At 40.6% G+C, this 72,089-nt stretch overlaps 2 protein-coding genes across 2 annotated transcripts; both read right to left on the reverse strand.

Moving 5' to 3' along the window:
* Positions 1 to 16,043: 16,043 nt before the first annotated feature.
* LOC110697681 (transcription factor TCP6-like) lies at positions 16,044 to 17,455 on the reverse strand. Its single transcript, XM_021875064.1, has one exon. It carries the CDS (start codon positions 17,221 to 17,223, stop codon positions 16,357 to 16,359), a length of 867 nt encoding a protein of 288 aa, XP_021730756.1. The 5' UTR covers positions 17,224 to 17,455; the 3' UTR covers positions 16,044 to 16,356.
* Positions 17,456 to 44,676: 27,221 nt separating this feature from the next.
* Positions 44,677 to 55,784, reverse strand: LOC110697682 (probable serine/threonine-protein kinase PBL19). The gene is made up of 5 exons (XM_021875065.1): positions 55,353 to 55,784; positions 53,754 to 54,169; positions 49,212 to 49,472; positions 48,824 to 48,946; positions 44,677 to 45,609 (listed from the first exon to the last, which is right to left on the reverse strand). Exons 2-5 carry the CDS (start codon positions 54,135 to 54,137, stop codon positions 45,106 to 45,108), a joined length of 1,272 nt encoding a protein of 423 aa, XP_021730757.1. The 5' UTR covers positions 54,138 to 54,169; positions 55,353 to 55,784; the 3' UTR covers positions 44,677 to 45,105.
* Positions 55,785 to 72,089: the final 16,305 nt, after the last annotated feature.

Here is a 72,089-nt window from a genome sequence, read left to right on the forward strand (position 1 = left end):
AACAGGGTGGAAACGAGGCAAGAAGTTGCCGCGGGATCAAAGGGCCTCCAACGCGGGCGCGGCCTTGTCACAGCTATGGTCAGCATTCCGAGACACCAGCAAGGCAGAATAGGTGCGCAGGCTTGGAGCGCCTCCACACGGGCGCGGCCTTGGCTTAGAGAGGGCGCGTTGATTAGGTCTCATGGCGCCCTGATTTCAGACCTAGAACACCGCGGGCACGACTTTATTCATCACGGGCGCACCTTTGCGGGTTTCGAATTTTTTATTCGTTTTTCGTTCTTTTCTTCAGGAAACTATAAAAGGGGGCCGAGCCTTCTATTTTGAGGACCTTTTTCCAGATTTCATTTCTAGTTTTTAGGAAAGCTTCTCTCTCTAGGATTAGCTTAGATTAGAGTAGTTTAGAGAGAGAATGTGAGGATTATTTAATGAAAGATTGAAATTGATGAAGATGCAAAAGTGACAATTGTATTGGAAGCTTCAAACATCAATCAATGAGCAATTCTTACCTTCTTTTCTCTATTCTTATTGCTTTATTTTGATTTTGCTTTGTTGATTCTTGTTAATCATGCTTTTACTTGTTGATTTGTTAATTAGCTTGTTGATTGCCATGATTATGGAGTAATCTCTTTTGCTAAGGTTTTGAGGATGGTATAATTGAAGCTTGAGCATGTTTTAGATATAGAATTTGGTTTGATCATGACTAAATTCTTTGTATGTTTTATATTTTTCAATTTTCTAGCAAAATGCATGTTGTTTGTGAATTTAAGGTGAATTGATGCTTTATGATGCCATAGCGGACCTTTCTAGATTCATTGTTGTCCATCGTGCTTGATCGTACCTTCTAGTATATGGTTCTAGTGTGATAGCATAGAGGCTATGTTAGGAGAAACCTTTTGACCCCAATATGTGGTTGGCTTGGACCTTAATTTGGCATTCAAATATACTTATTTTGTGATCATTCCAATTTCATACCTATGGATGCTTGAGTGAAGCTTATACCTACACATCTCCTTAGTGTTTTAGCTTTTGTCTTATTCTAGTCTAATCTTATAGTGTTAGTTGTCTTTTCTTACCTCTTGTCGGTCTAACTTAATTGTTGGTAATGTTGGTAGTGATTAGTAGTTCTCCGTGGATCGACCCTTGACTTGCCACTAGATTTGTGTTTGGTATTAGGTTTAGGTATTATAAATTTTTGTTTGATTAAAGGTGTTTTAGAATCCAATGACCTAAAATATCCTTTGTCACGGTCTGCTTTACCCCTCCTGCAAAATGGAAATCAGAGTTGATTAGGGGATTTTGCTCCCACCAATCGGAATGCGCCACGTGGACCAATCAGGTCCTGCCAAGTGTCCCCCAGTTGGAACAGTCAGGGCTTCCCACGTGGCACGCGCTTATTCGTCTACCTTGGACCTGTTATGTCAAGACATGTGGCATACTCCATGCCTAATGGAGAAACCGGCCACCCAGGCCCAACTTCCGAGGGAAGCCCAATCGGCCCTAGGTTTACCTAAACCTAGGATGGGCACGTTTTCCAAGGTTATAAATACCTCCCTTAATCCTCATTAAGGGAGAGAACATAAACATTACGGAAAAAACACATTAATTACACACAGTAATAACCGGCTGATCTCGCTAACAAAGCAGATTACCTACATTAAACACTCTCCCCTAGAGAGACCAAATCACTTTAATTTCAGCATTAATGACTCCTTAATCAGGTACTAACTTGACCGTTGGAGGCGGAGCTCCCAGGAGTCTCCGTTATTTTGCAGGTACAGGCGTCCGGTTCCAGTCTCGGAATTGTAACTCTCCCGCAGGACATCAGAAAACCCCGAAACATTTGGCGCCGTCTGTGGGGAGAGTACTTCTGAGATGGCATCCAAGTCTGTACCGACTCCTGAAGAGAGGCGTCCCCTAGACGACCCTCAAGTTCAGTCGGACCATGATACCGAAAGTGAATTTGAAGTTGAAGCTCATACAGCTTCAGACGGGACCCTAAGGGCCCGACGTACCCGTCATACCGAAAGGAGGGAACGGGAGCATCTTCAAACAGGAAGCGAGCCAGCAGGCGCACCGCCTGTTCGGCAACAGCCGACTGATGGGTCTGCTCCCATCACAAGGAACGAACTCATGACCTTCATGAGGGACTTCAAGGGAGAGATTCAAGAGTTGATCAACAAGAAGCCGCCTGCTCCAGTCAAGGAGCAGTCGGCCAAGAAACCCTCCACTTCACTGAAGAGGAAGCCAGTTCAAGGGCGAGAGGCGACTCCTCATCCTAAATCTAGGAAGCGGGAGCCACCTGCCCTTGATTTCACAAAATTCCGTTATCCTACAGGAAATAGGAAACCTGTTCGTCATATTCAGGCGGACGGGTCGAAGCAAACATTCACAGATGCTCGGCTACTGCTAGAGCAGAAGAAGAGTGACCGATTGTCAGAGTCGGCCTCTACTTCAAACTTTCAAGACAGTTTGCGAAATGCCTCGATGAGGCATACTCAGTCGTACCATGAGAGTCAGTCAGGCGGCACCTCCCGTCAGTCCGGCTTTCATAGTGACCAGGCGGTACCAAACTTACCATTTGTGCCGCAACAACAGTATTTTTTGCAGCCACCTCCGTTTGATGGACCTGCTGCAAAAAACGTCCAACCTATGGACTGGCAGCTACGGTTGCTTAGACTTGGTGAACAGCCGTCGGCCTTCTCCAAGGAAATTACTGAAGCCGCTCAGCCGGCCAAAGTGAAAAATGTACTAGTAGGCGCCTATGACGGCACTACTAACCCAGAAGACCATCTGATGGCATTCACCAACCTGATGTACCTTCAAGGGTTGGATGATCCCACTTGGTGCAAGTGTTTCCCAGCGACTCTCAAAGGAATCGCACAGCAATGGTTCGGCAACCTGCCGACTGGTTGTGTAAATAGCTTCAGGACGCTTGCTTACTTATTTGCCTCCAACTTCGCCATGAACATCCCTGCGAAGAAAACGACCCTTGATTTGGGAACAATTCAGCAGGGCGAGAAGGAGGGGCTTCGTTCTTACATCAGGAGATTTAACCTGATGAGAATACAGATTCAAGGGTTACCGGATGAGGTAGCTTATACTGACTTTTTCAGAGGTCTCAAAGACGGGTCTACCTTCAAATTTGATTTGGTTCGAAAAAGGGTGGCGACTCTTCAAGAGGCCTTGATTGAAGCAGAAGCCTATATACAGGCGACTGATCTTTGTACGATAAAACAGTCGGATGGGAAAAGGTTCGACAAAAGAGAAGGACGACAGAAACAGTCGTCTAACAAAGATGAGAAAAGAAAAGAGGTCTGGGCGGCTGATTCCTCTAAACAGCCGGCCCAGAAAAAGAAAAAAGAATTCAAACCATACTCCCCAAAGTATGCGTTTAACAAGGATAACCAGTTTATCCTAAAAGAAATCAAGGGACGGATCTCAATTGAGAAGCCGGTCCCCATGAAGGGTTCTGCAAACAACCGGAACCAAGATAAATTCTGTGCTTATCATGATGATGTTGGTCATCACACCAATGATTGCATCAGTCTCATGCGGTATCTAGACCGCCTGGCTGAGCAAGGTGATCTTGACACTTATGTCAAGAAATCTACGGGGAACACTTCCTCAAAAAAGCAGTCGGCCAAAAAGCATCAGCAGGCCGACAGCTCTGATACAGATGATGCAGTCGTCTACACCATTGCAGGCGGCTTCTCAGGAGGCGGCCCCACTATTAGGGGCAACAAAGACAATATCAGGCGGTTAGATGTAAATTCCGTTCACCAAGAACGGTCGTCCAAATATTCATTTCCTGAGATTGTCATCACTGAAGAAGATCTAGGAGGGGTAAGGGGGCCGCATGACGACCCTCGTTATTGAATGTAAAGTGGCCAACCAGAGAGTTGGCCGAATCCTCATAGATACCGGAAGCTCCTCAGATCTCATCAGTAGCAAATGTCTGTCGAAACTAAAATATCAGACTGATTGCATACATCCGGCCTCCCACCCTTTAGTAGGGTTTGGAGGAGGAGTCGTCCACCCATTGGGACGAGTAGATTTACCCATCCGCCTGGGCGAAAAAAAGGGAAGGACGACACATGGTAGTCCGGTTCCTGGTAGTAGAGGAACTCTCGGCCTACAACATGATTCTGGGTCGACCTACGCTGAATAATTCCAAGGTTGTTATAATCCCATCTCTTATGTTGCTCAAGTTTGAGAGGGATAATGGAACAGTCGGCTCCCTAAGGGGAGATCAGAGGATGGCCCGAGAGTGCTATCTCTCGGATGTCAAGCCCACTGTTATGGCTACTGGGTCAAGCGGTGAAAAAACAGACCTTGACAAGGAGAGTGCGCCTGTTCAAGAAGCAGGCGGCAAAAAGAGAAAGGCATCCCAGACAGGGGCCGCAAGAAAAGCAAGAAAATAGCAATCATTGGCAGAGGAGCGGCCGGATGAGTTCCGCCCTCAGCCGGCTGGTGAGCATGCGGACCTGATCTTAGACGACTCACGTCCTGACCGAACAGTCAAAGTTGGGACGACTGCTCTGAGAAACCTTGGTGACAACTTTCACAAACTATTGAAAGAATACAAGGACATCTTTGCATTCGAAGTCCATGAAATGCCAGGCATTAGTCCTGATCTGGCGGTACATAAACTGGTCGTGGATCCGAAAAAGAAGCCGGTACGGCAAAAGAAGCGGAACCATGGCGAAGAAAGAAGTCAGGCGGCAGCCGCCGAAGTTAAAAAATTACTTGATGCAGGGTTCATTCGGCAATGTTACTTCCCAGACTGGGTTGCAAATGTGGTGCTTGTTAAAAAGCCGAATGGCACCTGGCGAATGTGTGTAGACTACACAGACTTAAACAAGGCGTGCCCCAAAGACAGTTACCCTCTGCCTAAAATTGATAACCTGGTCGACTCAACAGCCGGCCATGCCTTGATGAGTTTTATGGACGCCTATTCTGGTTTCCATCAAATTCCTTTATGGAAGAAAGATCAGGAGAAGACGGCCTTCGTCACTGATCAGGGGTTATACTGTTACACGGTCATGCCGTTTGGTCTTAAGAATGCCCCGGCTACCTTCCAACGAATGATAAACACTGTGTTCTTTGATCAGATTGGGAGAAACGTCGAGGCATACATTGATGATATGATTGTCAAGACTAAACTTCAGAAAGATCATCTGTCGGACCTCCGAGAAACTTTCGCCACACTCAGGCGGCACCATGTCATGCTCAATCCCAAGAAATGTGTATTTGGAGTTGAGTCTAGGAAATTTCTCGGATTCCTTATCAATCAGAGAGGAATAGAGGCGAACCCTGAGAAGGTGCAGGCGGTCATTGACATGCAGTCGCCTCGTACCATCCGAGAGGTTCAGAAGTTAACAGGTTGTCTGGCGGCCTTGGGAAGATTTCTAAGCCGATCAGGCGACAAATGCCTATACTTTTTCCAGGCAATTAAGAAAAAGGCAAGGTTTGAATGGGGGCCGGATGCTGAGGCCGCCTTCCAGAAATTAAAAGTTCACTTGCATTCCTTGCCGAGGCTGGTCAGCCCTTTGCCCAAAGAGGTTCTCTACATGTACCTGGTCGTCTCTGATCATGCGTTAAGCGTTTTTCTCCTTGCTGAAAGGGACGGCTGTCAGCTCCCGGTCTACTTTGTCAGTCACGTACTGAAAAATTCCGAGTTGAGGTATCCCCTAGTGGAGAAATTTGGTCTTGCACTCTTCATGGCTGTTAAAAAATTGAAGCCCTACTTTTTGGCACATACAGTCGTCGTGTATACAGACCAACCTATCAAGCGGCCACTTACCATCATGGAGTCGTCAGGCCGAATGATCAAATGGGCGATAGAAATACAGAGCCTCGAAGTTACATTCGAGCCTAGAAAAGCAGTGAAGGGGCAAGCCTTTGCTGATTTTATTGTAGAGATGACTCGTCCTCCTGACTCTCAAGTTCCAGACCAAGTATGGAAGGTATATGTGGACGGAAGCTCTACTTCAAATGGTTGTGGAGCAGGCGTCATATGTCAGTCGCCAGAGGGCGACAGGTACGAGTATGCTCTACGCTTCAGTTTTCAGGCTTCAAACAATGAGGCAGAATATGAAGCTTTACTAGCCGGGATCCGCATGTGCAAGGCGGCAGGGGCAAGAAAAATAGACGCCTGTTCCGATTCACAATTGATAGTGAGTCAGTACAATGGCGAATACGAAGCAACCCATCCGGCCATGATCAAGTATTTACAGGCGGTCCGACAAGCAGTCGGCTCCCTTGAGGATTTCCATCTGATCCAAGTGCCGAGATCAGAAAACAACCAGGCGGATGCACTGTCAAAATTAGCATCATCCGCCTCCTCTAATACTCCTCGAACTGTTTTTTGGGAAGTAATGGAGAAGAGAAGCATCGAGGAAAACCCTATTGGAATCCTAGACAGAAGCTCAACCTGGATGGATTCAATCAGGGCATATCTGACAAACGGTACACTGTCGGATGATACTCAACAGGCGGCAGCACTGAAAAAACGAGCCACCTGTTTGAAATGATAAAGGGAGAACTTCACAAAAAGGGGTACCTTCAACCCTTCTTAAAGTGTGTTACTCCAGAAAAGGGACGAGAGATACTAGACGATCTTCACTCTGGTTACTATGCTTCTCATATAGGTGGTAGGATGCTTGCTCAAAGGGCAAGGCGGCAGGGCTACTTTTGGCCTACTTTGGAAGCAGATGCAATGGAGATGGTGAAAAAATGTGACAAGTGCCAAAGGTTTGGCAAACTAATTCACCGTCCGGCTACTGACCTCACTACCATTCACAGCCCACTACCGTTTGCTAAGTGGGGCATGGACATTCTGGGTCCATATACGCCTGCTACAGGCGGAAGAAGGTACATACTTGTTGCCGTCGACTACTTCACTAAATGGGTAGAGGCGGAGGCTGTAAAGGGAATCAAGACGAAAGATGTAATTTCATTCATTTGGAGAAATGTCATCACTCGGTTCGGGGTTCCCATGTCTATGGTTTTTGATAATGGTCCCCAATTTGAGACGCCTGTTCTCAAAAGCTGGTTGGGTGACCAAGGAATTGCAAACTACTTTGCATCTGTCAGCCGTCCACAAGCAAACGGCCAGGTAGAAGCCTTTAATAAAATCATCTCAGACGGTCTCAAGAAAAAGATTGAACGAGCAGGCGGCCTATGGGCGGATGAACTACCACATGTTCTCTGGGCCATTAGGACGACTGAAAAAGGGGCGACTGGAGAAACTCCATTCCTCCTAACTTACGGTGCGGAAGCTGTTCTTCCAATAGAACACTACGAGCCGACTCTTCGAGTAATGCTATATGACGAAGAGGCAAACTAGGAAGCCATGCGCCATGAGATCTATCGCCTGAGAATGACTAGATCATACAACAAAAAAGTACACAGGCGTCCACTCAAAGTAGGGGACTTTGTACTTAGAAAAATGGATGCAGTTGGTAGGGCTAATGAGTCTGGCAAACTAACTCCCAACTGGGAAGGACCCTACCGAATCTATGAGGAAGTCAGGGACGGTACCTACCGTCTGGAAACACCAGACGGACAACCGTTGCCTCGAACTTGGAATGTAGATAATCTTAAGAAATATTTCTTTTGAATGATGTAAATAGTCAAGAGCTACTTAATAAAAGTGCACTTACTATTCAAATTTGTACTAAGAGGGGCACGCTTACTAACAAATAGTCGGCTACTCTCCGTGTTTAATTTTACTTACGAGGGGCATGCCGTCTGTACCTTTACAGTCGGCTACTCTCCATTGAGTTTTTCACTCTATCTTCAGAGGGGCATGCCGTCTGTACCTTTACAGTCGGCTACTCTCCATTGAGTTTTTCACTCTATCTTCAGAGGGGCATGTCGTCTGTAACTTTACAGTCGGCTACTCTCCATTGAGTATTTTACTCACAATAGGGGCATGTCGTCTGGGCATATAGTCGGCTACTCTCCATAAGAAGATGGCCGACTGGTTCCAAACATATAGCCACCCCCCTAATACTTAGCTAAAAAGATTAGGGCCTGGCCGACCATGTGCCTAACAGGCGGCTACCCTCCTTTTACTTAGCACCTATGTTCACCAAGAACTTACCAAGGCCACAGGACGAATGATCAGACCAGGCGCCAAGCCAACTGATCAAATCTACAAAACTAATACGACTTGTCCCAACATCATAGCAGGCGTCCGACGGCATCCCTCCGGATGAAATTCGTCGCAGAGAGCAGCTCCCTTTTGGGTGGAACATTGTTCTATAAACTAATTACACGGCACCTATACGACTGTCCCCAAGGGCAACCACGTAGTCGTTTTTGAGACAAGGATAACTCTATCACTAACCAAACCAGTGGTAGCAGTTGACATCTGAGTCAGATGACCGCCTGTATTACTTGGGATAAATGCAGGGGGTACCTATTGAGTTAATAGCCAACAAACATTGGCGAATCAAGGGGTCTAGCCGGCCTACGCCGCCTGGTACCTCTACTTCTCAAGCAAAAGTGACGGCGACTGAGTAACTCCAACGTTAACTCATAGTCACTCCCTCAAATTTGGTATGGAACCTAAAAGGTTTGAGTAGACCACCTGTTTTTTGGCTAACAAGGGCACTCAAACCCCTATTCCTACTAGGTAACCTATTGAGTTAATAGCCAACAAACATTGGCAAATCAAGGGGATCAGCCGGCCTCCGCCGCTTGGTACCTCTACTACTCAATCTAGATTGTGACGAAGACTAAGTAACTCCTATGTTAACTTAATAGTCACTCAAACTTAGTATGGAGCCTAAAAGGTATGAGTCGTCCGCCTGTTTTTAACAAACAGGGGCTCTCAACCACTACTCCTGCTAGGTTAACAAATTATGAGTTAAAAGCCAACAAACATTGGCAATAAAGGGAAACAACCGGTACCCACTGCTTGTTATCTCTACTACTTAGTTCCTTGGCAACTAGGTAATGCTCTATTTACTTGGTCAGACCACTTTCCTACTTGGTTAAATTTACAAATGACAGGACCGCCTGCCTAAAAAGGATCCAGACAAAATAGTTCGAATACTGATTGGATAAATGGCCGACTGATCGTCTATCCTGGAAACAGACAAAACCAGTCGTCCAGGGGCATAGGCGGAGTACTAACTATGAGTACCTGTCTGCAACGTTCGGCCATGTAAAACAGTCGGTCTAGTGAACAATTGGATATTAGATATGGAATACTTAGACAAATTTGAAGCAAAATAAAAATTCATTAAAAATAAACCGGTCAATAAAGACCAGCAAAATATTCAAAGCCCCGCCCCCCTGGCCGGGTAAATACAAAGCAAACGGCACGCAGGCCATGGAAAGAATACATAAAGCTTAAGAAGGGGGCAGCTCAGTACTAGCAGCTGCCGCCTGGTCAGCACTCTTCTTGCTAGACTCGGCTTCAGCTGCATCCTTTTTTGGTGCCTTACCCCCAAGCGGCACAAGCGCCACTACCGGCTCCTCCTCCTCCAACGCTTCCCCCAACGCCTCTTCTTCAGCAGCCGCCAGGATCTCTTGATTATATGTATCCGAACACTGCCGGTACATTCTTTCCCAAGAGGCAAAGTCGGCACTGGGGAAGAGGCGGCCCCAGGTCATGCGCTTGATTTGAGCGGAGTCTTCCATCATCTCTCGGACCAGCTCTTTCTTCTCTTACTCGGCCTTTTCCGAGAGCTCTTGGGTAAGACTCTTCTCCTGGGTCACCAGGCGTTCCTTTACGCTGGCCAAGGATTTCTCCATGGCTTCGTAAGAGTACATTTTCAGGCGAAGAGGTTTCAGCTCGGCCTTGAGATTTGTGATGGTCGCCTCCAGCTCGTCATTCTTCTTCTGGGCCGCCTCTAACTGAGCCCGAACAGCGGCGGTAGCCTGCGCCTGATAATAAAGAATATCAATGGTCAGAACTTCATTTTGGGCAATTTGAAACATTGCCTTATCACATTCAGAGGCGGCCATAGCTTTTGCAGCCTTTACCTCTTTGTTCTTCTGATCAAGCGGCTTACGAAGGCCGTTCACTCGGAGCAGGGCCTAAGTACAAAGAAACAGGCGTCAGTTTCCAATCAAAAAACAAAACAGGCGTCCAGAAATTAAAATACTCAAAAATATGCTAAGTATACCTCAGCAAGGACCCCTGCAATCCCGTCAAGGTCAAGGGTGCCGACACCCCTGACCGCCTCCCTTTCGGCTGGAGGAACTGCCCTGATCATAGACTTGGCCATCTCTACCAAGTCAGGCTCCTGGGGGCCGGCTGCATCAAGCATAAACAAACGGATTAGACTTAGTAAAAAAGGAACAAGTCTAAAATTTACAAGGACAACTTCATACCTCTAGGCGGCCCAGTTGGAGTTTTAGAAGAAGTGGTCGGCTGTTTCTCAGCCGCCACCTGTTTCCTGGCAGAACCAGGAGAGCTCCCAACAGTCGTCTTCCGGGCCTTGGGGTCCGGCTGTTGGGAAGATGAAGCTCTTGGAGCACCCGTCTAAAACAGAAGAAAAAAGTCAGTATATGCATAAACACTCCAAAAAGAGGGTGAAAGGTTCGGAGCTCACCAAGGGTGCCCCCTTTTTGGGGGAGTCGGTTGAAGCTTGTTGCATAATAGAGGCCCGCAACATGGCCGCCGCAGTCTTAGAGGCGGTGATTTTGCTCATGGCGTCAGCTGCAAAAACAAACAGCAAAGTTAATAAAAGATAAACAACAAATGTATGGAACAACAGAGTATTCGACAGGCCGACTACCTCTTGAGCACCGACTGCTGAGGCCGCAGGCGGCCAAAAAGTACTCGTCATAGAGCCACTTGAAGCTCGGGACGCAGTGCAGGGGTACTTGCTCTCGTACCCCTGAAGTAGAGTCGACCCTCGACTCTACTTTAAAGAGTCCTTTATCAAGGATCTCTTTCTTAGCCTTGGGGGGAACAGGCGGCATGCTACGGCCGCCAGCGAGAAGGGGCGGATTCCTGTTCCACCTATTGAAGCGCTTGTTCAGCTCAATGTCTGAACTCTCAATGATGAGGAAGGTGCTCCGCCAGTCTTTCCACTTGTTTGCTTTACCTCTTGTCATGAGGTAGCCCCTGTGGCTTGTCAATTGATACCAGTCGGTACCGCCTGTTTTAGGGGTCCGGCTGAGATAGTTCATATGGGCGAAAGCCTCGAAGCTCGGCTCCACCCCGTGCAGTTCGCACCCGGCCACATAGCCGAGTACGTTGACCCAGGAGTTTGGGGCTAACTGCCATAACCCCAAATCATACCCATCCAAAATCCGCTGAACAGCCGGATGTAATGGGAAGCGAAGCCCTGCCTTGATGGCCGCCTCGTAGCAGCCAAAGCAGGCGCTATCATAACTGGAACCAGCCGGCCAGACGACTGTGTCTTCTGGATCCGGCACAAACACTAGAAAATCGGGGCCCATGGTGTGGTTTGCAATAAAGCTCTCCACTTTCTCTTGCATGGATGTGATTCGGCCCCGAGGTACCGTGCAGTAGTAGGGGGTATTTAGCTCTCGGTAAGAGGCGGATGGTTCCGCCCAATTGTCCCCCTTCTCAACTGCGTGAGAAAGTCTCGCCTCTTGCAGGCGGCTGTTTTTCTCTTCTGTACCCAAAGAAGCCTGGCCAGAAGAGCTTGACGAGGAATCGTCCTCGGACGAGTCTGAAGAGGACGACTCCTCCCCTCTCCCGGAGGGGCCCGCCTCCTCTCTTTGAAAAGGAGCAGATTTGTTAACTGTTAAATGGGAAGGGGTCACTATGACTCCCCCCACAGAATTGCCGGCATCCAGGCCGCCTTGTTTCACTTCCACATCTGGCGCCTGGTCAGATGTTTCACTAAGCGGCACCCTGTGGGAGGAGCCGTCTGAATTTGAGATCCTAGCTGTCTTTTTCGTTCTGGCCATCCTGCTCTGCATAGACACAGATACAGTCAGACTTTGTATAAAGGGCAAAGATGGGTCCGGAAAAGGGCAGGCGGCACTCCTAGTCCTAGATTCAGCCGTCCCCGGTGACCGGCTGATCACTAACCTAGGTCGTGTCGTGTGCTTCCGTGGTGCCATTTCAGAAAATAAAAAGAAAATTAAGAGTAAGAGAACTGAGTTACCTGAACGAGTGACGGTTGATGAAGTTCTGAAAATCCTGTGCAGTCAGCTTGTCAGAACAGGCGGTAGGCTGAAAAGGTCCAAAATGTCAGAGCAAGTTCAGGGGTCCGAATGTTCTCAAAAAGTTCTCAAAGTGTGAAAATGACACAAGACAACTCTCCCTTATATAGGCGAAGTGAGAAGGCGAAGGGTCACTTTCAGAATTCAAAATTTGGGCGGGAAAATCTCTCGTCCTTTCGCCGACTGACACCTGTAGCAGGCTGTCGCCCGTTACAGTGCGACACCTGTCACAGGTAACACGTGACCAATCACGTGCCACCTGTGAGGGGCAAATGATTAGGGGATTTTGCTCCCACCAATCGGAATGCGCCACGTGGACCAATCAGGTCCTGCCAAGTGTCCCCCAGTTGGAACAGTCAGGGCTTCCCACGTGGCACGCGCTTATTCGTCTACTTTGGACCTGTTATGTCAAGACATGTGGCATACTCTATGCCTAATGGAGAAACCGGCCACCCAGGCCCAACTTCCGAGGGAAGCCCAATCGGCCCTAGGTTTACCTAAACCTAGGATGGGCACGTTTTCCAAGGTTATAAATACCTCCCTTAATCCTCATTAAGGGAGAGAACATAAACATTACGGAAAAAACACATTAATTACACACAGTAATAACCGGCTGATCTCGCTAACAAAGCAGATTACCTACATTAAACACTCTCCCCTAGAGAGACCAAATCACTTTAATTTCAGCATTAATTACTCCTTAATCAGGTACTAACTTGACCGTTGGAGGCGGAGCTCCCAGGAGTCTCCGTTATTTTGCAGGTACAGGCGTCCGGTTCCAGTCTCGGAATTGTAACTCTCCCGCAGGACATCAGAAAACCCCGAAACAAGAGTATATTAGTGTCAGGCGGTAAAAGATGCTTGTATACTAATTGAAAACAACTCAAAGGTTGAAGAGTGTTACATGAGCTAGCTGGTCCCTTTTGAAGTCCTCGGCCTTTCGCTTGTTAATCTAACAGTAGGCGGCCGCAGAGCTAGCAGGCTTTTGGCTTGAAGAAATGTATTCCATTGGTTCGCCTACAAAGAATAAGCCGGATGATTATTAAAAAAAAAACAGACAAGCCTTAGGAAAATTGCTAAGTTTAAATGCACATTCGGCCATCTACCATTGCTAAGTTTAAATGCACATTCGGCCATCTACCACTAGGCTTTTGGTACTAAGGCCGTAAGCGGCCAAATAGGCGTCGTCTGCCAACCACTCAAACTTTGGGACATAACTTTTCAGAATTATCTCCTTTTGCCCCTCGTGAATCTTGGTGGAGACTTTGAAAAGGCCGGGTGTGAGGATTTGGTCCCAACCTTTCTCAGGGACAGGCGGAAAAATTACCTTCTGCCCTAGGAGATTGGGATTCTGGTTCCAGGAGTTAAACTTTAGGTTCCTCTTGGTATCCGGCAAAGAAACGATAAAAAACTTATTTTGCCAGTTCTTCCAATTGGACTCCTTACCTACAGACATCATATACCCCTTGTGGGTGGTCAGGGTATACCAGCCGCTTGCCTTAGGCGCTTTTCTTAAGTAGTGCATTTGAGCGAATGCCTCAAAGCCCGGCTCAACATTGAGCATCTCACATACGGCAACATACCCCAGCATGTTCACCCAATACTTGGAGGCAAGTTCCCAGATACTCAGGCGGTATCCATCAAGAATTTTCTCCACAGTCGGGTGGGGAGGGAATCTGAGGCTTACTTGAATGGCCGCTTCGTAACAGCCGAAGCATTGGTCCCCATAGCTAGTTCCAACAGGCCAGACGACCGTGTCTTCCAAGTCAGGGACATGGATTTCATAACCAGCCCCCATGACATGGGTGGTGCAGAATTCATCTAGCTTCTTGAGCAAGGACCTCCATGTGTTTGAGGTGATGTGTTAATAATAGGCGGCAAACTCCTCCTGGTGAAAAGTGGAAGCCTCTCCTCTCTACGGAGGCGGCCTCTTCTACCGACGCACGGCCCAGACTCAGCCTCAAAGCTCCCAGACTCCTCATTCAATGCAGACGGCCCTGATCCAGCTCAGAGCCGCCTGGTCCAGCGTCCGAATGAGACAACCCCTGTACAAAGCTGGAGGAATTGCTTCCAAACCCTTCTCCTGACTCATTCAAAATCGAGTCACCTGGCGTACTGGGAGGGCTGGGTGGATGGTCAAAAACCTCACTAGCCGACACTCTAAGGGTACCGTCTTCAAGAGCTCTCGACATGTTCTCTTCATTCTGGCCATAGTGTCCTGCACAGACACAGAGATGGTCGAATTCAAGGATGTTCGCAGGGGGGAGTCCAAGTAGGGGCAGGCAGCACTCCTAGTCCTAGATTCAACTGTACCAGGTGACCGACTGACAGTTATCCTAGGTCGTGCCTTGTGTGTTTGTGAAACCATTTTTGAAAAGAAAAAGAAAAGCAAGCACAAACGGTAATAAGCGAGAAAGAGAGGAGAAACAGGAAGTTACCTTGTAGATAGAAGGTATCGTTAAACTACTGAGTTTGTGGCGGCTGCGATGCCGGCGGACATAATACAAGCGGCAGAAATGATTCTCTCTCAAAAAGTCAAATTCTCTCTTGAAGATTTTTCGTGAACGTGCGAAAATGAGGGGGGTAAAAACTATTTATAGAGGGGTAAATTTCAGGGGCATCCCTGTAATTTCCCTAGAAGGTGAAATGGTTAAAATAACCGCCATCAGTGCATGCGTGACAAGTATCACAGGCGCCACATGGCACGCCACGTCACCCCTGTGAGGGGCAAATGATCAGGGTAAAAATATTCTAGCCACGTGGTCCAACCATGTAATGACACGTGTCACCCTAGGAGTCGCCCAAATTGGGCCAACCAGGATAAGACACGTGGCACACCCATCATGACGGAAAATGGAGGCCTTCAAGGGCCCAATTCTTGATGCCTTATAAATAGAGACATTTACCACCATTTGGGGGCACGTTCATTTATTACACTTTACCTAATTATTACAACAATTATTATTCTCTTACAACTGAGAAAACACCCGGTCTCGAGATTCGAGAAACATCTACTTTACTTTCCGCATTTCTCTACTTCGACACGTACTAACTTGATCGTCAGAGGCGGAACTCCGAACAACCAGAGCTTTCGTTTATTGCAGGTACAAGCGAACAAAGATCCAGTCTTGGTGACGTAACTCTCCCGCAGGATACATTAGAAAACCCCAAAACAAGAACCATCTTGGTATGAGATTCCATACCTAAAATGCCTAACCAAACAATTAAATAGATGGAAAGGACTTTAACTCCATTCCAAAAGCACCAACCATGATATAAAATAGCCTTAGTTAGTGGAAGTAAAGGAATATCACAATTTTTCATATGTGGTTGGTGTGGTCCGGGTTACTCGATCAGGGGTTATTCGGTCAGGCAAGGATTAATTGGTCAGAGTTCACTCGATCGGTCATGGGTTACTTGATCGATTAGGGATTACCCGGTCAATGTTTACTTGGTTAGGAGTTACCCGGTCAATGTTTACTTGATTAGGGGTTACTCAGTCGGTTAGGTATTCCTTGGTCTGTGTTTATTCGGTTAGGGTTACTCGACTGGTGGAATATCTAGTCAGTGATTTGGTGCGCGGAAGGAATATTTGCTGAAAAGCTAATATTTTTTCTTAAAACTTTCTCTAAAAAGTATCGTAAAATGCAAAAAACAAAGCTAAGTACAAGTACATTATTATTACACGTATTATTTTTTCAATCCGAGGCCTAATTTTTGAACCACTTTACGCCTAATGCACATTTTAAATGGTCAACTGAGCTCTTAGATTACCTTACTGCTATATCATCATCATCTACACACCTTCAGTAGTTTAGTGTAAGTAGCAAGTACCCACAATTCAAGTGTTCAACATAAATTAGTAAAATTACCCCAAAAACTTGGTGCCAAAATATGATTTTATACTTCCCCAAAAATTTACATCACATACCGCAGTTCAAATGCCTTAAAAAACCCCGGAAAATTCAACAAAAATAGGGCTTCACAGTTATATTTCACAACACACGGATGAACATATCATCCCAGCACCCTCTGCCCATTCTAAACTTAAAAAAAATTTACCATATTTAATCTAAAATCTAATCTAATCCAATCCGATAAGCTAATTCAGACCCTAACCCCTAAAAATTACAAAATTAAACTCAAATTACATTACTTACTATTAATTTATACTTACTACTAATTAATCACCCTTTAATTCTGAACCTCTTGTTTAGCAATACCATTCACTTCCCCTTGTTCTTCCCTTTGCTCTTGCTCTTGCACCTCATGTTGATGCCTCATTCGCATCTCGCCGTCATCGGGCTGCAGCAACAACGCAGTAAACGACGGAATATGCCGATACCCAAACTCCAACCCCACCGTTTGCGACGGAAAATGCCACCCATTATCCATCGAAAGCGGCAAAGCAGCAATTGCAGGCGTCGAAGATGATTTTGCAGGAGAAGTAAAATCAGCAACAGCAGGAACCGTGCCAGTACCAGTAGCAGCAATGATCGACGGCTCCGCTTGTCGGAGAAGCCACTCGATTGTCTGGCCGTCGGTACGGTGGCCGAGCTCGCGTGTTAGCTGGAAGATGCGCGCAGCACAGAGCGGCGGCATGCGGACGCGGCGACCTCGGCCGTTAACTTTGGTGTGTCGGTCTTTGGTTGAGGAGTTTTTGCGACGGGTAACCGCGAGTTTTGCGGCGGTCGTAGAAGTGTTGTTGGTAGTTGATTTGGAGGAGCAAGAAGTGATTGACATCGGAGGAAAAGGGAGAGAGAAAGAAAGAGGTAAAGATTGTTGTTGTTGCGACTCTTGTGATGTGAATTGAGGTTGGTCGGAGTTTTGGAGAGTTTGAAGGATGGTTGTCTCGGAACCCATAGTGGTGGTTTCCGGTGGAAATAACGGCGGAAGAATTAGGGTTTTAGAAAAAAAAAAATTGGGGATTTTGGCGACCCCACTAAAGATTAGGAGGAGAGAGAAAATTGGGTAAATTTTATAAATACTGATAAAAGGGGTGTATTTTTTTATATGGGCCCACATTTGAAAGGTTGGGTCCACATGATTATATTGTGTCATGTTTGTGTAATTTTTGGATATGCATACCTTTCAAAGTTTCAAACAGCTGGGATGCAAATACAGTAATTCACTTTTTTTTTTGGTGGTTGTTTTTCAAAAGAAGGGAAAAAGGGTACTTTAGGAAAGTTGCAGTATAAAGAGGATTTTATAATTGAATAATTATAGGACAGTTGACTATAACTGTAGGATATTTGTCTAAATTATTAAGGTCTTGTTTTCATTGTTTGAACTTAGGATTTGTTCTCTTCACCTTAAAAAAATAGATCGGGTTTAATTTTTTTAAGGTTTGATTTGGTCTGATTAGAATTTTTATTATCTGGTGTGCTCTGATCTGATTTAACAATTTGATTAAACTTTGACCGCATTGTAATCAGAATTCTTGCGTAAACCTGGTCCACCATAATATTATTGTGAACTTGAGATTTATATACACGCAGAACTAACATTATTTAGAACATATTGACCATAATTTTAATGTAGTATCCTTATTTTTTAACATAGTAACTTTTATTAAAACTTGTGTGACCTTTAATGTTGTTTTTGTTTACATTACAAAAAATTAACCTCTTATAGCTTTTATAATGTCACAATCGCTTTTATTTCAACATAATAACCTTTATTTTAATGTAGTGATCTTTTGTTTTTTATAAATAAAACAATCATAGTATCTCTAATGTTAGTGGTTCACAATAAATTTGTGTGAACCAGGTCCATTTAAGAATTTGTACATTGTAATACTAATCTCTATAAAGAAAAACATCATCAAAATGGATCTTGTTAGATTAGTCTCATTATGAACTTTTCAAATATGTAAATTTATAAAAAAAAAAAAAATTAAATACGCAATTAACTATATTTAACGATAAGTAAATGATAATCAAAAGTTCTGATTTGGTCTGATCTGAATCTTTATGATATTGTCTGATCTGATCTGAATTTATTAAGAAATAAGTAATAATTATCTGAAATAAGTTGAAGAGAACAAGTCCTTAGATTATTACATACATGTACATTATAAATGTAATAAATTGAACTTATTAGATTAATTAGTATTTATCATGTGCAATATGCGGATTGATTTTTATTATAAAAAAACTTGTATAATTTTTTCAAGAAATAATTGTATTAGCATTCACTATAATTTATTTTAAAATTTGCTATAAAACTAATTAGATTGTATTTGTAAGACAACTTTTTCTGTATTTGTAAATCACTCAATTAAGAAATTATACCTTTGTCATCTAAATTTTAAAAGTGGAAGAATAAATGATGCAAATCTAATATAAAATGACTTGATGGATTAAAATAATAGTGAAATTAAACTATCAATATAGTTTATTAAAAAAAAAAAAAAAAAAAAAAAAAAAAAAAAAAAAAAAAAACCTATTAATATAGAAGTTATATAAGAAGGAAAATACAAACGTCAAAAAAAAAAAAAGATAGAAATAAATACAAAAAAGTAGAATATATGACGTGATCTAAACTAAAATTTGTCATCATGGTTATCAATGTTACAACATAAATTTTGAAACAATGGTAGAGAATTTGTTTAAATTGTACGCAATTTGAAATAAACTATAAAACTATAACGATAAATACATGATGGTATAAAATTAAATGTAAATACATGATGTTATTTAAAAATAAAATTAAAAGTGAAAAGGACACATGGCACATTCTAAGCAACTTTCATATATTAAAATAGAGGGTGTTAAATACCGCCAACAAAAATATCAAAACCGCCGACATTTAGTGTGACTGGACAACCATATCCTTAGTAGTTCACCACTATCTTCCCTCTTGCCACCAATGACTAACACCTTGACACCATCACCCTAATCGGCAAAGACCACCACAACAAAACTGACCGGCGACGACCACCACCACCCTGACCGGCGACCCTCCACATCCCCCTCAATGATGACCCACCACCTTCCCTCGCCGATGGGAAGATGGTGGTTTTTTTTTAATTCCGACAATTGCGATAACCGTAGCCCAAAATCGGCTACCAGCCACGGTAACCGATTTTAGGCTCCGGTTACTGGACACGGTAACTGGTTTTGGGCTTCGGTTACCGTGGTAACTGATTAGGGGATTTTTATCCTCCAATCACCGTCTGACAAGTGGACCAACCAGGTTCCGCCATGTGTCCTTCACGTAGGCCAATAGGAGCCTGCCACGTGTCAATCACAGATACGTCCTCTACAGACTAATCGAGGCACGCCACGTGTCCACCCATGCCAAATTGGAAAACCGGCCAACAAGGCCCAATCCTGTCTAGAGGCCCGGTCAGCCCTAGGTTTACCCTAAACCTAGAGAGTGGCACGTTTCCCAAGACTATAAATACTTAATTAATCCTCATTAATCCAGGGATCAAGAAATCAAGAAAACATCAGGCAATTGAGAGAGCAATTGATCAAGCAACTAATCTCACCTGAAGAACGGAACAGAAACATTACGGAACACTAATAACCGGCTAATCTCGCTAACAAAGCAGATTACCAACATTAAACACTCTCACCTAGAGAGGTCTTATTACTTTAATTTCCGTATTAATTACTCCTTAATCAGGTACTAACTTGACCGTTGGAGGCGGAGCTCTCAGGAGTCTCCGTTATTTTGCAGGTACAGGCGTCCGGTTCCAGTCTCGGAATTGTAACTCTCCCGCAGGACATCAGAAAACCCCGAAACATTTGGCGCCGTCTGTGGGGAGAGTACTTCAGAGATGGCATCCAAGTCTGTACCGACTCCTGAAGAGAGGCGTCCCATAAACGACCCTCAAGTTCAGTCGGACCATGACACCGAAAGTGAATTTGAAGTTGAAACTCATACAGCTCCAGACGGGACCCTAAGGGCCCGACGTACCCGTCATACCGAAAGGAGGGAACGGGAGCATCTTCAAACAGGAAGCGAGCCAGCAGGCGCACCGCCTGCTCGGCAACAGCCGACTGATGGGTCTGCTCCCATCACAAGGAACGAACTCATGACCTTCATGAGGGACTTCAAGGGAGAGATCCAAGAGTTGATCAACAAAAAGCCGCCTGCTTCAGTCAAAGAGCAGTCGGCCAAGAAACCTTCCACTTCACTGAAGAGGAAGCCAGTTCAAGGGCGAGAGGCGACTCCTCATCCTAAATCCAAGAAGCGGGAGCCACCTGCTCTTGATTTCACAAAATTCCGTTATCCTACGGGAAATAGGAAACCGGTTCGTCATATTCAGGCGGACGGGTCAAAGCAAACATTCACAAATGCTCGGCTACTGCTAGAGCAGAAGAAGAGTGACCGATTGTCCGAGTCGGCCTCTACTTCAGACTTTCAAGACAGTTTGCGAAATGCCTCGATGAGGCATACTCAGTCGTACCATGAGAGTCAGTCAGGCGGCACCTCCCGTCAGTCCGGCTTTCATAGTGACCAGGCGGTACCAAACTTACCATTTGTGCCGCAACAACAGTATTTTATGCAGCCACCTCCATTTGGTGGACCTGCAGCAAAAAACGTCCAACCTATGGACTGGCAGCTACGGTTGCTTAGACTTGGTGAACAGCCGTCGGCCTTCTCCAAGGAAATTACTGAAGCCGCTCAGCCGGCCAAAGTAAAGAATGTACTAGTAGGCGCCTATGACGGCACTACTAACCCAGAAGACCATCTGATGGCATTCACCAACCTGATGTACCTTCAAGGGTTGGATGATCCCACTTGGTGCAAGTGTTTCCCAGCGACTCTCAAGGGAATCGCACAGCAATGGTTCGGCAACCTGCCGACTGGTTGTGTAAACAGCTTCAGGACGCTTGCTTACTTATTTGCCTCCAACTTCGCCATGAACATCCCTGCAAAGAAAACGACCCTTGATTTGGGAACAATTCAGCAGGGCGAGAAGGAGGGGCTTCGTTCTTACATCAGGCGGTTCAACCTGATGAGAATACAGATTCAAGGGTTACCGGATGAGGTAGCTTATACTGACTTTTTTTAGAGGTCTCAAAGACGGGTCTACCTTCAAATTTGATTTAGTTCGAAAAAGGGTGGCGACTCTTCAAGAGGCCTTGATTGAAGCAGAAGCCTATATACAGGGACTGATCTGTGTACAATAAAACAGTCGGATGGGAAAAGGTTCGACAAAAGAGAAGGACGACAGAAACAGTCGTCTAACAAAGATGAGAAAAGAAAAGAGGTCTGGGCGGCTGATTCCTCTAAACAGCCGGCCCAGAAAAATAAAAAAGAATTCAAACCATACTCCCCAAAGTATGTGTTTAACAAGGATAACCAGTTTATCCTAAAAGAAATAAAGGGACGGTTCTCAATTGAGAAGCCGGTCCCCATGAAGGGTTCTGCAAACAACCGGAACCAAGACAAAATATGTGCTTATCATGATGACGTTGGTCATCACACCAATGACTGCATCAGTCTCATGCGGTACCTAGACCGCCTGGCTGAGCAAGGTGATCTTGACACTTATGTCAAGAAATCTACGGGGAACACTTCCTCAAAAAAGCAGTCGGCCAAAAAGAATCAACAGGTCGACAGTTCCGATACAGATGATGCAGTCGTCTACACCATTGCAGGCGGCTTCTCAGGAGGCGGCCCCACTATTAGGGGCAACAAAGATAATATAAGGCGGTTAGATGTAAATTCCGTTCACCAAGAACGGCCGTCCAAATATACATTTCCTGAGATTGTCATCACTGAAGAGGATCTAGGAGGGATAAGGGGCCGCATGACGACCCTCTCGTTATTGAATGTAAAGTGGCCAACCAGAGAGTTGGCCGAATCCTCATAGATACCGGGAGCTCCTCAGATCTCATCAGCAGCAAATGTCTGTCAAAACTGAAATATCAGACGGACTGCATACATCCGGCCTCCCACCCTTTAATAGGGTTTGGAGGAGGAGTCGTCCACCCACTGGGACGAGTAGATTTACCCATTCGCCTGGGCGAAAAAGGGGAAGGACGACACATGGTAGTCCGGTTCCTAGTAGTAGAGGAACTCTCGGCCTACAACATGATTCTGGGTCGACCAACCCTGAATAAATCCAAGGCTGTTATAAACCCGTCTCTTATGCTGCTTAAGTTTGAGAGGGATAATGGAACAGTCGGCTCCCTAAGGGGAGATCAGAGGATGGCCCGAGAGTGCTATCTCTCGGATGTCAAGCCCACTGTTATGGCCACTGGGTCAAGTGGAGAAAAAACAGATCTTGACAATGTCAAGGAGAGTGCGCCTTTTCAAGAAACAGGCGACAAAAAGAGAAAGGCGTCCCAGACAGAGTCCGCAAGAAAAGCAAGAAAATAGCAATCATTGGCAGAGGAGCGGCCGGATGAGTTCCGCCCTCAGCCGGCTGGTGAGCATGCGGACCTGATCTTAGACGACTCACGTCCTGACCGAATAGTCAAAGTTGGGACGACTGCTCTGAGAAACCTTGGTGACGACTTTCACAATCTATTGAAAGAATACAAGGACATCTTTGCATTTGAAGTCCATGAAATGCCAGGCATTAGTCCTGATCTGGCAGTACATAAACTCGCTGTGGATCCGAAAAAGAAGCCGGTACGGCAAAAGAAGCGGAACCATGGCGAAGAAAGAAGTCAGGCGGCAGCCGCCGAAGTCAAAAAATTACTTGATGCAGGGTTCATTCGGCAATGTTACTTCCCAGACTGGGTTGCAAATGTGTTTCTTGTTAAAAAGCCGAATGGCACCTGGCGAATGTGTGTAGACTACACAGACTTAAACAAGGCGTGCCCCAAAGACAGTTACCCTCTGCCTAAAATTGATAATCTGGTCGACTCAACAGCCGGCCATGCCTTGATGAGTTTCATGGACGCCTATTCTGGTTTCCATCAAATTCCCTTATGGAAGAAAGATCAGGAGAAGACGGCCTTCGTCACTGATCAGGGGTTATACTGTTACACGGTCATGCCGTTTGATCTTAAGAATGCCCCGGCTACCTTCCAATGAATGATAAACACTGTGTTTTTTGATCAGATTGGGAGAAACGTCGAGGCATATATTGATGATATGATTGTCAAGACTAAACTTCAGAAAGATCATCTGACGGACCTCCGAGAAACTTTCGCCACACTCAGGCGGCACCATGTCATGCTCAATCCCAAGAAATGTGTATTTGGAGTTGAGTCTGGGAAATTTCTCGGATTCCTTATCAATCAGAGAGGAATAGAGGCGAACCCTGAGAAGGTGCAGGCGGTCATTGACATGCAGTCGCCTCGTACCATCCGAGAGGTTCAGAAGTTAACAGGTTGTCTGGCGGCCTTGGGGAGATTCCTAAGCCGATCAGGCGACAAATGCCTATACTTTTTCCAGGCAATTAAGAAAAAGGCAAGGTTTGAATGGGGGCCGGATGCTGAGGCCGCCTTCCAGAAATTAAAAGTTCACTTGCATTCCTTGCCGAGGCTGGTCAGCCATTTGCCCAAAGAGGATCTCTACATGTACCTGGCCGTCTCTGATCATGCGTTAAGCGCTGTGCTCCTTGCTGAAAGGGACGACTGTCAGCTCCCGGTCTACTTTGTCAGTCACGTACTGAAAAATGCCGAGTTGAGGTATCCCCTAGTGGAGAAATTTGGTCTTGCACTCTTCATGGCTGTTAAAAAATTGAAGCCCTACTTTTTGGCACATGCAGTCGTCGTGTATACCGACCAACCAATCAAGCGGCCCCTTACCATCATGGAGTCGTCAGGCCGAATGATCAAATGGGCCATAGAAATACAGAGCCTCGAAGTTACTTTCGAGCCTAGAAAAGCAGTGAAGGGGCAAGCCTTTGCTGACTTTATTGTAGAGATGACTCGTCCTCCTGACTCTCAAGTTCCAGACCAAGTATGGAAGGTATATGTGGACGGAAGCTCTACTTCAAATGGTTGTGGAGCAGGCGTCGTATGTCAATCTCCAGAGGGCGACAGGTTCGAGTATGCTCTACGCTTCAGTTTTCAGGCTTCAAATAATGAGGCAGAATATGAAGCTTTACTAGCCGGGATCCGCATGTGCAAGGCGGCAGAGGCAAGAAAAATAGACGCCTGTTCTGATTCACAATTGATAGTGAGTCAGTACAATGGCGAATACGAAGCAACCCATCCGGCCATGATCAAGTATTTACAGGCGGTTCGACAAGCAGTCGGCTCCCTTGAGGATTTCCATCTGATCCAAGTGCCGAGATCAGAAAACAACCAGGCAGATGCACTGTCTAAATTAGCATCATCCGCCTCCTCCGATACTCCTCGAACTGTTTTTTGGGAAGTAATGGAGAAGAGAAGCATCGAGGAAAACCCTATTGGAATCCTAGACAGAAGCTCAACCTGGATGGATTCAATCAGGGCATATCTGACAAACGGTACACTGCCGGATGATCCTCAACAGGCGGCAGCACTGAAAAAACGAGCCTCCTGTTTTGAAATGATACAGGGAGAACTTCACAAGAGGGGGTACCTTCAACCTTTCTTAAAGTGTGTTACTCCTGAAAAGGGACGAGAGATACTAGATGATCTTCACTCTGGTTACTGTGCTTCTCATATAGGTGGTAGGATGCTTGCTCAAAGGGCAAGGCGGCAGGGCTACTTTTGGCCTACTTTGGAAGCAGATGCAATGGAGATGGTGAAAAAATGTGACAAGTGCCAAAGGTTTGGCAAATTAATTCACCGTCCGGCTACTGACCTCACTACCATTCACAGCCCACTACCGTTTGCTAAGTGGGGCATGGACATTCTGGGTCCATATACGCCTGCTACAGGCGGCAGAAGGTATATACTTGTTGCCGTTGACTACTTCACTAAATGGGTAGAGGCGGAGGCTGTAAAGGGAATCAAGACGAAAGATGTAATTTCATTCATTTGGAAAAACGTCATCACTCGGTTCGGGGTTCCCATGTCTATGGTTTTTGATAATGGTCCCCAATTTGAGACGCCTGTTCTCAAAAGCTGGTTGGGAGACCAAGGAATTGCACACTACTTTGCATCTGTCGGCCGTCCACAAGCAAACGGCCAGGTAGAAGCCTTTAATAAAATCATCTCAGACGGTCTCAAGAAAAAGATTGAACGAGCAGGCGGCCTATGGGCGGATGAACTACCACATGTTCTCTGGGCCATTAGGACGACTGAAAAAGGGGCGACTGGAGAAACTCCATTCCTCCTAACTTATGGTGCGGAAGCTATTCTTCCAATAGAACACTACGAGCCGACTCTTCGAGTAATGCTATATGACGAAGAGGCAAACTGGGAAGCCATGCGCCTGGCATTAGATTCACTTCCTGAAAAGAGGGGCAATGCTGTTTTGCGCCATGAGATCTATCGCCTGAGAATGACTAGATCATACAACAAAAAAGTACACAGGCGTCCACTCAAAGTAGGGGACTTTGTACTTAGAAAAATGGAAGCAGTTGGTAGGGCTAATGAGTCTGGCAAACTAACTCCCAACTGGGAAAAACCCTACCGAATCTATGAGGAAGTCAGGGACGGTACCTACCGTCTGGAAACACCAGACGGACAACCGTTGCCTCGAACTTGGAATGTAGATACCTTAAAAAATATTTCTTCTGAATAATGTAAAGTAAAGAGCTACTTAATAAAGTTTGCACTTACTATTCAATTTTGTATTACGAGGGGCATGCCGTCTGTACCTTTACAGTCGGCTACTCTCCATTGAGTATTTTACTCACAATACTTAGCTAAAAAGATTAGGGCCTGGCCGACCCTGTGCCTAACAGGCGGCTACCCTTCTTTTACTTAGCACCTACGTTCACCAAGAACTTACCAAGGCCACCGGCCGAATGATCAGACCAGGCGCCAAGCCAACTGATCAAATCTACAAAACTAATACGACCTGTCCCAACATCATAGCAGGCGTCCGACGGCATCCCTCCGGATGAAATTCGTCGCAGAGAACAGCTCCCTTTTGGGTGGAACATTGTTCTATAAACTAATTACACGGCACCTATACGACTGTCCCCAAGGGCAACCACGTAGCCGTTTTTGAGACAAGGATAACTCTATCACTAACCAAACCAGTGGTAGCAGTTGACATCTGAGTCAGATGACCACCTGTATTACTTGGGATAAATGCAGGGGGTACCTATTGAGTTAATAGCCAACAAACATTGGCGAATCAAGGGGTCTAGCCGGCCTACGCCGCCTGGTACCTCTACTTCTCAAACAAAAGTGACGGCGACTGAGTAACTCCAACGTTAACTCATAGTCACTCCAAATTTGGTATGGAACCTAAAAGGTTTGAGTCGTCCGCCTGTTTTAAACAAACAAGGGCACTCAAACCCCTATTCCTACTAGGTAACCTATTGAGTTAATAGCCAACAAACATTGGCAAATCAAGAGGATCAGCCGGCCTCCGCCGCCTGGTACCTCTACTATTCAATCTAGAGTGTGACGAAGACTAAGTAACTCCTATGTTAACTTAATAGTCACTCAAACTTAGTATGGAGCCTAAAAGGTATGAGTTGTCCGCCTGTTTTTAACAAACAGGGACTCTCAACCACTACTCTTGCTAGGTTAACAAATTACGAGTTAAAAGCCAACATTGGCAATAAAGGGAAACAACCGGTACCCGCCGCTTGTTATCCTACTTAATTCCTTGGCGACTAGGTAATACTATTTACTTGGTCAGACCGATTGAATAAATAGTTCGAATACCGATTGAATAAATGGCCGACTGATCGTCTATCCTGGAAACAGACAACCAGTCGTCCAGGGGCATAGGCGGCGTACTTACTATTTGTACCTGTCTGCAACGTTCGGCCATGTACAACAGTCGGTCTAGTGAACAATGGGATATTAGATATTGAATACTTAGACAAATTTGAATCAAAACAAAAATTTGATTAAAAATAAGCCGGTCATTAAAGACCAGCAAAATATTCAAAGCCCCGGCCCCCTGGCCGGGTAAAAACAAAGCAAACGGCACGCAGGCCGTGGAAAAAATACTTTAAGCTTAAGCAGGGGGCAGTTCAGTATTAGCAGCTGCCGCCTGGTCAGCACTCTTCTTGCTGGACTCGGCTTCAGCTGCACCCTCTTTTGATGCCTTACCCCCAAGTGGCACAAGCGCCACAACCGGCTCTTCCTCCTCCTCCAACGTATCTCCCAATGCCTCTTCTTCAGCAGCCGCCAGGATCTCTTGATTATATGTTTCCGAACATTGGCGGTACGTTCTTTCCCATGAGGCAAAGTCGGCATTGGGGAACAGGCGGCCCCAGGTCATGCGCTGGATTTGAGCGGAGTCTTCCACCATCTCTCGGACGAGCTCTTTCTTCTCTTGCTCGGCCTTTTCCGAGAGCTCTTGGGTAAGACTCTTCTCTTGGCTCACCAGGCGTTCTTTTACGTTGGCCAAAGATTTCTCCATGGCTTCGTAAGAGTGCATTTTTTGGCGAAGAGGTTTCAGCTCGGCCTTAAGATTTGTGACGGTCGCCTCCAGCTCGACATTCTTCTTCTGGGCCGCCTCTAACTGAGCCCGAACAGCGGCGGTAGCCTGCGCCTGATAATAAAGAATATCAATGGTCAGTACTTCATTTTGGGCAATTTGAAACATTGCCTTATCACAGTTGGAGGCGGCCATAGCTTTTGCAGCCTTTACCTCTTTGTTTTTCCGATCAATCAGCTTGCGAAGGCTGTTAACTCGGAGCAGGGCCTAAGTACAAAAAGAAAACAGGCGTCAGTTTCCAAACAAAAAAGATATCAGGCGTCCTGGAATTCAAATACTCAAAAAGTATACCTCAGCAAGGACCCCTGCAATCCCATCAAGGTCAAGGGTGCCGGCAGCCCTGACCGCCTCCCTTTCAGATGGAGGAACTACTTTGATCATGGACTTGGCTACCTCAACCAAGTGAAGCCCCTGAGGGCCGGCTGCATCAAGCGTAAAAAAGCAAGTTAGACCTAGTCAAGAAGGAAGCAAGTGTAAAAGTTTTTACAAGTAATTGTCCATACTTCTAGGCGGCCCCGCCGGGGTTTTAGAAGAAGTGGCCGGCTGCTTCTCAGCCGCCACTGTTTTCCTGGAAGACCCAGGAGAGCTTGCAACAGTCGTCCTCCGGGCCTTGGGGTCCGGCTGTTGCGAGGAAGAAGCTCTTGGAGTGCCCGACTGAAAATAAAATGAGTTAGTATATGCATAAGACAACTCCTAAAAGCAGAAGAGTTTTCGAAGCCTACCAAGGGTGCCCCCTTGTTAGGGGAGTCGGCACAAGACTGTTGCATGAGAGAGGCCCGCAACATGGCCGCCGCAGTCTTGGATGCTGTTATTTTACTCATGGCGTCAGCTGCAAAAAATGAACAGCAAAGTTAGTAAAATCCCAAGTAAACAAAGCGTGAAAAAACAGAGTATTTGACAGGCCGGCTACCTCTAGAGCACCGACTGCTGAGGCCACAGGCGGCCAAAAAGTACTCGTCATAGAGCCACTTGAAGCTCGGGACGCAGTTTAGGGGTACTTGCTCTCGTACCCCTGAAGTAGAGTTCACCCTAGTCTCTACTTTGAAGAGTCCTTTGTCTAGGATCTCTCTTTTAGCCTTTGGGGGAACAGGCGGCATGCTGCGGCCGCCTGCGAGAAGAGGCGGATCCCTATTCCACTTGTTAAAACGTTGGTTCAGCTCCGTGTCTGAACCCTCAATGATAAGGAAGGTGTTCCGCCAATCCTTCCATTTGTTCGCCTTACCTCTCGTCATGAGGTAACCCCTATGGCTTGTTAATTGATACCAGCCGGTACCTCCCGACTTAGGGGTCCGGCTGAGATAGTTCATGTGGGCGAAAGCCTCAAAGCTTGGCTCCACCCCGTACATTTCGCACCCGGCCACATAGCCGAGTACGTTTACCCAAGAGTTGGGGGCTAACTGCCATAACCCCAAATCATACCCATCTAAAATCCGCTGAACAGCCGGATGTAATGGGAAGCGCAGTCCAGTTTTGATGGCCGCCACATAGCAGCCAAAGCAGCCGTCATCATAGCTGGTACCAGCCGGCCAGACGACAGTGTCTTCTGGATCCGGCACGAACAGTAAAAATTCCGGGCCCATTCTGTGGTTAGCAGTAAAGCTCTCCACTTTGTCTTGCATGGTTGCGATCCGGCCCCGGGGTACCATACAGTAGTAGGGGGCGTTTTCCTCTCTGTAAGAGGCGGACGGCTCCGCCCAATTGTCCCTCTTCTCAACTGCATGAGAAAGTCTCGCCTCTTGTAGGCGGCTGTTTCTTTTTTCTGAGCCTGGAGAACTGTGGCCAGAAAGCTGGACTCGGACTCGTCCTCTGACGAGTCCGAAGAGGACGACTCCTCCCCTCTCCCAGAGGGGCCCGCCTCCTCTCCCTTAGAAGGAGCAGGAGGAAAATTAGACATATCAACGGTAAGATGGGAAGGGACCACCTTGGCCCCTCTCTCAGAACTGTCGGCTTGGCAGCCGTCTCGTTTCAATTCTACATCTGGCGCCTGGTCAGATGTTTCACTAATGAGCACCCTTTGGGAGGAGTCGTCTGAGTTTGATATCATAGCATAGACACAAATACAGTCGGACTTTGTATAAAGGGCAAAGATGGGTCTAGAAAAGGGCAGGCGGCACTCCTAGTCCTAGATTCAGCCGTCCCCGGTAACCGGCTGATCACTAACTTAGGTCGTGTCGTGTGCTTCCGTGGTGCCATTTCAAAAAATAAAAAGAAAATTAAGAGTAAGAGAACTGAGTTACCTGAACGAGTGACGGTTGATGAAGTTCTGGAAATCCGGTGCAGTCGGCTTGTCAGAACAGGCGGTAGGCAGAAAAGGTCCGAAATGTCAGAGCAAGTTCAGGGGTCCGAATGTTCTCGCAAAGTTCTCAAATGTGAAAATGACCGAAGTCAGCACTTCCTTATATAGGCAAAGTGAGAAGGCGAAGGGTCGCTTCCAAATTCAAAATTTGGGCGGGAAAATCTCTCGGCCGTTTGCAAGGTGACACCTGTAGCAGGTCGTCGCCTGTTACCGTGCGACACCTGTCACAGGCGACACGTGACCAGTCACGTGCCACCTGTGAGGGGCAAATGATTAGGGGATTTTTATCCTCCAATCACCGTCTGACAAGTGGACCAACCAGGTTCCGCCACGTGTCCTTCACGTAGGCCAATAGGAGCCTGCCACGTGTCAATCACAGATACATCCTCTACAGACTAATCGAGGCACGCCACGTGTCCACCCATGCCAAATGGGAAAACCGGCCAACAAGGCCCAATCCTGTCTAGAGGCCCGGTCAGCCCTAGGTTTACCCTAAACCTAGAGAGTGGCACGCTTCCCAAGACTATAAATACTTAATTAATCCTCATTAATCCAGGGATCAAGAAATCAAGAAAACATCAGGCAATTGAGAGAGCAATTGATCAAGCAACTAATCTCACCTGAAGAACGGAACAGAAACATTACGGAACACTAATAACCGGCTAATCTCGCTAACAAAGCAGATTACCAACATTAAACACTCTCACCTAGAGAGGTCTTATTACTTTAATTTTTGTATTAATTACTCCTTAATCAGGTACTAACTTGACCGTTGGAGGCGGAGCTCTCAGGAGTCTCCGTTATTTTGCAGGTACAGGCGTCCGGTTCCAGTCTCGGAATTGTAACTCTCCCGCAGGACATCAGAAAACCCTGAAACAGTAACCATTTACCATGCATGGTAACCAGAGCCTAAAACCGGTTACCAGGCACGATAACCAGAGCCCCGGTTACTGCGATTGCCGGAAATAAAAAAACCACCACCTTCCCGCTTGGCGATGGAAGGTGGTGGGTCATCATTGAGGGGGATGTGGTGGGTCGTCGGTCAGGGTAGTGGTGGTTGTCGTAGGTCAGAAGGGGTGGTGGGTCGTCGAGTAGGATAAAGGGTGGTGAATTAGTAAGGGCATGATTGTCTATTCACACCAAATGTTAGTGATGGTGATTATTTTTTATGGCGGTGTTTAGCAATCCATTTAAAATTATACTCCCTCCGTCCCTTTATTACAAGGCTATTTCTCTAAAAAGTACGATTTTTAAGGAGAATGGAGAAAGTAGAAGAATATTGTATGAAAAAGATAAAAAGTGAAGAATGTTGTATGGGTATAATAAAAAGCACTCCCTCCGTCCCAATATATAGTTCCTGTTTGTGTTTTTTCACGGTATATAAGAAATGGGATGAGAAAGTGGATGAAGTAAATGAAAAAAGGTGCAAAGTACAATTGTAGACAAAACTTAGAAAGGGGAAAGTGAATGAAGTACATAACAAAAAAAGGTGAAAATTACAATTATAAACAAAAGTTAAAAGAGAGAAAATGAAAAAAAAAGTACAAAGCAAGTGAAAAATTTATGGGTAATTTAGGAAATACAGTGAATAAAGTTAAAAAAAATGAGGGTATAATGGTCTTTACATTCTATCCAAAAATAGAAATAACAACAACATTTTGGTTCTCCAAAAATAGGAAAACAGGAACTATAATATGAGACGGAGAGAGTAGATAATATTATATAGGAAAGTTAAAAAGTAATTAATGATTTTTTAGGTATGTGTGTATTTTGTATGAAAAAGAGAAAGTAAGTAATGATTTTTTAGGTATGTGTGTATTTTATATGGAAAAACTAAAAAGTAAGTAATGATTGTGTGTTAATTTTAGTAATACGAGGAACATTTTGGGATACCCTAAATTGTATATTAGCCTGTAATAAAGAGACGGAGGGATTAGTATTGATGTATAAAAATGAATATAGTTTTGTAAACCTTCCTATGTTCATTTTTGTTTGTCTCATTTGAACGTTGCTTTTGAGGAAGCAAGACCAGGTTAATCACCTTAATAAATTATAAAGTGTATTTCCATTAATGAAGGACATTTTTGAACTTCACCATCCTTCTTCTTCTTCTTGCATCTCCTTTTTCCTCTTCAAACCACCACCGTATCTCCTTCCTCCTACAAACCACCACCACCACTAATACGACCGTCGCGTGTCTACCAAAAATAAACCTAACTCTAACCTTCTAGAAATGTAGTAGGGTAAGCTAGGGTCGATCCACAAATAATTGGATTATCAAATTAATACTTGTGCAAGTTAGAAACCCCTATTTTGACGATAAATTTAAGAGAAAAATGCTACGCACTAAACAAAATAATAAAACTAGCTAAGAGATAAACAAATCAAATATAATGAAATAGGGATCGGAAGATATACTGCATTGGAGTATCAATTATTGTTTATCGAATTATACAAACCACGTTTATATCTTAATGTTAACCAATGAACACAAATAAGCATTCGAAACTTCCTTTAATTGCAAATAATTCACCAACCAAGCTCTTGGAGTATTGTCTAACTAACTAATAATCTAGAACAAGCTCTCTAGACTAGATTAATTAGCAGCATTAATAACAAGAAAGTAGTTAACTTAAGCCACACATCTCACAAGCTCGAACTTGTGCAACTCAAAGGGTTGATAATCTTAGGTATTACGACAGGTTTTAGTCACCAATCGAACACCTAATCACTATTAATGATATCAACTAGGACAATAACGGATCACAAGTTAATACTCTAGTTGTCAAACTAGCAAATTACACTAAAGATGGCCGGTCTCAAATATAATCTCACTAGTTCATAATAATCAAACGGAGAATCAACCCAATTAAGAAATAAAACATAATGCCCAAGAATTATAACATATCTATTCTCACAATACAATAATCCAATACTTAATATATCATCCAACCCATAAGAAGTTTAGCCTGGCATACTAAAACTTGAGGTTATCATAATGGAACACAAAGAATTCATAGTCAAACTAATTAACAAAGCAAATAAATGAAATAGAACTAGAAATTATGTTAAGCAATCAAAGTATACTACCTACCTAAGAGTAACTGACGCATTCAAGAAAAAGTTAAGAAAGCACTAACTTTATTATTTTCATTTTCTAAACAAAATTTCTACTGCTAATCCAAAATAAAAACAAGTAGCTGACAGTTAAATGTAAACAAAATATATATAATACCCAAAGCTTCCAGTAGATGATTAGAGTAACCACGCACTGAACCAAGCCACCTTGATTCGTTCGTCTACCTCCTCTGTTCACTCGATATCCCTACTCTCCGCCCAAAATTCAGATTATATTCCTCAATTTGCTCAAGAACCTCGCCTCCAAATTTCCCCAAAGATACGGATCTGAATTATCCACCAAGAACTCCCCTAACAGAAAGATAAAAAGCCTTTTATTCATCTCAGCTGCTCCGAGTATTTCGCTCCCATCCTCAGCTGATTCCATCTCAATCTTTTCTTGCTTGACAATTTGATTTCCCGCAAAAATCGCTCAAGGGTTTATTTGTGCCTTACCCGCAATAAACAGTGAGAGGAGTTCTTAGTTGCTCTTTTTTTCTTTTGTTTTTGTTATAAACGGAACTGCGGGAACAAAAACAGTAAGAACAAAGTTACCGAAAATTAGACTGAGTCGCGGACTATGTCGCTTTCTTTAGAACATTCACGGCACTGCCCTGAAAATGTGCAAGCAGTTCGTACTAAACCGGATGTTCCCCAGGATAAAACAACCTTTCTCTATTGTAATTATACCGGTGGAACTGCACAAAACTACCGGGCAACTAAACACCAAAAAGAAAAGAAACTGCTCGAGGGTTTTGTTTTTGTGAGGAAAAATAGAGAGGAGAAGAAGATTGCTTTCTGTATTTTTGTGTGTTAAAAACAGGAAATCAACACGCCTTTTATAGGCAAAATTGCAACGTAACTGCTGCTGTTTAATTAGGCACTAATCACGCAATTAAAACGGTCATAAGTTGAATGTTCAAAAACGGTTACAGAAGATTAATGCGTGGCAAAACATTTAGCAAAAAATCAGTGAAAACGTTTGCATGATTAACGCTCCATTAATCAGTTTTGAAAAAACGGTCAAATGTAATTAGTCAAAAACGTTTAGCAAAAATCAAGGAACTAATCACGCAATTAGCCTTGTCCAAAAAATAAGTTTATTTAATAAACCCGACCCGACCCAACCCAACCCAACCCAACCCAACCCGGCCCGGCCCGGCCCGGCCCGGCTCGGCTCGGCTCGGTTCGGTTCGGCGCGCGTGTGTGTGATAGATGGTTTACCATATAGGTCCTCCCTCTCCACAAAATGTGGGTAGCCCAAGGGCCACACCCCTTTAGCCCACTCTCTATATTATAAAGAGAGTAAAACTCTCATTTCCCACCAATGTGGGACTTTGAGTTTTTTTCACAAAATTCACACACTACACACTTGTTGTTCCAACAATCCCCCACTTGAATTTTTTTGAAAACATTTTCGAGCAGAATCCATACATATATAGGTTGCGCATAAACAGAAGTGTTTTTCAACTTGAACTTCTACGTAGTGAGTACGATTCAGATTCAACAAGGGTGACTCGAAGTTTTGAACCCTATCTCTGACAACGTACCACACACAACCTACTCTTGGTGTTGTTCTAGACTCGTGCTATTTCGGCCATGCACGTCTATCCCAGTGTAGTGAATGCTCTAGAAATGCTGCCACACATTTCATAGGAAGCGGCCTAACTTCCACATTCACATAGGTGAATCTATCAAGAGTACTCCTGTAGCTTGGTACTCCACTCCAAATTGGAGTATAGATTTCATTAAGAGTTCCTATTAACTCATCCTAGATCGCTTCAGGAAATTATGTCTTTTGAACATATTCAACTCATATCACACCATAACTTGTTATTACCCTTTGAACCTATTTCTTGGGATCTCCAGTCCATAGGTTGGGTTACCATTATGTGTGGTTCATTCCAATGGAAATAGTCCCATTTTCTTAGAGGAAAAATGGACTTTCTCCCTAGCTAATCCTTTCGTCAAAGGATCAGCCAAGTTATTCTCAGTGCGTACGTGATCCACTCTAACAGCTCCGATAGAGAGATATTCTCTCACAGTGCTGTGCTTACGACGTATTTGTCGTCTCTTACCGTTGTAATAACGGTTCTGAACTTTTGCAATAGCCGCGGTACTATCGCAATGGATCAAGACAGCCGGTAATGGCTTTTCCCATAGGGGAATTTCACCTAGCAGGCCTCTTAACCAACCTGCTTCTTCACTAGCCGTAGCTAGTGCTATCATTTCTGACTCCATGGTGGACTGAGCCAAAATAGTCTGTTTCTTAGACTTCCAAGATACAGCTCCACCGGCTATAGAAAAAATATATCCACTAGTAGCCTTAGAGTCATCTGATAAGGTGTTCCAGTCAGCATCACTATAGCCTTCTAGTACAGCTGGAAACCTTTCATAATGCAACCCTAGGTTCATGGTCCTCTTAAGGTATCTCATGACCCTTTCAATAGCATGCCAATGCTCATTACCAGGACAACTAGTAAACCTGCCTAATAATCCCACGACATAGGCAATGTCGGGTCTAGTACAATCAGTGGCATACCGAAGGCTGCCAATGATGCTCGCATAATCAGATTGCCTTACGACATCACCAGTGTTCTTAAATAATTTAACACTGGGATCATAAGGTGTACTAGCAGGTTTACAGTCAAAGTAACTATATTTCTTTAGGATCTTCTCAATGTAATGAGATTGATCCAAAGAAACTCCATTTTCTGTCCTAGTAATCTTAATTCCAAGGATTACATTAGCCTCTCCTAGGTCTTTCATATCAAACTCAGCATTCAACAATAGCTTTACATCATTCACAGCATGAATGTTCGAGCCAAAAATTAACAAGTCATCCACATATAGACAAATTATAGTGCATATGTCATTCTCAAATTTTACATATATGCATTTGTCACTACCATTTATCTTAAAACCATGTGAGATGACTAAGTTATCAAATTTTTCATGCCATTGTTTAGGTGCTTGTTTGAGACCATAAAGAGATTTATCTAGCTTACATACCAGATGCTCTTTTCCTTGAACAACGAATCCTTCCGGTTGATCCATGTAGATTTCTTCTTCCAATTCACCGTTCAAGAATGCAGTCTTTACATCCATTTGATGTACTACAAGATTAAAAACAGAAGCAAGAGATATTAATACTCTAATAGATGTTACTCTAGTTACAGGTGAATAGGTATCAAAGAAATCAACATTCTCCCTTTGTCTGTAGCCTTTAGCTACCAAACGGGCTTTGAACTTATCAATGGTCCCATCAACTTTCAGCTTTCTTTTTAGGACCCATTTGCAACCAATTGACTTGCAGCCTGGTGGCAACTCAGTTAGATGCCAAGTTCGATTAGACTCAAGTGAGTCCATTTCGTCGTTCACGGCTTCTTGCCATAAATCTGCATCAACTGAGGTTAGAGCTTCTTGGAGGGTAGAAGGATCCTCCTCTACATTCAGAACTACAAAGTCTGGGCCAAAGTCTTTTGCTACTCTAGCCCGCTTGCTCTTTCTTAGTTCGGGTTCAGCATCCAAGTCTTGTGAGTTAGACATGTCTTTAGGAATAATAGAGGAGGACGAGCCCCCACTATTTCTAGATTTAAAAGGAAACCTGTCCTCATAAAAATCAACATCATTAGATTCAATAATTACACGAGCATTTAAATCAAAGAATCTATATGCCTTACTGTTAATAGCATATCCAATGAATACGCATTCATAAGCTCTACTAGCTAATTTAACTCTTTTAGGATCAGGAATCCTAACATATGCTAGACAACCCCAAGTTCTGAAATAAGAAATGTTAGGTCGTTTATTACGAAGTATTTCATAGGGAGAAACCTTACTCTTAGTCTTTGGAATACGGTTTAAGACATAACAAACAGTTAGTAGAATTTCACCCCACCAATGATCAGCAGCACCAGAATATAAGGAAATAGCAACTACTAATTCTGTAAAGGTCCTATTTTTCCTTTCAGCCTTTCCATTCATTTCTGGGGAATAAGGAGCTGTCCTTTCATGTATGATACCATGTGAATTATAAAATTCTACAAAAGCATCAGTATCATACTCAGTTCCACGATCACTTCGTAATCTTTTTATTTTCTTGTTAAACTGATTCTCGAATTCTGTTATAAACAACTTAAACATTTCAAAAGTATCACTCTTATTTTTCATCAAATAAATACAAGTATAATCAGAACAATCATCAATAAAGGTGATAAAGTATCGTTGTCCATTTCTGGTCAACGTTCCATTTAGTTCACAAATATCCGAATGAATTAAGTCTAATGGTTCTGAATTTCTAATCACTGATTTATGAGGTGTTTTTGTAATCTTAGCCTGACTACAAGAATCACATTTGTCAAAGTCATTGAGAGAGATATTTGGAATAAGGCCTAAATTGCTCATATTTTTTATGAGTCTTTTGTTCACATGACAAAGTCTAGTATGCCAAACATTAATAGTAGAACACAACATATAAGCAGAATTAGAAATTTTATTAACTTCAACATTCAGTTTAAACATGCCATCAGTAGCATATCCTTTTCCTACAAATATTCCATTCTTAGTTAAAGTAAACAAATCAGAACCTATGGTTTGTATAAAACCAGCCTTATTAAGCAAAAAACCAGAAACTAAATTCTTCCTCATTTCCGGAGTGTGTAACACATCTTTCAGAATGAGAGTCCTGCCAGAAGTAAACTTCAACTCAACATTTCCAACACCAGCAATGTTAGTGGAGTGGGAATCACCCAACAGTACTTTCTTATCATCGGTCTTTTCAGTGTATGTTTTAAACATCCGACGATCATAACAGACATGGCGTGTGGCACCAGTGTCTATCCACCACCCATCTGATCCACCAGTAAGGTTGATCTCAGTAATCATAGCCACAAAAGGCTCTTCAATCAAGCTAGCCTGCGGAGGCACAGGGTTAGGCATGTTCCTGCACTTTCGTGCCATATGGCCTGGTTTTCCACATCGATAGCATAGAAATTGACCAGTACCATTCTTAGGGGGTTGAAACTGTTGTTTTCCATTGTTCTTTTGAACATTCGGTTTATTGAAGTTATTCTTCCGGTTCTGAGGTTTAAAATTCTTACCAGCAGGTTTAAGTACTGCAGCAGATCGCCTAGGAACATTATTAGCAGAGATTTGTAAAATTTCTTCCTTTAGGTCATGTTTTCTGGATTCTTCTTCTATACGGAGCCGAGTGATCAAACTCTCTAAGGAGAATTCCTTAGTCTTATGCCTGAGATTATTTTTGAAATCTTTCCAGGAAGGAGGCAACTTGTCAATAATAACAGCAACTTGAAATTGTTCATCAAGGGCCATACCTTCGAAATTATCTCATGTGCTATTTTCTGAAGGTCGTGGGATTGCACTTCCACGGACTTATCATCAGTCATTTGAAACTTTAGGTACCTACTGACATCATACTTTTTGGCACCTGCTTCTTCAGTATCATACTTCTTTTGTAGGGCATCCCACAAATCCTTAGCAGTGTTTTCCATATTATAATAGTCATAGAGGTTATCAGACAGACCATTAAGAATATAATTTTTGCACATGAAATCAGTTTCATTCCAGGTTTCGATTTCACTATTCAGATAAGGTAGTTCATCTTCAGGAGCATTATCAGGAATAAAAGGCCGAGGGGCTGTTAAAGCAGAATGAACTTTTTTGACAGTTAAGAAAAATTGCATTTTTTGTTTCCATCTTTTAAAGTGAGCTCCTTCAAAACGGAAGGGCTTGTTAAGGTCAGCAGACATAGTAATATCTTTGGTAGACATATAGTTCATACAGGCAGAAAACGAATGTTCTAAAATTGTTATAAACGGAACTGCGGGAACAAAAACAGTAAGAACAAAGTTACCGAAAATTAGACTGAGTCGCGGACTATGTCGCTTTCTTTAGAACATTCACGGCACTGCCCTGAAAATGTGCAAGCAGTTCGTACTAAACCGGATGTTCCCCAGGATAAAACAGCCTTTCTCTATTGTAATTATACCGGTGGAACTGCACAAAACCACCGGGCAACTAAACACCAAAAAGAAAAGAAACTGCTCGAGGGTTTTGTTTTTGTGAGGAAAAATAGAGAGGAGAAGAAGATTGCTTTCTGTATTTTTGTGTGTTAAAAACAGGAAATCAACACGCCTTTTATAGGCAAAATTGCAACGTAACTGCTGCTGTTTAATTAGGCACTAATCACGCAATTAAAACGGTCATAAGTTGAACGTTCAAAAACGGTTACAGAAGATTAATGCGTGGCAAAACGTTTATAACAATGTAATTAACACTCCATTAATCAGTGAAAACGTTTGCATGATTAACGCTCCATTAATCAGTTTTGAAAAAACGGTCAAATGTAATTAGTCAAAAACGTTTAGCAAAAATCAAGGAACTAATCACGCAATTAGCCTTGTCCAAAAAATAAGTTTATTTAATAAACCCGACCCGACCCGACCCAACCCAACCCGGCCCGTCCCGGCTCGGCTCGGCTCGGTTCGGTTCGGCGCGCGTGTGTGTGATAGATGGTTTACCATATAGGTCCTCCCTCTCCACAAAATGTGGGTAGCCCAAGGGCCACACCCCTTTAGCCCACTCTCTATATTATAAAGAGAGTAAAACTCTCATTTCCCACCAATGTGGGACTTTGAGTTTTTTCACAAAATTCACACACTACACACTTGTTGTTCCAACAGTTTTGGCTGAGTAACCAGTTGGTGTACTTCATGAGTTCATGGTCCACTTGGCTATTTGCTATGAAATATTATTGGGTTGACACATGTGAGTCGATTGGGCTTGTGAGCTTTGCTTCGATTAATCCGGGCGATAATAAAATATCACTTTGATATTGTAATCTTCCTTCCTACAAACAAATAAATAAAATAGTAGTAAATCATGTCTTAGGAAGAAAATTACTTATATATAGCTAAATCATTAATTGTCAATATAAATCAAGAGTTTAATATATATAAATAATATATTTTTACAACCCTATCAAACTCCCCCAAGCTATAATTTTGCTTGTCCTCAAGCAAAGACATGAAATTACAGAGGAGTTAGACTCTTGATACAACAATATGCAACCTGACATGTTACAATTACTCCACTCTTGCTCAATTACAACTTCAAGCCAAGTATATATGCAGATTGAAGGAAAATCATTTTTTATGAGTTTACAAAACCAAATTCCAACTCTTAAAACAATCATAACCTAGTTTCCATCAACAAGGTAGCAAAATAACTCAAAAGATCATTAGGACTTGAATTAAGGATGAAATGGTGCCAAGGTAAAGTGAGGTTTTAAGAGTATATATGAGTGTGATGATAAAGAGTAAGAATAGTAGAGCGGAAATTAACATCATGTACACAGAATAAAATCCCACAACCTTTGAATCTTAATGATTTTTTTATTTAATTATTTTTTTGACTCTTAATGCCATGTATCTGTCAAGCAACTCATGTAACGAGCTTTCAACTAGTGACTCCCGGTCCAATTGGCCCAAAGCACTAGGTTTTAAGATACCCCTACGGATTTACTAACTCGAGTTACTCAATCAAGACACATAAACATCACACGTACATATATGGGCTCAACTAGATCAAATCATTATAACAACAATAATCCACTTCACACTGCATATGCTCTACTAATCTGATCTCAGAGAATGGTAAATTTCATTTTTAGACAATGACTCATAAAAGTAATCAAAAAAATAGGCTAATCAGTTTAGGTTTTGATGGATCGTGTTATTGGTAAGCTTTTAGGCTTATGTGGTGCAAATACCTTAATGCCTAAATCATTTCTTTCTTATTACAATACCACAACATTGACTTCCACCAGGCTAGCAACGGTTTAAAGAATCATTTTTTTCAATTTTTTTTTTCTGCATACATACAAGTCTATAAGCCAAAATTAAGCATTGGAGAGTGGATATTGAATCATATATGCAAAGCACTTTCCAAAAACAAACTACCAGACTCAATACCATACCAAGAAATAGAACTGAATCCACTCCCCCCAAACTTAGTTCACATATTGCCCTCAATGTGTGACCGTGGAAGAATATAGGAAAAGGATGAATAAATGAGAGATATAAAACAGAAAAGGAAACGAGCTCACCGGATGAAGTTGGCTAACTATGAACACTGATTGTGTATTTCCCTGTTGGCATCCCCCAAGTTTGGACCTGCTCACAATTTCTTGCTGCAAACACTTTCGGATATAGGCAGGTGTTGTTTTCCTTGGTATTTGTTTTTAAATATTAGTTTTTTTTTTTTTTAAAAAAATTATTTTTGCACAAATATCAAAGCATTGGAGATAAATATGACAGATTATAAACTTGTATTTCCTTGGTAATTACTGAAAAATTATTGTTCAACGGTGAACGGTTAAGGGGTAGGGCCCACAAAAAGTGTAAAAAGATCATAGATTCATTGTGTAATACTCGTACAGTGTGTTTGGATAAAGAAAGGGAAAGGAAAAGAAGGGGAGGGAGGAGAAGAGGGGAGGGAAGAATGGTGAGTTTTCCTTTCAAATCTCTCCATTGTTGGAGGGATCAATTTCCTACAATTTAAGCCCTCCATTTCTCTCCCCTCCAATCCCCTTCTTTCCTCATTTGTTATCCAAATGAAAGATACCCCATTTCTCCATTTCTCTTCCTTCCTTTCCCTCCATTTCCTTCAATCCAAACACACCGTTAGGATAAATATATCAATTTGACTTTTACACTATTCACACATAAAAACATGTAGATAACTTTTATAATTGTGTCAAAGTATTGTTTTGAATATTAACTTTTTATAACATATAGTAGTATATTGATAATTAATATATTATTGGTCAAAATTTTATATGGAATTTTTCTCATTTAAAAAAAAAAAGTGCGCTTACAAATGCGCTAGTCAATGTGAGTAGAGGAGTTAATTCAGATGTCCTGATCGGATTCGGGTCTAATTTCAAACTTGAATGATGTTAAATTATTTTGTTTATGCATGCGAGTCAAATTCTGAATCGGATATTTTTCGGGTCGATTACGAGTCGGATCAGGTTTTAACACCTTTAAATGTGAGACATTTATTTGTATACTGTATAAGATAAACAAAGGGGTGGAGGAGTTTATAGAGGGAGCCCTAGTTGATCTTCATGATAAACAATTATCGTAAATTTAATGACATTTCTGTAAATAAATCAACAATATCCCAATCAGCATGACATTTTTGTAAATAAATCAATATTTGTGGATTCGTATTTAATTACAAGTTGTTGACTTATTTACAAAAATGCCATTAAATAATACTTTTTTTTGTTTATCATGTAGACTAACGTATTTTTTCGAGTAGATCCAAAAGGAAAAAATAAAAAAAAGTATTCTGGTTCTGAGTACAGCAGAAGTGGAGTAAAGCATAAATACAATCCCTGAAGTTTCGTATAAAAGCCGTTTTAGTCCCTCTTTAACTTTTTTCACCAATTTAGTCCCTCAACCACCCACTTTAGTGTTTTTCAGCCAAAAGTTGAGGGACTTGCTGACTAAGCAAAAGTTGAGGGACCTTGACTCATCAAAAAAGTTGAGGGATGTTGAGTCACCAAAAAGTTTAGGGACTTGATGTCAGAATTTGTAATTTTTTTTTTTTCATGAATCTTCTTCTGCAAGCTTCATTTTTTTAAGGAGATGATTGACGACACGTGGCCCAATCGATGAGCATATAAGGGAAACGCTGCGTTTTGCAAATCAGTTACAATTGAACAAAAAAAATTAAAAAATTAAGCAGTTGTACTTTGGGAAACGTAAATCATCATTACTCTCAATTGGCGCGAGAAATCTAAAGGTTTCTGCCTTTTTATATACTCCACATCTCACTAGATTCCCTGTCATCATCATTTCCATTTTCAGCTAAAAAAAATTCGCCTTCCTCGACGCCATTAATGTGGGAGTGTGCTTGCGAATCTTCAGCCAAGAAAGCGAAATTGGACCAGCTTGCATCACCAGCAGGTATATTCTTTGTTTTTGTCTTTTTCGTCTTAAATTTGTCTGTAATGGTGTGTTTTACAGAGTATATTATGGGTTTTTCCTTTTATTGGTGAATTTTTTGTTGTGATTTTTTCTGGTTTTTTTTTGTTGTCATCGTCTTGTATTTGCTTGTGCTTGGTGTTGATTGTGGTTGATTATCAAAATTGGGGTTTTTGTGGGTAGAAATTGTTGTCGATGGTTAGGATTTTGGTGTTTGTGAAACAGAGTAGGTTGTAAACCTAATTAACAGATTGTTAGTTTCTCGTAAATTCTACACATTGTACAAAAATTACAAACATTTACAATTCATGTTCACAGGTACCTAGGACTGAGATTTTGATGCAGTGCAAGCTTCTTCGTGGTCAATATTTTTTTTGGATGTTCAAGAGCTGCTGTTTGTTCATGGAACTCGAAGATTTATAGCCTTCATTTCTGATAACGGCTAGTTTATTAATTCAGAAAAAAAAATTCGATATTACCTTTTTTTTTTTTTTTGGAAAGAACAATATTAGCTTTTTTTTGATTGAAATATTAATAGGGTTGAAATCCCTCAACTTTTTGCCATGTCAAAGTCCCTAAACTTTTTGGTGACTCAACATCCCTCAACTTTTTTGATGAGTCAAGGTCCCTCAACTTTTGCTTAGTCAGCAAAGTCCCTCAACTTTTGGCTGAAAAACACTAAAGTGGGTGGTTGAGGGACTAAATTGGTGAAAAAAGTTAAAGAGGGACTAAAACGGCTTTTATACGAAACTTCAAGGATTGTATTTATGCTTTACTCGCAGAAGTGAGTAGAAGGAGTAGAAGGGTGGGGGGCCCACAAGTCCACAACAAATGCAAAATTGTCAAAATGCTCAACTCTTCCACTTTTGTTCACAACTGGAACATCTTTTTAGTTATGTTAATTGTTAATTGCTAAATACGAAGTATCTTTTAATTTCATTATGAAATAAATAAAGAAAACTAGATATTTAAAATTACACAGTAATACAAATACAATAAGACTTCATTTGATAAATTGACCGGATCAACAAAATTAAGGTAAATTAAACAAGTAAACGTAGTCTTAGTTAGTTAGTCTCTCCAAAACGATAGAAACAACTAATTTGTGGCTCGGGTGATGTCCCAAAATTTGGTTAAAAACAAAATGAAAAATTACCTTAAATTTAAATAGCATTTTGAAAACATTGCGTTAAGTTTAAAATTAAAATTTAAAAATGGAAAAAAATTACATGGGAATAGAAAGAGAGATGCAGTAATATACTTGTAAATGTTATTGTCTAATTGCTAAGCTGATATTGAATTTAGAAAATTAGCATCCAAGGAATCAACAACCATTAGTATGTGATTAATTTCGATTATAAATTAAATTGTAATTTATTGTGCATATACTTATAGGTTATATTATTATGGGGAAAATTAAGTATGAAGGTTACACATATGAAGAGTTTTAGAGTGATGACACATATGGTGATACGTAAGGGTGACACATAACGATGATTTGGCGCCAAATCATATCGAGGGAATTGTGACACATGGCGATTACATGTTGTCCCATTGTGTTTTAATAATATTATAGATATAGATGTTTGAATTAAGACTTAGAAGAAAGGTACAGTAACAATAAATTTCTCAATTATATTACACAAATTTGTAACGTACAAGCGTACAAAAGTAGTAGCACTTGCTAAAAACCTCCCAAAACTGCTACCTTGTTGCCGCACCTAATTAGCTCTTCAAACTACAAAAGGGAGGAAATCCATCACCGTCCCCAATATTACAACCAATTTACAATTTACACTCATCAATGAATCTTTAGTTCCTCAAAATACAATACAAACAATAATTACTATCACTTCCAATATACACAATTGCTTTCCAATGCACAAATGATTCCTCAAAATGGTGATTCTCGCTGGTTTTATGCTATTCAGAAGACACAGGTTAGGGAAGGTACTGCCAATTGGAAAAGTTATCTGTGTCTCTGACGTGTAAGTTTACACAAGAATAAGTTCTTAGCAATGGTTAATACTAATGTGATCAAAATGCCTTCCTAAAGGCATGTCTCCACAAACGAGCAAGCCAACAATCGTCATTACATTTTGAGCCGGTAGTTCTTTGCTCACGGTTATCTTTGGATGCTTCATCTGTGTCTGGATTCATGATTGGTAGGGGAACCGCCAACTCAGCTGATGCCCCTACAATATGATTCACCATTTCTAGGACATCACTCATCTTAGGGCGTGATTTTGGTTGTCGAACTAGGCATCTGTTTGCAACTACTGAAAGCTTATGTATGGATTTGAGAGGATAGTTTCTACCCAGCCTTGGGTCCACAATCAGCTCAAACTTTTTCAAGTCTGAAAGGTATGGTCTCACCCAATCTATAAGTCTTTGCTCACTCTTAGGGCGGTTTTTGTCTATAGGACGCCGTCCTGTGATAAGTTCATAAAGGAAAACCCCATAACTCCAAACATCATTCTTGCATGTTAGGCGTCCTGTTCGGATGTATTCAGGAGCAGCGTATCCCAGTGTTCCTACAATCTGACAAAAACAATAATCAGACAAAGAATTTGTCAAAAACAGGTCAGTAGGTCATTTAAGAATGACTTAACAGCTAGAATGACACCATACAATACTCCATTAGTTGCCCTACAGCTAAAGTATTCTGAAATGGTCTTTGGACAGTCCAATATGAGACATCACTACATCAAACTTTTGGTCATCATTCTAAATTCTAACTAAAAGATCATCCTCTAAAAGGATTACTGGAGGCAATCAATGAACATGTGATCAGATTTCATGTAAAGAACAGTCCATATTTAATATAGAGGCATATGCCTTGTTCTCCCCACCTTATTTCCACTTTTTTCAAGAAAATATGTCCAGATAAGTTAGCTCATGTATCTTCACTATAGGAAATATAAGGACTACCCAAGTTAAAGGAAGATAAGTTCAAATAAGTTCACTTTAGGAAAAATAAGAGCTACACCAGAAAATTAAGTTCTAATATACTTTAAGTTCAGAAAAAATACTCACCAGTTCAAACTACTTCAGAAAAATAAGTTGCAGTATGATTTCATTGCAATGCTGGAGACTGAGTTTAAAAAAGAAAAAAAAAAAAAACCTTAAAATGTATGGGAAAATGAATCTTGACATGTGAACCTAGTTATTGAGTGGGTTAGGTTAGCGTCGGTGCAGTTTGATAGGGAAGGGTCAAAAGAGGGTCACATTTTATTGACCCAACGCAGGTTGGGTCAATGCGGATTGCGGGCTAAAAAATAAGCAAGAAAAAAAGATGGAGAAAGATAAAAGTGAGTACATGAAAAATTCTAAACAATAAATTAAATTAATTTTATATTGCCTATTTTCTCTTTCTATTTCGTAAAAAATTGGGCCAACATTTTGGCCCTCGACAATAAAATGGGTATATCCAGAATCCCTTTCACGTTGGCCCAAAACCTATACTCATTAGGCTACTATTTTCAATAACTAGCAGTCCCTTTTGAGCACTCCTTCCCTTCCAGAATAATTGACACACAGTTTGACTTTTTTCACTATTCATACATAAACTTTGACTATAGCTTTTTAGCAATGTATGTAAAACAATTGTTATCATGTAAAATGTTTTTAATAGGTATTAATGTGAAGTTTCATAATAATATCTTTTTCATAGTTTTCGCTAAAATTTAATTACATATATTAATGATCAAACAAATGCATTGGCATGTGTGTCAAGTTTGACTATGTCTTTGGAATGGAGAGAGTATCCATCTTTTAAGTATATTTTCTTTCTTTGCTTTTTCTATGAGGGTGAAAAGTCTAGCAGCAAGGAAGAATGAGAAGAAATCTAGAAAGTTGAAACATACAGCGAATAGATCTAGACATACTTGTTTGAAATGCCTTGAGGTGTACAGCCACATAAGTCTAACAGCCTGTCTGGTAGCTGGTAATATATGGAGCTATTGGTAAGGAAGTTATACATTTCTTTGTAAGGAATGTTTCAAAACACTCTCTATGGTAATACTTTTCACCTTCAAGTATTCATTAATTCCCAATTATCCATTACCACTCAATAACCTTTATGACTTGCCTGGATTCTCTTAAATAAGGGGGTAATTTTTATGGGTTGTATTTTACTGGTCGATCAATTAAGGGGATAATTATTTCAATTCTACAAGCTTGGCATCATGTCAGGGGTAGTGGTGGAGGAAGAGCAAGGCAGGGAGGAATGAGAAGGAATCATGGAATGACATGAGGTAGGAGAAGGGAGCTGGATAATATTTTAGACGGGAAAAGTTACGCTAGTGGGGGTTAGGGTAACTATTGCCCCTATTTTGAGGGGAATATATTATCCCTTTACAATTCTATCTCCAATCCAGGCATTTCAAAAATGTCTTATTTTTTCCTACGGTAACTTTTTATTCCCCTATTACTAGGGATCCAGGCATGCCCTTATAGTAATATTTTTCACCTTTAAGTATTCATTAATTCCCATTAACACTCAATATCACCTCTAAAACAGTCATGATTTGCAATACTCCCTCCATTTTTAAATACTTGCTCCATTTCTCCATGCGTGGAGTTTTACGAGAAATTAGATAAAGTAATAAAATATGGAGGTAGTAGGGTAGGTAGAAAAATTAAAAATTGTAAAAAGCAAAAGTAGTTAAGAGAATTGGAGGAGAGAAAATATGAAATTAATAAAATATAATTTACGTTGGTCCACTAGTTGAGAGAAATTAATTAAATATTGTAAAAGCTTTCCAAATAAGGAAATGGAGCAAGTATTTAAAAACGGCCGAAAATGAAGTGGAGCAAGTATTTAAAAATAGAGGGAGTAAAATAATAATGAAAAACACATGCATGGGAATAAAGTTGCATTACCAAGGACGTTAGCATGTCCTTGCAAATTCACATATAAGGTCTTTACCATTACCACCACTTTACATTGTTTACAGATTATAGACTTTGTGATGATTCTCAATCCACAACACAATCAATAACATAAATCATTCAAATCTAAACATTCCAATTCAATTCTTTAATATTTAGTGATCGCATTTAATTTAATGTTGAACCCTTTTTAAACTACCTTAAGCGTGTGTCTGAGACACTTAAATAGCTCTTTTTCTATGCTTATAGAATCAATAAAAATTATATGAACCATCTTGTCAAAAAAAAAAAAAAAAAATTCCCTTTTTATATTCCAAACCAAATTAAACCTTTAGTTTAATCAAACAAGCCCTTAAACATGACTGGAAGTGGCAGTAAAGTCTGTCAAACAAAAACAATTTAAAAGCACATACTTTGGATTCTAGCCCTTCAAATGTGATTTAAATCAGATAGAATTTATAAGAATACCGATACTCCCACCCTGTTGAAATATGTCGTTTTTAATCATTTTCTAAAAACACCCTTGAAATTCGGGTCAGATACATACAGAAATGGTTTGAGTAGTTTGAAAAACCATTGTGAACACCATCATTTTTTTTTTGTAAGAAAAAGTATTGCTTCAGAGAATCTGATATTCTAACTGGGATGATCGAATGGATTAACAAGAAAAAATGGTGTAATGATTCAGATTACATGCTAAAATTTAGTATTTAGAAAGAAGCTGATTAGGAGGGATCCTAATTCCTAAGAATCCTGTTGCATACGGGTGTCATACAATGCATTGAAATGTGCAATTTTGTATCATAAAATTCAGAAAGGTCAAGACTTGAGTAGCTAACAAACGAAAGAATCAGTAACATACCGCAGTTGAGACGTGGGTCAGCCCATCGGGAGGGCCCAACCTGGCAAGCCCAAAATCAGACAATTTTGCATTCCATTGCTCATCCAATAGTATATTTGAGGATTTAAAGTCTCTAAAGATAATCTGTTAGCAGAAAACTGATTAGAGAAAATGAAGGTAAAGAAGATTGATTTAAGAAAGCAACATTGGCTTCATATCTACATACTCCATATATGATATACAACAATACTAGAAAAGTAAACGATGGAGAAATTTTGTCATATACAGCTAAATTAAGGGCCAAGCAAATAACAATTCTAGGATAGCAAATATTTTGATTTAAGAAAAGTTAAAGTGAAAAGACACTACTTTGATTACTAATAAATGTGGATTTGGAATATTCATTTACCTGAAAATCCATCTCTTCATGAAGGTAGGTTAAACCACGAGCCGCATCCCTGGCTATTCTCAGTCTCATAGCCCATGGGAGAAGTGTCCTAGACCTAGAAGATAAATGATCTTCGACACTTCCATTAGGCATGTATTCATATATCAGAAGTCGCTGAATGCCTCTTTCGTCATCGTCGGCACAATAACCCAACAATTTGACGAGGTTAGGATGCTCCACTACTCCTAGAACACTAACTTCTGTAACCCATTCTTTATGGCCCTGTAAGACAAACATAACACAAAATGAGCAGCTGTTTTATGTCTATGATCTTCGTCAAATATTTGTAAATCATCTATGTACGGTGTATTACATTTTGATGGCATAAAAATAATATAATCGTGCATTTTTCTGACAAAGGCAAGTTCTCGTCATAGTCTTCAAAAAATAACTTGGCCAATCATGCAGTACTTCAATATGGATCTCAATGCGTACAAAAAAATTAAATTCACCATGTCACTGAACATGTCCATATAATCACACTACCTGGAGGCTCTTCTGTTTACTCAAATATCCATAGGGTTTATGCAATTCTTGCTGCAAGCATTATTGTTTCTCTTTTTTAAAAGGGCTGTTTCAACTATTGACAAAAATCCCAATCATCATCAGAGTTAAAGTCATAACGCATCCCAAACAAACTACTAATAATAAACTATAGCATGAACATAAGAACTTCATTTCGAGAAAATTTATAAGGCTTCAGATTGCCAAGGTTAAAGCCTCACAAATGGCTTCCAAACACAATCAAAGGATAGATGTAAACATGAAGTAAAGAAGAACAAAGAAGAAATGTAGATGATTCGGACTGCAAGAGACTAATCTTCATTTAAGGAAACCATAGAATCATACTTGTGGATATCATACTGCTTAAGGCTATCTAATATCTTCTATAAGAAGATTAATCTTCATCTAAGGAAACCATAGAATCACCTGACACCTGGACACAAACTATATAGCAACAGCCTAATCTTAATGCCAGGACAAATTTAGAACTCTTCACCAATTTCACTGCTCCCTGAAGGACTTAAAAACTGTTTCTATGACAATTTTAACTGCTGCATGGGATATTTGTGAGCACTCAGCAGGATTACATATCAGGATGCTAGTTCACCAAAGTATGACGTTAGCTCAGCATAGCAGATTGTTAATTCCGCTGCAGGGTTGATATTGATGATATTGCTCAACAAAGTATGTGCTTAGCTCTTCATACCAGATTACACATTATTCCTCTCCAAAGTAATCTCTATGCCGTCTTTTCCTTTCAGTATGTTCTCACAATCACTCTTGCTTCGACCAACCTTTGTCAATACAGTACTTTCCCTGAGCTACAACATGGTAACACAGAGGGAACCAACTCTAACTCTTTGATCAGTTTCTTTATCAATTCCTTAATATATGCTTAAATTCGCATTTAGCCATTACCATCTGACTGAATTCTTTTGTTCTGTTTTCTCATTGTCAAAATATATCATTCTCTGTTAATTTAACCAAGAGCAAGGTCAAACCCTTTCAGAAATGGCAATTATACAATGCAAATTCCATCATCTTGATCCATGATATAATTAAACTTTATGATTTTTTTTTTTTTAAAATTTGAATTAAATTAAGTTGGGTCATGATAAAAGTCCAAGGATATCAAGATATGATAGTTTCATGGCTTATTGTTTGTGTACAGAGGGATATTGCAGAAATCAGCTGAGACTTGGCTCAAACTATCATAAAGTTTGGGACAGATGCACACTTTAAGGAACTAATTCTAAAGGCATTATGTTAACAATGTTATATTTCCCAAAGGTATGCTTTTTTTTATAAAAAATTTTTTTTGCTTATTTTACAACGATTAGAAGGCTGTAGGTACAGATAATGCTCTTGCATGCGTTACAGATTGCACATGTAGCTTAAATGTAACACCGTAACTCATCACTGCAAAATCAATATCCAACACAGCCTCTTACCAGTTTGAAGAAGTGTACTGTTATGGGAGATATGATGACGTGGTCAATACTAGCTTAAGGTCAGGCTTACCTTATGATTGGCTAAAAAAAAAGATGCAAGAGAGTAGCATAACAATTCCAAATTGTATCTGATCTTGGTGCATCAAAAGTAATTTCACTCATTTCATCTAATAATGATTTATTGAAATCTTTAAAATGTTTAGTGATCTACCATTCTACCAATCTGCTGATTCAGCTATACACAAGCAGAATTCTTTCCTGCGCAAATAAAAACATTGAGATTGACTACCATTTCTATAAAAGTAAGGTCTTGAAAGTTTTGGAAAAATTGCAGTTGTAGTTGTCATTAAGTTTCTAATATCCAAGCTCGGGGAATACCTTATGCTTAATAAAGTAACAATCAACCAGCTTTCAAGACATTACTGAAATGTAGAACTATAGTGGATACTATTGGCAGCTGGAACAATGTGATACAGGGTGGAAGGGTTAAGATTAAGAAGACTTTTCAAGCCAATACTGTTTCTGTTCCCAAAGGTTTCTTGGAGAAGACTTATTTGTAATAATCTTGCTTCCCCAAAGAGCCTTTTCATTACTTGGCTTGCAGCCAAGAACAGGCTTGTAACTAAAGATAGACTGCAAAAATGGAACATTCATTGTGATCCTACTTGTTTTCTTTGTAATCAGGCCCTGGAGACTACCCAGCATCTGTTTTTTGAGTGTGATTACAGTAAAAAAGTGTGGGTGAGAGTTCTTCAGTTATTTGGTTATCAGAGATCTTCTGGTCAATTTGAGAATGAAATGCACTGGATATTGAAGATCTGTAGGAAGTCTAGAGCCAGAAACAGACTGCTGGGAATGTGTTTTGCTGAGGCTGTCTACAATATATGGTTGCAGAGGAATTCCCTGATCTTTACAGGAGAATTAAAACCTGCAGAAGCTATTTTTCGAGACATTCTGTTCTGCGTAGCTTGTAGGTGTCCTGAGACTGATAGGCAGATGCTTATCTTGTAGTTTGCTGGTTCTGGTTTTTTTTCCCAGCTGTTCTGCTAGTGTTTTTGTATTTTCTGTTTGTCTCTTTTCCCTTGGGTGAACCCTTCCTAGAAGGTGGCACTAAAGGGAATTTAGACTTTCTGGTTTTTGGGTTAGGGTCTCTTGGGAACTCTTCCTAGAAGGTGCCCTAAGTTTCCCTTTCCCTGTGTTTTGGTTCTTTGTAGCCTTTGGTGTTTAGGGGTGTTTGTTTGGTCCTTTGGGATCTGTGGTGTTTGTTTGATTTCAACTTAGCTTTTGTAAGTTGTAATCTCCTCTTTTGGTAATAAAATTTTCTATTACCAAAAACAAAAAACAAAAAAAAAAAAACAGCTTTCAAGACAGTAATGCTGAATAATGTTAGATCCAATGTTAAAGCACATCATATCAGACATCAACTGATGGTTTACAAAGTGTTGGCCCAAGGTAACATTGAGTGTAACAAGAAGTATAAATTATATGCATGGGTTGACATATACTTATAGTATGCAGTTTATGTAAGCTCACGATACAGGTTGTATAACACATTTCCTCTTAATAAATTTGTCATGGTCCTTTCTTCCTTTATATTCCATACTTCATATTCTTGTGTTATTCATTAATTCTTGTTAAGTTAGTCCTCACAAGCCTTATGAATTTCCTTTTGAGGTTATTGACCATATTGAGATCTTTGCATGATTTGTTTTTTTAATTATAATTCAGTCAAAGTTTTATCTTTCGATGAATTTAAGCAACCTAACAACTCAGATTCAAAGGTTTAGTGAGATAACTCATCTCATTCATTAAGGTTTAGTGCAATTATAAAACGGAAACTTTGACTCTGAGATAAAACTTGAATTTTAGTTTCGCAAGAGTATATCCATTTCACCACATCAGTAATGAGCAGTTGCACACTAATTATCAAAATCATATCAGGAACCAAGAATTGGTGAGCGATATATGTCGTTTATGGTGTCACTACAAGGTATGTTATTCATGAAAAGGATTCCTCCCCCTCCCTCACAACCCACCCCCACAACACAAAAGAAAAATTGTTATAACCCTTACTTTAGCACATTTGTAAGAATTCTAAGAGACATCTGGGATACAAAAGATACTATTTAGAAAGAGTAGCAGCTATAGTAGTTCTATTATGTATGACTTTATAGTAGGTCAACTTTCAACTAATGGTTAATGGTTAGATACTTATATGTTATTGTTAAAGGTTGGCCTATGTTCAGCACAACTAGTTGGAGTGGTAGAATAAAAACAACAAAAGTTAAATACTAGACTAAAAGCTAATTTTGGTAGTTTTTGGGTAAATTTTTCAAAACACTACAAAACTTTAAAAGCTAGTGCTCACTACAACTTTGCAGAACACTATATTCAGAATTGGTAATGTTTAGACTAAGTCAAACCACTTAAAACTAGATGATCTTGGTCCCAGACTTAGAAAGTTTATCATCGGGGAGAATTCATATATGTTCTTAGAAGCAAGAAAAATGATGATCAAGAGAAAAGAGTGTTGAAATAAATTACTTGCCTGCAGACCTCTTTTTCCTAGCTGTTTCACAGCAACATCTACCTTCACAGACGAATCCTCTACACTCTTAATCATACCCTTATAGACACATCCAAATCCTCCCTCTCCAATTCTAACAGATCGACTGAAACCTTTGGTGGCAGACTTTAGCTCTTGAAATTTGAAGACTCTTAGATTGGATGTTGATCTCTGAGACATGCTAAAAAACGAGTTTTTCCTGATGGAATCTGTGCTTGTATCAGATACATTTTGTGAATTGAATTCGGAGCCTGATCTATTTACTTCTTCATCACCAAGAGCCGAATTTGAAGACAAATTAGATACGACCTTCATTGCCTTTGGCTCCCCTTTCTTGGCTACTTCAGAGAAGGGAAAACACCCCATGGCTTCTTATTAAGTAAAATGTTGTGCAAATACTACATAAGAGAAATACAAGGGAAAGAGCAGGTTAGATTGATAAACTGGAGAACATGATTCAGGTATATATAGAAAGAGAATCAAACTAAAAAATGTGATAAGAACAGTCATTGATTACCAAAGGCATACTAATCCAGAAAGATTAAGGTCCAGCATTGGCAATTACCTAAGAACTGATTAGCTGAAGATACAATATTAAAAACCTAAATGCAACTATTACATACACCAAGGAGCAAGAGAATTGCAACTTGCTAGAAAATGCCATTAAAACATGGTATAGGTAATACAATTCACACTTTGTAAGGGGATTTATACTTGTTTTTACTTCCTCAATGTTCTGTCTTTGCTACCAAGGAACGATGCATTTCAATAAAATTTCTATGGGGGAACACATCTGTGGAGAAGACGGCACCTCCAACCAAGGTAGGATGTATAAAAAAAAAACAAATACAGACAATTTACTTAACCAATAGGTTTATAGGAAGGTTTCTTTTCTTTTATTCTCCATTTTGTGACAAACTCAAATTACTAACAACCGAAACTTCATTTATTCTCATCCGAGCTTGAACTATATATAAGCAGGTGAAAAAAATTAATCACATTCATTAAGATTGGAGGTCAAACAAGCCCCTATCCATAGTAGGAAACATTACTCAAATTGGTTGTTACTTTTATTGAACATGTCAAGTTTGCTAGACCATACACTCGAATGAAATCCATCATAAACACAACTGGCAATGATCCCTGGATCTCCAGGATCACATATCCTTCCCCGCTTTTCGATATCGAACATCTTACAAGCAATTATCTAAAATACCCCCAAAATCAAAACTCACTTACCAACAACATAGAACTTCTGAATTGAATTTTGAATTTTTCATCAAACAAACTATAAATTCTAAAAATAACCAAACAACTTACAATCCAAATGCAAACAAAACTTACATATAAAGGGAAACATACAAACAAGCATTTATTGCCTAAAATAGAATTATAAACCAGAATTTAAACCACCAAGAGCAACATGATATAAAGTGATCAAACCCCTTAATTACCCAGAAAGCAACTTAAAAAAAGCAACCCAACCCAAAAAAAAAAGTGATCATATTAATACACCAACAAAATCAAACCCAGAAAATTAAAAAAACAAAAAAGACCCAGAAAAATGAGCTCAAATTTTACCTTTGTGCTAAGTTTGTGGGAGTAAAAGAGGGATTAATTTAGGAAAGAAAGGATCATATCCAAAGAATAGAGCAAGTTGAAAGACTATCCATGAGAAAAGGAAAGAGCGCAGAAAAATCAGAGGAGATGACAAGCGATCTTCGTAATTTAGAAAAAACACGAGAAAGAAAGAAACAAAGAAAGAAAGAGAGAGAGAGAGAGAGAGAGAATGAGAAAGAGAGAGTGTTTAAAAGTCTTCACACGGCAGGTGGAAGTCAGCTTGAAGTACCAACCCAAATGAGACTCTCGCTTGGAAAAGACATCTCTATCTCCGAGAATTGTGCTTTTAATTTTTTGATTTCGAAACCTCCTGTTTTTTTTTTGGGCAATACTTTGTCTGCTGTCTAATCTAATATTGGATATTAGGTTTTTTTACATTATAACCCTTTAACTTTTCGTTTTCTATAATGTGCTCCCCTTTTTGAGAAATTCACACTACAACCCCAAAATACATTTAGTTTGTATATTGTAACCTTGTTATCCCGCCGTTAACAAATTTCGTTAGTGGGGCCCACTCTCCGATTTATAATATTTTTTTTATCGATTTGCGTGTTGGAAATTGTTCTGTTAAAGGTTTTGGGGACTATTTTGGTCTTTAAGAATGCAAATTGAGCTCAGATTTGAAAAAAAATAACGTAAATGCCTCATTTTGCAAATTAAATACGTAAACATGCAAATCGAGACATTTCTTAATATGCAAAATGAGGCGTTTACATGTTTTTTTCCAAAATTTGAGCTCAATTTGATCCCTTAAGCCCCAAAATAGCCCCCAAAACCTTTAACGGAACAATTTCCAACACGCAAATCGATAAAACAAATATTATTAAGTGGAGAGTGGGCCCCACTAACGAAATTTGTTAACGGCGAGATAACGACAAGGTTATCGTATAGAAACTAAATGTATTTTGTGGTTATAGTGTGGATTTCTCAAAAAGGGGGGCACAGTAGAAAACGTAAAGTTAGAGGGTTACTATATAGAAAAACCCTTGGATATTTATTGCTAAAACTAGAGGGTCAATTTGGGTGTTCAGGACAGGTTCAGTGAGCTCAAATCAGGTCTAATTTCAAACTTAAGTCGTGCTTAGTTATTGTGTGCATGTGAGTTAAAATTTGAATCGGATATTTTTCGGGTCGGTTTCGGATTGAGTCAGATCAAGTGTGCCTCTACTTAAAACAAGTCATTGCCGTTGTTATTGATGGACACGTGCTTAATCTAATAAGTTTACAATAAGATTAAAGTAAGATTGAGTGGAGTTAAGTATAATACAAGAACTTGACTTTTACATTTTTTTTCACGAAACCTCACACTTTTTTTTTCACCTTTAACGACTTAACATTTATTTTCCGGTGGTAATTATTATCAGTTTACTCAAGCTAAGTTAAGCTAGGGTTAGCTAACATAAAACCATAATTACTTTGTTGTCAACGTAGGGAAGCACGCAAATTGTACTACATATGTTACTCCCCCTATATTTTATACATTTTCGATTAAAAATTTTGGCGCCCTTTCAACTTCTTCTCCCTTGTTTTATAAGACTTTCTCCATTTTGCGTAAAAAAAATGAAGGTAATTCAGCTTAATTCGAAGGAATTTTCACTTGTTTCACAATAACTTAGCAAGGTACATTCATATCTCATATATTAGACTTTTTTGTGATTTTTTTTTTTTTGAATTGTGGGTTAAGTTAGGGTTTAGGGTTTTGTTGATAATGGATATGATCAATTGTATTTTTTTACGAAATTGTTGTAGATGTTCATGAAAAATGTTTGTACTGTATGTATTGTGTTAAGTTAAATGATTTTTGTAGAAAATAAAAGGGAATTATGAACACATACCCTACCTTTGTATTAAAATTGTGTTAAACAAGGGGTAGTGTAATCAGTAATAGATGGCATAGTATTCAATTTTGGCTAATTGGGATTTTTTTTTCGATGGAAAAACATGACTGCCCTTGACGATTGTCGATATTTGCTAGTTTTTTCTTTTTTTAATTGTTCCCAGTCGTTTATGTTTGGCAGTAAGTGTAGGATTAAGTTTTTGTTGTAATTAATGCATTCAAGGACTTAACATTGGGAAATGAGGACTTAGCATTTGAAAATGAAGGACTTAACATTTTGACCGGAGGTTAGGTGAGTTAAATGGCTTGTGAGTCAATCACGTGTCCTTAAAGATAAAAAAAAAATGCAAAAGTGAGGTCCTTGTATTATACTTTACTCGCTCGAGAGCAACCTTTAAAATTAAATGTCTAGGGGGCAATTGGCAACTCGGTATTAATTGTAGGTTTTGGTTTGTACAAAACTAAAAAATATGGAAAATTCACATGATTAATCGAACTATGGTCAATTTTCCAATATTAAAACCTTTCGAGGTTATGATATAATGTGAAAAGAGGTTCAAGTACGGACTCACTTCGCTTTAAATGATCCAAAATGACATGATCTAGTTTAGGGAAAGAATTAAAGATGTTTATTCTCATGCATCATGGACCAAAGAGAAGGAAAAAAGGGTTTTTGAAATAAGATAAATCATGAAGGAAAGGCTTCAACCATGAACCCTCTCGATCACATGTAATGATCATTTATTTGGCCGTACCCTAATATCTAATCATTGCATTTTTTGTAATAGAGTTGCTTGATATGACTTTCAAACAAATATAGTCTTTAACATTAAATTCTCTTTTGAAGTAAAAAATAAAAAATAAATAAAAAAATTAAATGAATAAAACATATCAAGTGGAGTGTTGGATCTCATTTTTGTATATGTTTTTAAAAGGTAATGCTTACAAAAAGATGTTTTGATTTTCTCAGTTTAAGTGGAGTCGTGATGACACATTAAACATAATTGAATTGCTTATAAAAAATAAAAATGGAACTTTTAAGGTAACTATATCATCAAGAGGATAATCAAGAGTAAGTTCCCTTGAGATTGTTGATCTAAATATTACATCCTCACTTTAAAAAGGGGTTGCCTATGATCAGGGCCGTCTTTAAGAAAATGAGGGCCTTGATCTAATTTTGAAGCCCTAATATTTAATTTAAAGGAATGGGCCCCTAACTTCATTACAATGAAAAATCCAATAAATCTTTAAGAAAAGTTATGAGGGGATTCGAACCGCCATCACATGCACAAAATATAAAATAGCCTACCAACTGCACTAGATTGTTAATGACAAATAATATGTACGCGAAATTATATATATCTCTTTTTTTCAAATGAGCTCTTTCTTATTTCAAGGCTTTTTTTTTAATTTATTTATTTTTTTAATTTCGGGACCCTGTGCAATAGGGCTCTTTGCACTTGCTAATCTATGGCCTTATCTATGATCAAAGCTTCATGGGATTTGCCTGGAAAAAGGTCAAATTAAACAAGAATATTAAGAAGAAAAGAAGGATAGAGAGGGACCCTCATAGCTCCTCAGGGATTGCCGAGTAGCCTTGTATCTTGAACGAGATTGTGTTAGATAAAGCAATGGTATTTGGGACATGGATTAGAATGCTTGGGGTAAGTTGTTTAAACCTCACTAAAAAGGCTAGAAAGAGATTTTGATAGACTTTCGAACCTAAAAATAAATTTCAACCTCCTCCAAATGCTAAAAGATGAAGGAGTATCTATAGGTACGAACAGGAATATAGAATTCTAGTTCTGGCACTTGGCACACTAATTGCACCATAATGCAAAGGCCATGTGCTTATGCAAAACTTGTGTTAGTCTCTAGTATTTCCAAGAAAAACGAGAAAGGATGAGGAAGGTGGCATATAGAATCTTTAATTTAATTCTGGTGATTGCGCAATGGCTTATGCCTAGCTATGTTTTACGCTCATCTCAAAACTTGGATTTCCTGTTGGGATACACTACATGGTTTTGTTTCATTTACCCTCAAGCAATTAAAAGTTGTCTCGTTGAGCTTAATAAGGGAACAAGAAAGGATGAAGAATGTGGTTGACATAATCTTTAGTTATGGCGAGTGGCGCTATGGCTTACGTCTAACATATGCTCTACGCTCATCGATAAAACTTGGTTTCCTATAGGGAGATCATATGGTTTTGTTTCCTTAGCCCTCAAAGCATCAAATAGTTGTACCCCTAGGCTTAAAAGAGTCATTGGCTTTAAATAAAGCCGTTTAACGTTTTTGAAAAGATTTAGGCTCTGAAATGTGGCTTTTGGCTTTAAGTTAGTTTTGGGCAATGCTAAGCAATGTTGGGCCTTTAAAAGCGATATTAGGATTTCTAAAACTGATATTGAAGTTTTAAGGGAACATTTTAGAATTATAGAAACATATCTTGGGCTTTAAAAGAGCGTTCTGAAGTTTTTGAAAGACTACTTAATTTATTGGCAATTACATGTTAAGTTATGGTTTAGGGTTTTATTGATAATGATTATGATCAACTAAGTAATTTTTTTGACGAAATTATTATTGATGTTCGTGAAAAATGTTTGTATTGTATATGTTATATTGTGTTAGATTGAATAATGATTTTTGTAGAAAATGAAAGGGAATTATGAACATAGACCCTAGATTTGTATTAAAATTGTGTGAAACAGGGAGTAGTGTAATGGGTGGTTTAAAATTCGATTTTTGCTGATTGTAGATATTTTTTCCGAAGGAGAAAACATGGTTGCCATTGATGATTGTAGATTTTTGCTAGTTTTTTTTAGTTGTTCCCAACCATTTACGTTTGACAGTTATTATACTTTTTTTAAAGTAAAGGACTAAGTTTTTGCTGTAATTAATGCATTGAAGGACTTAACATTTATTTGAAAATGAAGGACTTTTAGCGTATTAATCAGCAAGAGAATAATAGAAAATGAATTCCCTTGAGATTGTTAATCTAAATATTACATCTCTAATTTAAAAAGGGGTTGTCTGTGATAAAAACTTTATGAGATTTGCTTGAAAAAAGCTTTAACAAGAAGAATAAGGAGAAAAAAGGATAGGGAGGGACCCTTGTCAGGGCTTGTAATTACACCCAGTTAAAATCAGGTTTTTGGCTTTTCTTGATTTTGACCCAATTATCCGAGTAAATTGAACCTTAGAGTCAGTAAAAGGTTTTGGGTCAGTCAATGAGAATAAGTGGAAATGGGCTGGAACTAGTTAAAGGCCCAATATGGAAAAAGAACCAGTTTTGGAGGCAAAGTAGACAATTCAATATCAAGAAGAGTTAGCGCCAAGAAGCATAACTGCAAAACAGTTATGGGAGTTAGCCATAACCGCTCTAATTTGTCTACAAATAGAGGCATGAAGACCGTAGGGAGGATATCAGCAAATCAATCAACAACAAGCATTTTATTTCTTTTAAGCTTTCTTCTTAGCTTTCTTAGTTTCCCTTGGCTTATTAGCCAAGCGATAGCGTAGTTTTCCTAGCATGTATTGAAGATCGTTCGTTCATTTCCAATTGTATGAACATGAAGGTTACCTCTCCTTCAATTTGTACAATTGTAGACATATCTTTATCCTTTAATTAATGGATTGTATTTTTATCTTTATCATATGTTCATCTACTCGTTTCTTTAAGCAATTTAACTTGTTTAATTTCCTTAGAAAAACTTCCTTATTATTTATTTTGTTACGTTAGCAAGGTTATCAGTCTTTTGAAACTGGTAACTCGAGGGGCAGCCTCCTAATACTCTAGAAAAAGATAGGGTATTTGACTTGTTGGCAAAGGACAATATTTTCCTCAACAGGGCTCCTTAGGGCTTTAGATTTTAAACAAAATTGTTCTAACTAGAGCAATGATATTTGAGACATGGATTAGAGTGCTTAGGTAAGATTAGTTGTCTAAACCTCACTAAGAAGGCTAGTGTAGGGATTCAACTCTCGCCCTACATGTATGTGGGTCATGTTTTTAAGCATGGCGACACACCAAGGAAAAGAAGCTAGAGATAAAAGAGTCGCCAACAAGTTTTAGCAACTTGTAAACCGTTCACGGGTGTGAAGGTTACACCCCATTCACAATCACAGAGATTGCTAACTCTATAGTGGTCCGGATCCATGACTGGATGTTCCGGGATGATGGTACGAATTTGACCTAAGAGAAGCCAAACCCGCCCTAAATAGGCCTCTACTTGATTCTTTTGATATTCATGCGCGCTTTTCAATCAACATACATACATTAAATTAACCCTAAAACTGTCTAATCTACGTTGGTTGATTATTAATGCACAATCAAACCTATTATTGGTGATCACTTGAATTAAAGTCATATTAGCCTAAAATCAAATTATTAATTATCTTATTAGGCATGATTTCAAGTACAAATTCCCTTTAAACCTGCAAAAAAGGGGTGTGATCAAGTAATAACAATAAATCATGAATAATCAAGCAACATATGATTAATATAACAATCATCATAAAAGCATCATCAAAACATCAACGTTAGTAAGATCCTAGGCATGATACTAAACAGATTAATAACAAGTCGTACCATGTTACTAATAATCTAATCAAAGCATTATCCTAAGCATGATACTAGAAATCATAACAAGCATCCTAAACATGAAACTAGGAATTAACATAATACTGTAAACACGATTTCTACTCCAAAATCAAAAGAACAATAATTGAATTGCTCACTTTGATGCCTCAACCTTCTTGCTTTTAAAACAATACACACGTTAGTAAACTTTAAGAAAGTTAAATCAATAAAGAAAATAAATCAAATATGAATTGAAATATAGATTTGGGACCATACTCTCAAAAGTATCAACCTTTCACGTCGAGGTCGAAGACAACGTCGAGTATGGTTAGGCGGAATCGAATTTTGCGAAGGAGGTATTGTGGCTGATTTGGGAGAACATCAAGGGTGTGTTTAGGCTAAGGCTAAGAACATGGGTGTTTACGAAAGATTATGAGGGATTGATGATGAGTAGAGCTAAGGATTCTTAATGATTGTTGCTCAGGATTATGGTGGTCGTTGATCAAGATTATGATGGTTGTTGATCAGGATTATGATGGTTGTTGATGATCTGAAAACGGGGAAAACGACCTTTATTTATAAGGAAAAAAGAGAGTCTGGATGATCATAGAAGATTAGAAATTCAAAATAAAATAGGATGAGTTTTGACACGTCGAGACAGCACTGTCGCACCGCGCTAGGTTCTGACGCGTCGTGTTAGGGCTATCGCTGTGCGATGGTTCTGGTGCCGCGCGCTGGTTACAAAGGATATCAAAGCCTTACGAAGTTTGATTTCTAATGGAATTGTATTTCTGAAAGATATCCGGGCATCTCCATATCCGAATAGAACAAGGATTATCAAAAAGAGAATTTTTTTATTCACTTTCGAACTTTTTGATCTTCAAAAGATAAATTAGAACCTTCAAGATACTTCTAAAAGAGTCCTAATTGGTTTAGGATTAGAGATATGATTATATGGGGCCTAAATAAGATATTTGGACTCCAAATAACCATTGGGTCGTAGCTAAGGTGGACCTAGGCTCGGTTTAGTATTTTGGTCATAAGTTATTCGTTTTAAGTCGGATTTGGGCTTATAATATATCATTGGAAAACTCTCTTCAAGCCCTATCCAACTAAGCAATAATTGGACTGAGATTATGGACCAAAATAATCTTGTTTGGACGTTTTTATGATTTGGACAAGAAATGAATGATTTTGGGTTTAAAGGCACGAAATGAATGATTTTGGGTTTAAAGGCACGAAATGAATGATTTTGGATTAAAATATTTTAAAAGTAAAGTTTGGAATATGGTCAAGGTTTGAAGAAACTTCACGAGTCTCTTCAACTCTTTATCGAACTCGTTAATCAAAGACATGAAAGGTACTCATCACTGGATTTGGTTTTGGGTTGACACAATTAGGTGTCTATAGAAGCCCTCACTTTGACTGAGTTTGGAGAAACGTAAGTTTCGAAAACAAAAGGCAAAGTAAGGTTATAGGGACGGAGGATGATTCAGAACGTTTTATGATCCTAAATCATCCTTTTTAATGCCGATACCTGCAAAAGAGTCAATTCTACAAATAAAGGAGTTAAGGGGAAAGAAACGCATATCTGGGCTTGCCGAGCACACATCTCCTGGTGGTATTTTGTTGAATCAAAGTTGTGTTGTCTGACAACCTCCACATTCTCAGGGAGCGCTGTCGAAGACCGCTACACTTTGAGCCATCTTCTCAAATTGGGTGACAACCTCCGCATTCTTAGGGAGCGGTGTCGAAGACCACTTCGCTTTGAGCCGTCTTCAAAATTTCTCGCCTTCACGCTCCGGAAGTGACAGTTTCTCACGCTTTAGAAAACCTATCATAAAACCTTACTCCTTAAGATTTTACCGAGCTTAAATTGATTTTCGTGGAAATCTTCCTCTGACGGTTACATCTCGCTTGAAGAGTCCTATCGAACCATCTTTGGAAATTGTGACCGTAATCGGGCTTATCACTGCTCAAATGTGTTCAATCAATATGTAATCAAAATGCAATCGTCATCAGGCCGATCATCAATCAAATGTGATCGTAATCGGGCCGATCTCTAATCAAAGGTGATCGTAATCGAGCCGATTATCAATCAAATGTGATCGTAATCGGGCCGACCATCAATCAAATCAAAATCACTGGTAAGTTGCTCATTACGAGGCTTAAGGAAGAATAATTTGGTCTAATAATTTGTTTTGCAGGACTCAAAAAGCTGATGTGGCAACATCAGGTTTCATCGCGCGGCGACAGGTGTATCGTGACGCATCATGCATTATCGCACCGCGCCGGAATCATATTCTGGCCTTTTTAAACCTTTCTTCTTCCTCTTTCCCAGTTCTCCATTTCAATGTTCGCTCGTCGTCGCTGCTTAAGTTTGTTTGTTCTCACTCGTTTCTTCATCAAATTAACCCAAATTTGTTGCAAATCTTCACATTTTCAATCCCCTACGCCGATCCATGGAAGTTTTATTAAATTAATCTCGAATTTGGCTTAAATTGGGCAATTTTTATACGAAAAACCAATTCGAATTAGGGTTTTCTTATTTGCTTGATTTTTGTTGAAATTCTTGTCATGAATTTGCTTGTATATAATTGTATGTTGGTGAGTGATTTGAGGCTATAATTGCTTGATTTGGTGAAGAAATGAGCGATTTTCCATTGTTGAACGCTCTTAGTTCGCGAGTACAATGTGGCTTGTTCTTCATGATTTTTCTTACTTCTTTGCTCTTGAAATGTTGCAATAATTGTCGTAGACTTGCGGAAAATCATTTTGGCATGCATTTGGGGTTGTTTTCTTACGAATTGAAATCATGTTTTGTTTTACACTTTTGTTACTCTATTTTGACGAACATAATATCATGCGGCTAAGGGAACTTTGATATGTCAGGAACATTGATTTGTTGTTGTTATATCAAAATAGCACGCCTCCCCGTTGTGCTTGTGGTTCCGGTTTGCGTTCTCGGTCTATACACCCAGAGGATTCTCCCATCCGGGAGGAGGAGGGAGACACAGGTTGTGCTTGTACTAGCTGGTCATCCGGGTGGACTCTTCTTGCTTGGGATGAGTGCACATTGCCTTTTGAGCCCACTCACCACATTTCGCTCCGCGTTTTCCTAGGCTCGACCGAGGAGGGTCTCCGTTGCCACGGCTCGGGCAACGAGATCATTTCTCCATTGCATAGGCGCATCACCAGGAATGATGCGACTAGGGTGATTTGGGAGTCTTGTGGACTGACTTCTTTGCTATGTGTGACCGAGGCTTTCCAGACTTTCAAGGAGAGTCGCTTCATTATTCGGGGTATCCTAGAGTTCTTCTTGGATACCACGAACACCTTCCATTTTTCGTGGTGCGAGATGACTATCACCCCACTCGACTTCTCTGTTATTAGCGGAATCGAGTTCCTCTCCTCTCGGGTTCACAAGGATGATCCGCTGCAGTTGAAATCTTTGGAGACCGAGGTTCTTCTAGGTCCTATCGTACATAGGGCTCTAGCTGAGGCGAGAAAGAAGGGGACGAGCTTGAGATCAATTCGTTCTAGGTTGCTTGCTGAGGGCTTCGATGATAAGAGGATTACTCCAGAGCAGCGGGTCCGCATTATCATCCTCAACCTCTTGTCAGGGACTATTTCTCCGGACAGGGGGAGCCGTTCGTTGCTGTGCTGCCTGGGCACCTTGTGCAATCTCTCTAGGGTCAGCACTTGATCGGTGGACAATAGGTCATGTCTACTATCCTAGATCAAATCAACAATTTATATTTCTAACCTAACTCTATCAAGTTTGAACTAGATAGTGGCAACCAGGGTCGAACCACAAGGAAACGGGGTATTGCACAATCAAGGTGAAATAAAGAATCTATTGCAAATAACAAGGGGTGTAATGGTTTATTTTTGAGATTATCTAAGGTTAAACTATCTACTAAAAAGTGATTAAAACAAGAAAAATAAGGATTTCAACTAGAATCACTAAAATAAAGATGAAAGATAAGATTTCAATGAAGATATGATCAAAAACACTAGGGAGTGAGGGTTACAATCATGATCTACTAAAACAACTATGATAATCATCATGGATTCATGCCAAGGATTACAAACTTTACTCAAAATGATTCATTCTCATGCAATCACTCAAAGCAAGTCAATGAAATCGATCAAACCCAAACTAGATCAATCTCATGCATATAATCTAGAACTCAAATATTGGGGCTAGAGGTGAACAACAATAGCTCCAAGCATAATAAGCACAAAATCATCAACTCAAGGCAAAACCCAATCAATCATCAATATAAACTCAATCAATCATGATTTTCACCCCCTTCCCTAGCTATAAATCTAAGCTAGAGAAAGGAAGATAACCATATTAACTACACTAAACATTATTCAATCCCAACAAGACTAAACATGATTCAAAACCAAAGAAAAAGCAATGAAATAAGTAAAAGAAAGGAACTTTATGGAAATAAACACTATTAAGAGCAATAAAACCAAATAAAAGATAAGGGATAAAGAGATTACTACTATTAGACTTGAAGGATTAAGCAAACATGGACTAGTTGTACTGAAAAGATCAAAGCTTGAAGAAAACTTGAAAATATCAATGGAAACTTGAAGGTTAAGCTACTTTCTCTCTCTAAAATGTTGATGTTCTCTCTCTACAATGTTTTTCAATGGAATAGTGAATGATAGTTAAAAGTTGTCATGAAATTCAAGCTAAAGACTATATATAGTTTCTTGATAAAACAAAGAAAATGGGTGACGGAGAGGCCTCTCCAGCAAGGCTATCGGGCCCTCTCTTTTGTGGGTATGTAGTTGGGAAAACCCAGCTTGCCGCACCCGCGACCTTGAATGCCGCGCCCGCGGCCACCAGGGCCGCGCCCTCTCCAAGCCATCTCCCATCCATCTCCAGAAACTGGGTGTTCAACTTAGGATCTCTGTCCGCGCCCACGGAAATGGAACCCGCGCCCGCGACATAGCACTCCTGTCCGCGCCCGCGGCTTGCTGTGGCAGTGCACCCTCTCCCTTTTGCATCTCCTTTCCTTGGAATAAGCTACTCTAGGAACTTCAACTTCGCTTAGCAATTCCAATTCCGCTCACGAGTGCTAGGAGCTATCAAAACAAACGAATAAAGGGTAAAAATCAAAAGAAAAGATAAAAGAAAAGAAAAAACACGAGAAAGAACGAAAGTAACTAAAACAAAGGTAAAAACGGTAAGAAGAGGTACAAACAAGTGACAAATAAGGGGAATTCACTAGTGAAAAAGGGTTAAATGGTGGCTTAAACGCCACTCATCAAAATCCCCCACACTTGTCTCTTACATGTACTAAAGTAAAACTAAGAAAAGAAAGACAAAGCAAACACTACAAAGACAAACACGACATGGCAAGGCTTGGAAAAGCAAATCAAGTTTTAGGGTGGACAAATGCTCTATTCAGACTCAAAAGGATAGACAAGCGCCAAAGAATACTAGCCTTTCTCAATTACATGATGTAAACAAGCCCCAAGATGCGAATGGTTGCAATAGTCAAGCCTAAGCCAAGCATAGAGAACTAGTGATTCATTCTCCACCCTAGTCCCCTCCAAAACGGTCCGCGTTCTCCCCACTAGCTTCAAATCATCCCCTTAGTTAGCTCCTCATGATTCTACGAAGGAACCGAAAAAAGATTCATTTTGAGTAGGTATAAAGTCATCCCGACATCTCAACTATGCATGCTCTCTCCATAGGGTTGAAAACCATCTCCCTCTTCCGATTTTTGACCACGCCCCTCTAAAGTCTAAGGGTCTTTACTAGGGTTGTAATGACTTAGCTAAAGGTAAAGTTAGAGAGATCATTTGAAATAGTGGTGGCAAATCCTAAGTGAATCAAGAGAGTGGACAATTCTCATAAACAAAACTTAATAAACAACCAAAACTCAAACAAACAACCATCATTTCGATTTCATTACATTACCACCCTTATTCAAGGAAACGAAACTTCAAGCTCTCATTTCATTTTTTATTTTTTATTTTTTTTTAAACTTCGTTTGATCCTCTTACATTGCATCTTTCTTTTCAAACTTTTCTTGCTTGTTCATATTCAAGCTCAACTTTCAACTCTTTGCTTAAAACCAATTCTCAACATAATTCTTGCTCATATTCACTATGCTCACAACATTACCCTCACATATCAAATGCTCACTAACTAAAAGGGTTGGTAAAACATAGGTCGTTAGGCTTGTAATGCGGATAAGTCAAGAAAGGGAAACATTAGGCTCAAATTGGTTAGCAAGTAGGTTGATGCAAACTAGAAAATCAAATTTGTAACTAAACATAAGAAAATATAAATGAAAATGAGAAAAGGTGCCCTTTTCCTCCCCTAAAAGTGCTAGGTCACGATCTCGGGAGCTAGAAATCAACAAAAGGATTAGGACATGCATAGTCGAGGATCCTAAAATGCCGCACAACAAATTGATGAAGGCTTGAACAAAATAAATCTCACAAGGGATGAAAAAGGTAAGAAAATGCCAACTAAAGGGCTTTAAATCCACTACAGGGAGCAACTCCATCTTACCACTTCCCATGAACTAAGGGTTCAAACGTCCTCAAGAGCTCTTAACTTTGCTACCTTAGCTAAGTTTCGTCTAATTCAACCAAAGGTAATCTCAAATCGTGCATCTTATCATAAATTTAAGAAGAAACAAGCATTCTAAGGCGCATCATCAAGGAAATAGAGTCCAAATGTACAAGCAAATTCCAAAACACATTCATATCATCTTGCCATAATCATGTTTGTCACATATAAATGAAAACTAAACAAGAGAAGGAGGAAGAAATAAAAAAGGTTCGCAAATGAGGCATATAAATCCAAATAAATCCCAATCGACATACAATGATCGTTCGGTATCAACACCAACGATCCCAGGTTCCTTGGAACCAAATGCAAACAACCTCGTACCATTCAACTTCTTCCTATATTAATCCTAAATTAAGCACGCCAAAAGAAATAAAGGAGAAAGTAAAGGAAAGTTCTCACCTATATGTATCTTGAAGAATAACAAAGCAACCTTACGATTTACATGGCTCCAAAAGTTGCTTCCAATTTTCTTCAAAGCTACAAAAGAGAGAGAAAAGCAAAACAAACACTATGCAAAGAAAAATGTTAGAAAGAAAAAGAAAGAAAGATTTATCAACTCAAATTTTTGGGTATAACCAACTACCCAAACCTAACTCATTCTCGAATCATCATCATCAAGACATCATTGACCAACAACAAACAAAAACAATGATACCAAAAAGCTTATCCCAACAACACCCAACAACAGGACCCAAACACAAATCCCCTTCTCGTTCCCATGAGTCTTTGGTGCCTTCCCCCACACTTACCCAAAAATACTCCCTTTTGACTCAAACACCCCACCACACTAGATAAGAGCATCGTCCCCGATGCTTCACATGCAAATGAAATGAAAGGGAGGGCCTAAAAAGGGAGGGAAAAACAAACAGACCGAGGGGGAACTATTGCCATTAGGGCTGGCACCACCATCATCCGCATTTCAACTATCGTATGAAAAGCCCAAGGGGGGCCATGGGGATCCCAGCCTTCGGTATAACCGGGAGGCCACCCATAATGACCCTTGAAAAGGTCTAGTTGGGATGCGGATAACTGGTCAAAAGGCTCGGGTTGAGCTAGAGGAAAAGGGTGAGAGGGATCAACGTAGGGGTAGTTAGGGTTATCCCGATAATCACTCCCACCCGAAACCCAGTAGTCATAATAACCGGACTCATCGGGAAAGTTAAGCCTTGGCACATTGGGATTCGAGGGACCTTGCCAGTAAGGGTACGTAGGTTGGTTGTCACCCCCCCAAGATGGCACGGGCCCTTGTTGGGCTGGCACATATGGGTAGTTAACCGGGGGAGTGACATCCCCTCTACGTACGCTGGCATCGTAAAGGGCATTGGTTTGAAAAAAATGGTGTTGTTGGGAGGCGATCATACCTTGCATTCCGAGTTTCATGCTCTCCATTTGGGTCCGCATCGCCGCCATCTCTTGATGGTAGTCAAATTGTTGTTGATTTTGTTGTTGTTGTTGTCGTCTTCGCCTTCCATGTTGTTGTTGTTGTTGTTGTTGTTGTTGTTGTTGCTGCTGCTACTAAAACGGAGGGAACTCTTCCACCTCATTCTCATCCACCTCATTATCATCATCATCCTCATGACCTTCACCAATTTGCATCACCGGGAGGACACTCGAATCCTTTCTCACCCACCATGGGTGATTAACTCCCTCCCTAGTAAAAGAAGTGAACTCCGGTTTGGGGAGGAGGCAATGATGCTCATGGGAGACAAGCAAGCTCTAAGCCCTTCCTCTATCCTCTGTGTCCCCAATAAACTTCATCGTCTTCAATTGGTCAATGTCTAACCAAATGTCACTTCCATCACTTCTTCCAATGGGGGTGCAAGAATGCAACTTGTCCATATGACCTAACCTTTCGGCCAACCTTGTGACCATCCCTCCACAATGAATTCCCCCCTTCTTTTTCCCCGAGAGAATTCCTTTAATGCACTTGGTGAATAGAAAACCAAAGTTCACTCTACGCCCCAATTTCGGCTTTATATAGCTAGCCATAAAATTCGGATCTCTTCAGCGGTGATCTTTCCCAAGTCTTGCTTATTGAAAACCATGTACCCAAGTATTCGGTGAAGGAGTCTGAAAGCGGAGTGCATGATTTAATTGGCCAATGAATATTTGGCATTGAAGGCATCCATCCTCGAGATGCATTTCCACCACTCAAGGGGGTTATAATCATGAAGAGATTCATGCTCCGGGAAGAACATGTCGGCGTTAGGGTTGAGGTCGAGGAGTTGGTTAAATTGGCGAAGGTTTATAGTTTCTTTTTTAATGAAGAGTTGGAAAGAGATGGTGAGGTCCCTTTCTCTTGTGGCGTGGCATTCGAAAGAGGCTAGAAACTCGAGAGTGGGCTCTTTGTATGTTCGTTAAGCACTTGACACAAAAGAGCCTAGCCTTAGATTGTTGAATAGGAACCAACAATCGTTATCGATGCCAAGCTTGGTTGTAGTTTGTTGGTGGTAATTTTTGGTGGGTCTATACTTGCAATTTTGCAAGTTGTCATAGATGGTTTTGTGATTTTTGTTGTGGAATTTGAGAGGTGGCAAAGGTGGTGGTGGTTGTTCATAGTTTTAGGGGTTTTGGGAGGTAGAACTTTGGGGTTTCTTCCTACTCTTTCTCTTCTTTGACCCAAACACCATTTTGATGATAACCAAGCTCAATCAAACACAACTTAAATCACAAAAATAATCCACCCAATTCAACAAGCCTCACAAATACCACACTTTGAACTTCACTCAATAACACCAAACAATCAATAATATTCTCCAACAACCAAAAATGTCAGCAAATAATCAACAAACAACCAAGCTACGAAGACAATACAACATGAATCAACATTCAATCATCAAAAATCCCCAAACAACATCACAAGAACAACAATGTTTCTCATCAAAGAAATTACTTCAAGCTGCAATTGAAACTAAAGAAAAAGTGAAATATACCAACATAGAATGATCATACTCCAATCCCACTAGCCCTTTTGAAGAAGAAATTTGAGCTACCTTCAAGAAATCAACAATGGAGCCTCAAAAGAAATCTGCGAGAAAACGCCCCGTAGCAAGCCTTGAATGGTAAGATTTCTAGATTTTTGATGAGAAAACCGAAGGAAAGTGAAGAAATTTGATGATTTTATGATGAACTTGTGATGAAAATTGATGAACTTGTGATGAAAATAGATGAATTTGTGAGGTTGAAGGTTAGGGTTTGAAAGGGGATCGGATGAAGTTAGAGAGAGAATGAAAGAGGAAAATGTCGAATTGGGGATAATAGAGCTGTGCGAAAATGATGAAAAAAAAATCAGGTAAATTCATAGACCTGCAGTGCCGCGCCCGCGGGTATAAATGTCGTGCCCACGGGTGACCCTGTCCGCGCCTGCGGGTTTGAATGCCGTGCCCGCGGCACGTAGATCGCGCCCTCTCCTTGGGCGCGGCGAGGCATCTTAAGAATGTTGGGTAACTTCCTCTTCCTCTGTCCGCGCTCGCGGAAACCAAGGCCGCGCCCACGGGTAGGCCTGTCCGCGCCCGCGGCTATCTTTTCCGCGCCTGCGGGTCTTTGGAGAAGGATTTCCTTGGTGCGCTTTCCCTTATAGCTCTTGAAACATAAGATTCGACCCTTTTTTCTTTCATAACTTCATCTTGGCTCTTCAAAAGGACACCCTTGAGGTGTAAACACCCTCAAACCTTA

This window comes from Chenopodium quinoa, unplaced genomic scaffold, assembly GCF_001683475.1.
Source record: "Chenopodium quinoa cultivar QQ74 unplaced genomic scaffold, ASM168347v1, whole genome shotgun sequence".
NCBI lineage: Eukaryota > Viridiplantae > Streptophyta > Magnoliopsida > Caryophyllales > Amaranthaceae > Chenopodium > Chenopodium quinoa.

Bases quoted from the DNA above. Each gene is read 5' to 3' on its own strand.
- LOC110697681 (XM_021875064.1), bottom strand. From the start codon at position 17,223: ATGACACAATATAATCATGTGGACCCAACCTTTCAAATGTGGGCCCAT.
- LOC110697682 (XM_021875065.1), bottom strand. From the start codon at position 54,137: ATGGGGTGTTTTCCCTTCTCTGAAGTAGCCAAGAAAGGGGAGCCAAAG. The intron at 48,947-49,211 runs GTAAATGAATAT...TTCTGCTAACAG, and splicing joins ATGAAGAGATGGATTTTCAG to ATTATCTTTAGAGACTTTAA. The intron at 45,610-48,823 runs GTATGTTACTGA...TGTTTTTGTCAG, and splicing joins TGACCCACGTCTCAACTGCG to ATTGTAGGAACACTGGGATA.